Source organism: Lissotriton helveticus, chromosome 4_1 (assembly GCF_964261635.1).
Source record: "Lissotriton helveticus chromosome 4_1, aLisHel1.1, whole genome shotgun sequence".
Taxonomy (NCBI): domain Eukaryota; kingdom Metazoa; phylum Chordata; class Amphibia; order Caudata; family Salamandridae; genus Lissotriton; species Lissotriton helveticus.
The window spans coordinates 977,049,928-977,122,016 of record NC_136063.1 but is presented as its reverse complement, the minus strand read 5'-3'; positions in this window follow the sequence as shown (position 1 = coordinate 977,122,016).

The following is a 72,089-nucleotide window of genomic DNA, read 5'->3' as shown; positions in this document are numbered from 1 at the left end:
CAAACACACCATACAATTCTTAACCACTCTCTCGGCGCACTTAGTAATCCCATCATTCTTCCATACATGAGACAACAACTTGCATATGCCTTTAGTGTTGATGTGTGCCATACCATGAGCCATTGTAACAACAGCGAGCACATACGCATCCGGTAACATCCATCTCTGCTTCTCTGATAAATCAACCCAACATCCATTCTCATCCAATCTTCCCGTGCTCTCTCTCCATTTAGTTCTTTCCGTCTCAGTGGCTTTATTCTGTATTCCTTTCACACTTTCAAATGTGTCTTCACACATACCAGTCTCTGTTGGCCATCTCACTGAGCTCGTAACATACATTCTGTTCGTTAAATCTCTAGCCGTTTCTTTAGCCGTTTCATCTGCAAACGCATTTCCACGACCCACATCATCTGTTACTTTCTGATGTGCGCTACATTTGACTATGGCCACTTGTTTAGGCAATGTGAGTGCATCTAAAAGATCATTTACAAGCTGACCATGTTGAATCTTCGTGCCATGCGACGTAAGGAATCCTCTCTCTCTCCATAATCGTCCAAAACTATGTGCCACACCAAACGCGTACTGGCTATCTGTAAACACATTCACCCGCTTATCTTTAGACAATACACACGCTCTCGTCAAAGCGATTAACTCGGCAGCCTGAGCCGAATTCTGACTTAGTCTTTCGCTTTCCACAATCGTTCTCAATGTAACTACAGCATACGCAGTCGTCACATCACCGTTCGGCAACTTGAAACAAGAACCATCCACATACAAAGTACCATCGGGATCTGTCAATGGAGTATCTTTTAGGTCAATACGACCCTTAGTTTCCTCTTCAGTTCTGAGATAGCAGTCATGTACTGCTTCACCACTTGATTCTGTGTCGATCGGCAGCAATGTTGCTGGATTCAACACATTACATCGTTTTATCCGTATGTGACTGGCCAGCAACGTCAACTCATATCCAGACAATCTTGCGCTCGTCAGATGTTGAGTTTTCGTTCGATTCAATAGAGTGTCAACTGCATGCGGAACCATTACCGTGAGCATATTATTCATGACTAAACCTGCGGACTGTCGAATGGACGCCGCAGCTGCCGCTGTTGCCCTTAAACAACTTGGCAAGGCTCTTGCTACTGGGTCTAAAGTCGAAGAAAAATAGGCACATGGGCGTTGCTTACCACCAAAAGGTTGTGTCAGAACACTCAACGCGCAACCGTCCCTCTCGTGAACGTATAGTGTAAACGGCTTACTGTAGTCAGGAGTGCCCAACACAGGAGCCGAACACAACGCATCACGTAATTCAGAAAAACTTTTCTGACACTCTTCAGTCCAAGGCGATGGGGATGAAACATCCTTGCACGTAAGGGCTATCAATGGTTTCGCCAACAATGAAAAATTTGGAATCCATTGTCTGCAATAGGACGTAATACCTAAAAAGGCACAAACATCTCTCTGGGTTTTTGGCACAGTCATCCGGGAAATCGCTGCAATTCTCTCTGGGGTCAACCTTCTCCCTTCTTTTGACAATAAGTGACCTAGATAGGTAACTTCTTGACAACAATACTGTAGCTTTGAAGGCGATACCTTGTGGTGTAAGGTATGCAAATAGTGTAACAATGATACTGTAGCCGTTTTGCAAATAGCTTCTGTATCAGCTGCCACTAAAAGATCATCAACGTATTGAATCAAAGCTGCACCTTTAGGTAATACAAAGGCATCAAGTTGACCTTTAAGTGCTTGGCTGTAGATTGACGGACTCTCACAGTAGCCCTGTGGAGCGCGTTTTAACCTAAAACTGCGACCACCTAATGAGAATCCGAATAGGTCTCTGCTTTCCTCTGCAATTGGGATGCTAAAGAAAGCATTCTTTAGATCGATCACTGTGAACCAGGAGGCAGATGCCGGAATCATTGTTAGTAAAGCCGTAATGTCGGGAACTACAGGAAATTGTGGAATCACTATTTTGTTTACTTCTCTTAAGTCTATTACAAAACGATACACAGGAGGTTTAGTTGGGTCAGTTTGTTTCAAAATTGGTAATACAGGGCTATTACACACGTTTCCACGAGTTTCTTCAACAACACCCTTTCCAATGAGATCATGAACGATTGCTAACAGCGCTCGTTCGCCCTCAAGAGAAATACGATATTGAGGTAAACGTGGTAATCGCGCATTTGGTTTCAATTGAATCACATAGGGTGGAATGTCTAACAAGCCTACATCATTAGGACCTGTGGCCCATAAGGACGCAGGGAGGGAACTCAATTCCGGTGGGAATTTGTCGACTGATAAATACATTGGAGAGATCACTCTCTGTCCCAATGTAAGCTCCACTCCTTCGGGGTAACAATACAATGTTGCATATAATCGTTTCAACAAATCCAGGCCCAAAAGATTTTCACCACAACCTGTAGATAGAATCAGTGGAGCCGTTAGCTCACGAGGACCAATCATAAGAGGCAAAGGACTAGAGACTGGGTTGCTAACAGGAGCGCCAGAGAATCCAATGGAAACGTTCGTTAAGCCAGACAAAGGTGCGCCAGGGAGTTTCGAATGCATGATGGAACTTTTCGTCGCACCAGTGTCTAACAGAAAAGGCTCAACTACACCCGATGTAGCCACTGCAACGTAAGGCCCACTCTGATCGACCGGAACTGACACTACTCCCTCTCTTTGTCGTTGGCTGTCCTAGTAATGGTCATTTACAACAGTCTCATGCTCTACGTAATAATCGTCCACATTATACTGTGCAGATCGGACTGACCCTGCATTTCGCTGGTCAAAACAATTATTTGCATCTGATTGATTTTGATAACGATCACTCTGATTGTGGGATGAACCACGACCTCTTACCTCGTGATGCCTGTTGGGGACCACTACCACGATTTCCTCGTGCTGACACACCATTTAGGCGATCCCGTAAGGCAAGACAATCATATTTTAGGTGTCCCTCTTTCTTACAATATGCGCACTGATTATACCCAAGGGAAAATCTATAATCAAAATTGTCAGAACGCGGCTGTGTCCTATTGGGCTGTGCTCGTGGTCGATACTGCTGTTGTGAATCAGTTTGGTTTGATCGTGGAGGGTATGCTTGCTGTAACAAAACCTTCGTCTTGAGCTCCTTCGTTTTCTTCTCTACACGATCACTTTCTTCCTTCTCCCTATTCTCATAATATTGGGCTGTTGCTAGTATTTGCGCAGGGGTTGAAACTGCCCACGCACTCTCTGAATTCTTTAATTTGTTGCATAGCTCAGGCAGCAAATTCGATACGAACTTGTCAACGAATAACCGCTGTCCTCCCTCAGCGCCCATGTCCTGGCCGCTGTGGTCGACAAACGCTTCCTCAAACCTTGTAAAGAAATCCGAGACACTCTCGTCTTTCTTTTGCTTACAAGCTGATAACTTATCCCAGTTCACCTTCATCGCTGGCATGATAGTTTTCATGAGCGTAATGATTTTCTGCGGCAAGTCTAAGATTAGCTGGTCGGGCTTAGCCCCACCAACTTGTAATGCATCAGCCGCTAGCAGTGCAGCCCAATCACCGCCTAATTCAACTGCGTGATTGGCTTGACGAATTTTAGCCCAAACTGGTTGCGGTACAACATTGCCAAACAACATGTCGATATCGGCAAGGTTCATAATAGAAGCTTCTACCAGTTGTGATAACTCCTTATAATAACCAGCCGGGTTTTTACGCGGATCAGGTAAGGATTGCTTCACTTGCAAAACTTCCGATCGTTTCCATGGAAGATGTATCCATACCCTTCGAAAATGCGGTAGAACCACAGGGTTTGCATTAGGATCACCAGGCACCCACAGTGGCGGAACCTCTCTCATGGGATATTGACCAGGAACCGCTTTCCAATTCTCGGTGGTATCATCTGCTGGTACCCGAGAATGTGCTGTGGATCTAAACGCTAATAAGCGTTCCACGGCACGTCGTACATCGTCTCCTATAATCATACCGTTCGAAAAGTGACTCTGAAGTTCAATTATGTCGGACGGTACATTATCTACATCATCATTATACCATTCTTCCCTCAAAAAGTTACACATTTCCTCAAACACGAATCTCTGCGTAGGCTCATTAAACTGAGAAAATGTATCAAAGACTACACGTGGAGTGTAATTAGCAGGATGTTTCATCCACCTATGTGCCATGGTTATTAACGTCTCTTTCTCCCTACCACTAGGGATCTGACTCCGTCTCTGAGGAGTTTCAGATGAATCAGACGAAAATAATGGACCAGAAAGAGGTGAATAAAGGGTAGCAACAGAGTTAGGAACACGCTTACGAACAGAAGGAGAAAGAAAAACAGGGGCAACAACACTGGAGGTGAAGGAAGGCATAGTAGGAACGGACAAGGTAGTCGGAGTAGCAGAAACAACAGTCTGTGAAGGTACAGGTACAGGAGCAGTAGGAACAAGGACAGGTGGTGGAACAAACGTAGGGTTAACAGCGGGCTGACCCGCAGCCGCTGGAGCAACAAGGGGAGCAACAGGAGGTACTACAGGAGGAGCTACAGGAGCAGTAGCACCCTGTACGTAAGGAGGTGGTGATTTCATTAACTATGATAACAAGGAATCCTCCTTCAAATCTTCTTCTTTCTTTTCTAGATTATTCGGTAAAACTGGGTAACATTTATCTATTTTCATATGATGCAATCTAGTAGAGATTTCCATTTCCTTTTCTTCTTTGTCCTGTTTACATTCTCGTATAGCTTGCATTATAGGAACGAACCCTTGCTTCTGATCCTTTTTAAGTTGTTTGATTTCTTTCTGCTTGGCCTCTTTACGCCATATCCGAAAGGAATCAAACATAGCTGGCCTAGCTTTCTTTAAAAATAATTTAGCCTCAAGATTATCTAAAATCGAAAATTCAAAAGTTCCATGTGGTGGCCATCTAAGGTCACCGTCTTTCTTTGTATAGTGGACCCAGTAATCATTATATATTATAGGACCCACCCCATGTCGACTATAAAGATCATGTATCGGAGTTCCAACTGGAGGTATCGGACACGAGTCCTCCAACCGGGAATCCATTGCGCAACATTTGAAAATACGAAACAAACCACTATGGCTAGGCATCGTGCACACTAACCTAGTATCAAACTTCAAGGATTACCGAAGTAAAAAAAAAAAAACCTTGTGTAAGTCAAAACCCTCGGTTTTTGGCAATTGCAACTGTCAAATAATACTAAGGACCAATACTAAGAACCACAAATGCAATGGAACCATGCAATACAACAAAGCCTTAAGGCTATCACAAAGCTCGGAGAGCTAACCACAAAGCCTGAGGAGGCTATTACAAAGCTCGGTGAGCTATTACAACAAAGCCTTAAAGGCTAACAACAAAGCTTTCAAGAAGCTAGAACAACCACTAAGGACTGGGAGCGACCCACAAAATACTTAACTCAGAACTTCAATGGCGTCACCAGGAAGGCCCGTCTATCGTCTCGCTTGTACATAAGGTCTGCGCCGGGCGTCGAAGACAGGTCGACAGTCAGGGCATCGGTCCGTCGCAGCCGTCAGGAGGCGGGAATCTTCGCAGGGAAAAACTTCGGGCCACTTATTTCGACAACAGGATCGATGAAGCGGGGTGCACCTTCCCTCGGAGATTTCACACGAAGTTCCTCACGATCATCAGGCTTTGGACCGGTACCGCTGAAGTCGCCCCACGTTGGGCGCCAACTGAAGGACTGGACTTTTAACAGTACCAGCGGTGCCAGGGAACAACACCTATAACCTTCATGGGATACCTGTTTCGACGCACAAACTACAGAGACACGGGACACTTCCTTCGGCGTCAAAGATCAGCTTTTATTACTGCAGGGAAACAGGAGTCATAAGAAGTACATGAACATGTAGGTTCTGCGAGTCTGCTTCAAATTGTATTGTAGGTCGCTCTCTTTTATACAGAAAGTTGCCATTGCATAACATGTGGACAAAAGATTACAATTCAGTTCCCACAGTAGACTTCAAAAGGGTCGCTTTCATGTGTTCAGAATCCCGGAACATAATTACAATAGCCATGCCGGTTCCCAACTGTAAAAGTACATCTTCCCACCATTAGGCACACCCATTAGAGTTTGTAAATGACAAAGAAGAAGAGACAAGAGCAGCTGCAAGGAAGTCAGACACGTGTAGAGAAAAGAGTGTGGGGGTAATATAGGAAGCATGATCGTAGGATCAAAGAGTTGGATCCCATCGCCTGCACGGCTGTCACAATAGGCCGGCACGGCCAGATTACCCTCAAGCTGAGCCATCTGCCTTTGCTGTGTCATTCCTCCGGCCATAAAGACGCATGAAAGGAATATGCGTCTTCCACAAGGCTTGGGAACTAGAGGGTCAAGGGGCGAACAGTTACCTGCTCGCTGACTACGTGAGGGCAAGAAACAAGATGGATGCCGTATCTAAAATGGAACCCGAGGGTTCAGATGAAGAACACGTAATATTAGGCGAACCCTGGCAGGTAGTGTAGCGAAAATTCGCACACTTGCCGAACTCATCATTTGCGGTTCGTAGATACCAAACTCGTCCATATTCGGCAATGCCCAGAACATCATAATAATTTTTACGGAACCTCATTGTTCCACAGCTCAGCATGATGGAGCACTCCCCACACCTCCAGCCATGTAGCAGCTATTGCAGTGCTCTCTTCAAACTGACAAGTAAGTAGCCATCTTAACAGGGAGGGGTGTTTGTGAGTGAGAAGCCTGTACTACAACTCCCACCAGGCCCCCTTGTCCCACAGCCAAGCAGGATGGAGCACTCCCTCCACCTAAAACATTGTGTCAGCCATTGCATTTCTCACCTTCACCTAACAGTTAGGTAGCCATCTTAACAGGGAGGGGGTATGGGTGGGAAGACTGCACTACAACTTCCACCAGGCCCCCTTGCCCCACAGTTCATCAGGATGGAGCATTCCCCACACCCCCAACCATGTGGTACCTATTGTAGTGCTCTCTTCAAACTCACAGGTAGGTAGGCATCTTAACAGGGAGGGGTGTTTGGGAGTGGGAAGCCTATACTACAACTCCCACCAGGCCCCCTTGTCCCACAGCCAAGCAGGATGGAGCACTCCCTATACCTAAAACATTGTGTCAGCCATTGCATTGCTCACCTTCACCTAACAGGTAGGTAGCCATCTTAACAGGGAGGGAGTGTGGGTGGGAAGACTGCACTACAACTTCCACCAGGCCCCCTTGCCCCACAGTTCAGCAGGATGGAGCATTCCCCACACCCCCAACCATGTGGTAGCTATTGTAGTGCTCTCTTCAAACTCACAGGTAGGTAGCCATCTTAACAGGGAGGGGTGTTTGTGGGTAGAAAGCCTGCACTACAATTCCCACCAGACCCCCTTCTCCCCCAGCCCAGCAGGATAGAGCACTCCCTCCACCCACAACCATGTGCCAGCCATTGCATTGCTCACCTTCACCCAACAGGTAGGTAGACATCATAACAAGGAGTGGATGTGTGGGTGGGAAGATTGCACTACAACTCCCACCAGGCACCCTTGTCCCAAATCCCAGCAGGATGGAGCACTCCTCGCACCCACAAGCATGTGGCAGCAACTAACCTCAACTGTGTCCCAGAACAGGTAGGTGGAGAGTGTGTGCACCCTGCCATTCCTCGAAAAAAGTATGGATCCATATGACCACGCCATCCCACACATGTCATCTAACTTGGCATCCAATAGGCGCTTCCAGCGTGCAGACAGAAAAGTGTTTGTAACTGTCACAGAAATTGAAGTTTGAACCACCAAGTCACATGTTGAAGAAATTCAGGGCACAATCATGCACAGCACTGAATGCCATGTGTAAGTGGCATGGGGGAAGAGCAACAAGGCCCATAGGAATACAAAACATGCATGGTCAGTTGGTAAAAGAAATTAAGGTACATGATATGACAAAGGTATGCATAAGATTAATTCTGCAACAATGCCCGAAGCTAGAGGGGGAAACATGGCGGCAGTCGGCTGACTGCTGCAGTGCTCCGCTCCGCTACCACCTCTGTATCTTTAACGCATACGGCTCGCTATGCTAAAACCTTGAGACAATCTCGAACGCTTTAAGCAGTGTTCCTTTCCTTCCTTATTGTTAATTATTTCCCGCGACCCGCTTTTGAGAAACTTGCACGGGAAACGCTCATGCCCGATGTGCTTCAGCGAGGGAGGCGAGGATCAAGTTGCCAGCGAGAGGAGCTCCGTGAGCAACGCGCTTGGCGGTAGCAGAAGCGGTCAACGCCCTTTTGCTTCAGCGGGCCGACACTTCTCAGCTCCGGAGAGAGTGAACTCACCTGGGCTTCTTCGCTGGAGACAGGCCGCCCTGGAGCTGCGCTGGAATAGGCGGGTGAGGAGCCTTCGTGGCAGCCCGCAATTACGCTTCGCGAGACAGAGCTGCAAAGGCGCCCCCACCTCTAAAACTCCGCATTATTTTTCAACGGCAGAAAAGGTAGAAACGGCAGAAACCCGTGTGGAGGGGGCAGTAGAAGGTGATGTTTCTGAAGGAGGCAAAAGTAAGGTAAAGGGAAGGTGGGATCTGTGTGAGACAAGTTTACTTCCTGAGTGCATGAGTGATTCAGCGACGGCTGATAAGCCTACTTCTGTTAATAAGAATCTCCAAAACAGGTCACAAAATAGAAGCACAACTAGGCGCGCGGTGGGGGCTGGCACCCCTCGTAAAAGGAAGGATAAGGGGAGGACTCTAAACTTAGAGGGGGCGCTGGTTAACGAGCAGACAGAGGAAGTTGATAACTCTCTAAGCTCAGTTACATCCTTAAATCTAAAATCTTTGAGAACGTCTTCATATCTCACAACAGAAGTTAAAGCAAAGAGAGGAAAGAAGCGAAATAAGACTAAGCCCCTTGTAGAACCAAACGCTAAAATCACCCCTTCCCTGCGATCTTATTTTAAGGTCGTTCCTCAAGTTTTGGAAATAGGGCAAGACCGGCTACAGAAGGACTACATTCCTAAGGACCACTACTCGGGGTTAAGGGAAATGGCGTCATCTGAGCAAGACCCAGCCTCAGCTCTAGCCACAGCCACAGCCACAGCCACAGTCACAGCCACAGTCACAGCCTCAGCCTCAGTCTTACCCCCAGTCTTAGCCCCAGTCTTAGCTCCTATTGACCTCACCAATCCCATAGATGAAATGGCGTGATTGGAAGAACTACAGGAAGAGCTGGATTCTGATCTCACGCCACAAGCAGTAGCACACCCTGACCTAAAAGAAGCTGAAGGAGCATACAGCGATCAACCTGGCTCAGTAGATTCTGCTAGGGTCCTTGCTGCTACGACGGGCAAACAGGGAGATCCCCCTAATAATCTAACTTCTGAAGTCTCTGAACTCTCTGAAGATAGAGAAGATAGAGAAAATTCCGAGCCTCTTTCCGCTTCTGTTTTGCTCCCTAGTTTATTGGATAGTAATCGTCAACCATGTCAGAGGGAAGATGGAGTTCTAGTTTCCACCCTAGTACCCATTTCAATTACCTCGCTGCAACAGATGTTTGCATCACTGTCTGCAGAGATTAAGGAAGGTTTTGCAGAGTCTGCATCAAACCAAAGGGATATAAGGAATTTCTGCGAGACCCTGGATGAAAAGATTTGTAATTTTTCAATAAGAACACAAGCCCTGGAAGAAACTGTGGGTCAAATATCCATGCGGGCTGAAGGCACTCAGGAAGACATACAAAAGTTAAAGAGGGAAGATTTGGCCATCTCAGAAAGAATGGAGGTTTTGGAAAATAACGCTAGGCGCAGCAACTTGCGTATTTTGAATGTTCCTGAAGGTAGCGAAGGAACAGATATTAAAAAATACATAATTTCGTTATTAAAAGATTCTCTTAACCTCCCCTATACTCCTGAGGAACTAATTTTGGACATCCAACGAATCCACAGGGACCCATTCAGACTCAATCCACAAAGGGCCAAGCCAAGGAAAATCCTTGTTAACTTTCACACTTATTCTGTCAAGGAGCATATTCTTAATCTAGCCCTAAAGCAAAAGTCGCTAGTAGGCAAAGGGTTTAATTTCCAAATACGCTCTGACCTGTCTAGATATACCCTGGAAAAGCAGTGGGAGCTAGGAAGAAGAATGGACGCCTTTCGCCAACTAGGTGCAACAGTACAGATGGGCTTTCCCGCATCCCTGAAGATAATGATGGACAATAAAATGCATAATATTCGCTCGGTACAGGCAGCTGACGAGCTTTTAATGTCTTTAGGTGGTAGGAAAGAACAATAAAAGAGTTCTGCTTGGGTCTGCGAAAAGGAAAGAAATAAAAAGGGAAAATGTATAAAAAGTTCATAACCTATAAGTGAGAAGTAAAGGAAAAAAAAAAAAGGGTGAAATGAAGGGGAAAAAGGGAAAAGGAAAGGGAAAAAAAAAAAGGAAAGAAAAAAAAAAAAGGAAGGGAAGGAAGGGAGAAAAAAAAAATAATAATTAAAAAAAAAAATAAAAAAAACTAATAATAAATAAACAATATATAATTGTGTATATTGTCACTAATTAATTAAACATTATAGCACCAAATAATCCATGCTTGTTATATGTATAACAACGCGAGCTACCACATTATAACAATAGAGAGACACGAGGTGGGGTCGGGGAAGAGCCAGGAGCACTTACTTCCGGAATTTTCCGGGTAGTGAGATCAGGGGTTTCCCATGGGAGGGGGGGTCACGGGGGGGTAGGGGGTGGCAGCAAAAAAAGAAAAATATCCATCATCGATAATGCTCCAGTCGACATACCTTGTAGTTATTTTCTTCCAATTGTTCATTTTTACCATAGGCAGTTTTGTTTGCTAAGCTTGAAAATTAACTCTCACTTTAAGAAACATGAGCAGGCCTAGGATTCTGTCCTGGAATGTTAATGGTCTCCGCACCAAACCTCGTGCTAACAAAATCATACAGTACCTTCGGGATGCGGATGCTGAGATCATTATACTCCAGGAGACACATTTAACCGAAAGTGAGATATCCGAGTTAGTGAAGAAAAATAGGTGGATAAATTCCTCTATCTCAACGTCTCAATCTCTAAACACTCGGGGGGTCACTATCTTTTTTAAAAAATCTTCGACTTTAAATCTAAAAATCCTTCAACAAAAAGTGGATAAGGGAGGGAGATGGGTTATTACAGCTGTAGAGATAGGAGGGGCGGCTATAACACTGGCTGGTTATTACGGGCCCAATTGCGATGATTCTTCTGCGCTAGAATCCCTATTCCAACACCTCTTGAACTTCCCAGAGCCGGTGATTATAACTGGCGATTTTAACATTACTATCAACCCTTTATTGGATAAGTCTACAAATAGCAGACAACAAGTTCCCTCCAAATCAAGAAATTGCTTATTGGGTTTATTAAAACAATATGGGTATGTTGATATTTGGAGGCTGAGAGAGGGCCAAAAACAGTGTTTTTCTTTTAAAAACCTAAAATACAGACACAGCTCAAGAATAGACTTCATCCTAACAAGTAGATCTTTGGTTGACTCCATCATTTCAGTAGATTACATCCCATCTCACCTATCGGACCACTCAGCGATGAAGCTGGAAATGGAGTGGGGAATTAAGTCTTCTTCAACGAGACTTTGGTCATTTGACAGGTCATTTCTTACTTCAGTAGAAGACATAGAATTTCTCCAATCCGAGACCCGCGAATTCTTCACCTACAACACGGGTTCAGCCCCAGTAGGTATAGTATGGGATGCTTTTAAATGTTCACTAAGAGGAACAGTCAAGAACAGGGTAGCTCATAGAAGAAGGCAGTATAGGGAAGAAATCTCCTCTATTGAGAATAGTATGTCAGCCATCCAGTCTTGTATAGATACTGACAGATCTATAGACAATCATAATCTGTCCCTGAAACTAGCAGAGCTAAACACGCTTAAAAACAACTTGTCCTCGATAATGGAGAAGCGAGTCTTGCAAAAATGGGAGGCAAGCAAACTCTCTCACTTCCAGTATGGGGAGGGTGCGGGAAGGCTGTTGGCCTGGAAAATTAAATCAGACCGGGCCCGCAATAACATCGCCTCAATTACATCAGAGAAGGGTACCTCGACCAGTGACGCTGAAATTAGAGAGACCTTTAAAACATTCTTCCAGTCAATATATCAGGATGATCTCAATATCAGTACTAATGATATTGGCAATTGGTTAGAGGGCATTCCCCTTCCCTCTTTGTCATCAGACCAGAGCAAACTTTTGGAAGAGGAAATAAGTGTAGCTGAAGTAGAGCGGGTTATAAGAGGCTCGAAAGGGGGTAAGGCTGCAGGAACCGACGGTTTACCGAACGAGGTATACAAACATTTGATCTCAGAGATATCCCCAACCTTAACAGTCTTGTTTAACCAAATATTGAGGGAAGGGGTAGCACCGCCTTCCTCTTGGGATAAAGCCTCTATGACGCTTATCTTAAAGCCAGGGAAGCCCCCCTCCGACTGTGGCTCATATCGGCCTATTTCAATCTTAAACGCCGACTATAAAATCTTTGCCACAATATTAGCTAAACAGCTTGGCCAGGTCGCCCCTGATATACTTCATTCGAATCAAAAAGGGTTCATTAGAGGTAGACAACTTAATGAGCTTACCTACGAGCTAATAGGATCCATTGATGTGGCCACAAAGGAGATTCTTCCCTTGTCTGTTCTGACGTTGGACGCTACCAAGGCCTTCGACAGGGTTAATTGGTTGTACCTGTCGGAGGCCTTGAGGAAGTTTAACGTTGGAGATAGATTTCGTAGGGCAATAAATCTGTTATATCGAAGTCCTTCTGCCTCAATTTTGATTAATGGGGGTCTTACAGCGTCATTTAATGTAACCAGAGGAACCCGGCAGGGTTGTCCCCTGTCTCCACTCCTCTTCGATTTGTATATAGAACCTTTTGCACAAACATTAAGAGATAGCGCACTTATTAAACCCTTTATTTTTGGTGATTGGGAAAAAAGGTGGCACTCTATGCTGACGATATAATGATCTTTACGTCAGACATTAATACGGCTTATCCAGAAGCTATAGACCTTGCTCTTAAATTTGGGAAAGTTTCTGGATACGAAGTAAATGCTTCCAAAACAGAGTCAATGACCTGGAACACAGTCTTAACTACTTTTAACGAGTCATCTAGACCTCAATTACGTTACTTGGGGGTAAACATAGTTAAAGACATTGATCGGATCGCATCGTTAAACTTTTCTTCAATAGCAGCACAGTGTCGTAAAAATATGAGGGATTGGTCACATCTTCCACTCACTATCCTAGGTAAGGTTAATTTAGTAAAAATGTGTATTCTGCCTAAGGTTTCTTTCTTATTTAATTCAATCCCACTCTTTTTTGATCCCAAATTAATTTCTAAACTTCAAAGCGCGATTTCAACCTTTATTTCGAACAGTAAAAATCCAAGAATTTCTTGGAAGAAAATACGACGCCGCAGAGAGAAGGGAGGGTTAGCGGGGCCGGATCTTCAGATCTATGCATGGGCTTTTCAGCTCTCACACACCCGAATGTTGTTAAAAATACCAGCAGCAACAGGGGAAGGCCAAATTTTCTCTATGTTACTGAACTGCGAGGGAATTGGACAGAGCAGTTTTTTGTTCAAATTCGGAGACCCAAAATTTAAAAAAATAAATAAAACTAAAGACCTTAAAGGGGATAGCTTCCACATGGTATAGAATGAGGCAGGCAATTAAATTAGGTTACTTTACAGAGAGAGCTCCAATATGGGACTTGCCATCTCCCCCAGCTTGGGCAGAAGACACATTAACCCAACCATTAAGATCGGCCGGCATCAACACCTGGGGTGATCTGTTTATGGACGGTTCACTACTTCCTTGGGACTACTTAATAAACAAGGTAGGGCCAAGTTTGTCTAGATTTAAATTTATACAAATTTCAAGCTGGTCCCATGCATACAACACGCAGACATCCCGAAGCAGTAGTCTACCTATAGGAGCCAGTAGCGATTTAGTAACGTGTCTGCTAGATAGTCCCCCTGCAAAAAAAGAAATATCTTTGTGGTACAAGAAGATTATTGAGGAATTAGATGGTCAATTTTGCCTCCCAGCTACACTATGGGCTGATGGATTGCCGGATGTAGATTTGGAGAAGCTTTGGTTGGCTTCGTGTGAGGTTCTGTGGGATCTGGTGAAGCCAGCTTGGCTGCGTCGGAATCATATTTTCACAATTCACAGGGCCTATTATTCCCCGTTGAGACTGTCAAAATTTTCTTCGACAGGCCCGGTCTCGTGCCCTAGATGCCGAATGGTTGCCGCATCTGATATTCATATGTTCTACGAATGCCCAGAAATAACAACATATTGGGAGTTAATAGGAAATGATTTATCTTCGGCATTGGGCACTCACCTTTCTATAGATCTTGTTCTTGTCATTTTTGGCCTGAAGAATAAAGCACGTAATGCTGCTTCCAACCTCATATTCTACTCCATTTTGGCAGCACGTAGAGAGATCTGCAGACATTGGAAGGATGCACAGCCTCCCACAATTCATGAATGGCGAACCTCGGTACTCCAGATCTCCAAGCTCGACCTAGCTAGAGGTGGAAATCCAAGTAGAAGAGCTTTTTGGGCACAGTTGGCACGGTCATATTGAGCCTGGGTTTTTTTTTTTTTTTTTTCCAGGAGTCCTATGATTAATGCGAGCATTGCCAACCATTGCTCCTTAATAAGGAACAAGTGGGGCTACGGTTTTACGGGCACTATCTTCCAACGAACAGCCCCAAATGGGAATCTCCAGGTCTGTGCGAATGTACCGATGGGATGTGGCTTCCACTCTCTCCAACTAAGATCTCCCTCCCAGCTAACGCTGAGTTGGTACTGAAACACAGCCGGTTTTCTCATCTCTGTGGCATATTCCGGATTGGACAGATTGGAGCTATGCACGCAAATGAGGATATTAAATAAAAAAAAAAAAAAAAAAAAAGATTACACTGGCAAGTCCTTGCTCAGATATAACGTCTTCCATGCAGAGCAAACCAAACAAAAGCCTCACACAAAGTTGTTGTGCTGCTAGTCGTTGGATGATATCAACAATGGAGGAGTACCCCCTAGGGAGAAGAAACAGAAAAAAATCTTTTCTGTGTCTAGAGCGTGAAGCTCAGGTTAGCACAATGTGCCCCAACCCCTAACAGGACAAGGCGTGTCCTTGAAGAAGACCCCTCACTCACCAACCTAGTTGGTGACATGCTTCATCATCGGGGTCCCACCCCATAGGCTGAATGCCCATAGGGTGTGCTGCGACACCTGATTACAGTGGAGCGGGTTCTTTGATTTATATGTGCAAAGTGTTAGAACAAAACGTGTTTTAAAAGAGGGCCAAATCTACTCACAACAAGACTTTATTCTTGAGTGTTTGGACCCTCGTAAAATCCAGTGTGGCACCTATGCCTTATTAGGAAGGCTTTGGTGTCTAAAGAAGTGTACAAAATATTAAAAATAGCGTAGTGTGCTATGTGCTAAATGAAAATTAGGTCTACGTGTTTCAACCATTAAGAAATTATAGGTTTTCGTCAGGACCGTGGTGCTTGAACGGGGTGGTCCGCACACGCTAGGGTGCGTCCTGCCCTCGCTCAATTAAAGACCATAAATAGTGGTCTCGGTGTAAAAAGGTGTTTTCCCTGAATCAGGAGAAATACCTGCAAGAAAAAAACGTAGAAAGGGGTGGGGTTACATACCGGGGAAGACACAAGACAAAGGGTGCACACTTAACAATGATAGCGCTTAGTTGAATCACCAGAATAGGTGTCAGAATCACACCTATATTTAGGTACGGTCGCACCCGTGTTCAGTTGTAAATCACACAGCGAAGTGCTCGGTTGCAAGGCTCCTAGAGCGGGTATCTGTGCTGTTTAATGAACAACTTATTCGTGTGATGGTCTGTGGGCAGTGGTTGACTGAGACGTTCAAAGCGGTGGACTACCAACGCATTCAGTTCATAGCCTAGATACAAATGTTAAAATATTAAAAATCGGCGTTTGTGGCAGGCAACTGAGTGAGGCGGAGTGACTATGAACTAGAAAACGGCGTTGTGGCTTAGCGGAGTGAACGCCGGCTACACCGTCATGCCGTTTTGTATGTGAAAACATTCAATCGTGCTCAACGTGGTATTGGGCACAGCTTACATTTAGAAGCGGTCACTGTCGCTTCATGGACATGAGGGTCTCCAAGACGGCAAGTTTCGCCACCTTGAAAGCGAAAGAAATATATGGGCAGATTTTGTAGTTAGTGACACCGTCACATTACGCGATACCTATAAACGGTCTGCGACGTGGTTCACCAAGTTAGGTAAAGGTTCACAGCACTTACTTGCGACTTCTGCTCGTCAGGAAGAAAAACCTACTTGGTCATTCCTCAATGCCCCGTGGAGTGTTCTGTTCGGTCTGCAGCGCCGGGAAGTAAACTCCTGGTTGCTTCCGTGTTGGGCGGGGTGTGTGGTGGGGACGTGGCGTCAGCCAATCAGAGCCTTTCACTAGGGCGGTGTCCACTGCAGGTCAAATGATGCTGTAGCTGACGCGGAATGTTATGATTCCAAGGCAACAGTGCTGGTAAGGCGCTGCTGCGTGGAAAGAGAGGGAGGGACAGCTCTGTAGGAACTCAAAGGAATATCGTTTTAAGGTTCAGGATCTTAGTTACATTCAGGACTTATTCTGCTGAGTAACACAATGACATCATGGTGTACTCGGAAAGAGTAGAATAAATAAAATAAATAAATCCCTAGACCGAAGCATTGTAGTTTCTAGGTTCAGGATCATGGTGAAAATCATAGCTAAAATAGGCAATATCATTCAGTGTCATCATGATGTACTTTGCTGAGTGATTTTATCCCATCACAGTGTTCCATGGGATATTATCGTTGAGGCCGGTTGTCTGAGTGGAAAGTCTGTAGACCCACCTCTGTTCCTTTTCAAAGAGGCGTTGGTTCATATTGGGTCCATGTTGGACCTGTTCGATAATAGTCCACTGTAAATCATCCGCGCTATGCCCTTTCAGCAAATAGTGTTCAGTAAGCTTGCTATTGGCCTTTTTGCACCTGATGGTGCTTCTGTGTTCACCGATGCGGATTTTAATTTTTCTGCTGGTCATACCTACGTAATGTAGGTTACAGGGGCATGTCAGTCTGTACACGACGTTCTCGCTATTGCAATTCGTCTGTCCTCTGATTGTCCAGATTTTAGTAGGTTCTAGCTGTAAAGTCTTGGTGTTGTTAGTGAACGGGCAAACACTACAATTCCCACATTTATAGTGGCCTGTTACTCTTGGTAGACCCCAGGCGCTCAAGACAGTTTCGTTGGCAACTTGTTTTAGCTTAGGTCTGGTGTTCACTACTGCATCTTTGATGCTGCGTGCCCTTTTATATGAGAACAACGGTTGCTCCCATTTCAGATTACCGGTGTTCAGTATACTCCAGTGTTTGCCTATGATTTTTGTTACTTCATTGGAGATGGTGTTATACGTTGTGACACACGTTAGGGGAATTTCCTCCACTGTTTTTGACTGATTTTCCAACAGAGCGCTTCTGTTTTGATTTCAAGCGCGTTTCTGGCTTTTGTATAAAATCTTATCCGGGTAGCCCCGGGTCTTCAGTTTGTGAGTTAGATCTTGGGCTTGTTGTTTGTAGTCGTCAAGCTCGCTACAATTTCTGCGCACCCGTAGGTATTGTCCATAAGGCAAGTTTTCACGCAGTGGTCTCGGATAAAAATTTCAAAACGGAGTAGGTTATTTTTGGCAGTCGGTTTGTGATGGGTGACCGTCGTCAGCTTCCGATTAGATTTTGTTATGGTGAGGTCAAGGAAGACCAGCGAATTCTGGTCCATCACATATGTAAACTTTAGATTGTCATCCAGTGTATTGATCCAATCAAAGAAAGAAGACAGAGTATCTTCAGTGCCTTTCCAGATTGTGAGCACGTCGTCTATATATCTTCTCCACAGTAAGATATTGGGACTGTACGGGTTCGTGTCGTTGAGGATATATTTCTCTTCGAAGTCGTGTACATATAGACCCGCTACACTTGGAGCAAAAGTACTGCCCATAGATGTCCCCCCAATCTGGAGAAAGATCATGTCTTCAAATTGGAAATAATTCCTTTTGAGGGCCAGACGGGCACACTCCAGAATGAATTCTCTTGGTGTTCTTGAAGTCCACTCTTCCTTCTCAAGGGCCCTTCTTAAGACCTCTAAAGTGGCGTCTTGGGGAATGTTGGTATAAAGACTTTCTATATCAAAACTCACCAGTATGATGTCGTCATCTATGGTGAGTTGATCTAAGAGTTGTAGCACACTTTTGGTGTCTTGTAGGTAGGTGCTTGTTTTCTGTACCATGGTTTTGAAGAACACATCGCAAAAACTGGACAAGGGTTCCAGTAGGGACCCAAGCCCAGAGACAATGGGTCTGCCAGGTGGAGGTATTTTGTTTTTGTGCATTTTCGGGAGCGTATAAAAATAGGGGATCCTTCCCTCACTTTTACACAGGTAATCCGCCTCTTGTTTGGAAATGTAGCCTTCTGCCTCTCCATGTTCCACCAGTGAGGTAATCTCAGTTCTAAGATCTTCTGTGGGATCGACCGGTAATCTCCGATAATTTCTGTGATCAGCCAACAATCTGAGACATTCCGTTTGGTACGCTGTTTTGTCCTGTATGACTATTCCTCCGCCTTTGTCTGCGGGTTTGATTATGATGGTGTCAGACTTTTGTAAATTTTCAAGTGCAGTTCTTTCGCACTTCGTGAGGTTCATGTACGTTTTTTTGGGGGAGGATTTTTCATCCTCATTGAAAACCGCTTGTTCAAATGTGGAGATTTCCACAGGGACCAAGTGCGCTGGTGGTGTGAATGTGGATTTGTTTCGTAAACCTGTTTCGTTTGTATCAGGATTGTCCTCCAGGCTAGTTCTCTTCTCAAAGAAAGCCTTCAGCCTCAGCTTGCGAAAGAAGGATGCTAGTTCGCAATGAAGTTTAAATTTATCCAGTTTCGCTGTGGGTACGAAACCTAGCCCTTTGTTTAGGACAGATTCCTCGTCCTAGCTCAGGGGTCTGGTAGAGAGATTAGTTATTAGGGTTTCCGACTGCTCGGTCCTGCCTGTTGTGGTCTGTTCCTGTTCATGCTGGTGCTCGGGTCTTCCGGTGCCCAGTGTACTTGGTTGCCTTGTTTGCATTTTTTCTCCTTCCCCGTCCTCTCCCGCCCCGGTTTAAAAAAGGGGGGGGCATAGGGGTTCTGTGGAAAAAAAGGTTGTTGGAAGGGTGGTTGCCACCCATACATCGGGTAGTTAGGCGGATGATTGTATACATCCTGGAAGGCTACATTGGCATTGGATTAAAAGTAGGCCAGTTGCCCTTTCCCCTGCCTCGTCCTCTGCCCCTCTGCTACGTGTTCCCACTGCTGGAATTTCCACTGGAGTTGGAGGTATTGCTCGATGCGTTGCTTGAAGCGTCCGAGTTGTCATCTCCTTTGGATGGTGGTGCGTAATCAGGATATGAGTAAGGGTATGCCTTTACCATTGAGAACCTCTTAAGGTCCTTTTGAAATTTCTGCACTTTTTGTTGGGTCAAGTTTTCTTTGTAGTCCGTCATTTCTTTGTTCAACTCATCTAATTTCTTTTTAAAGCCTGTGATAGTGGCTTTCATGTTTCCTTCAGTCACTTATATTTCCACTAAGATCTTCTCAGAAAGTCTTAAGGCAGTTTTTAATATCAGCACTATCCAGTCGTGTGTGCAGTGCCATGCTATTGCAGCCCAATCTTTCCGGAACATTTCATCTTCTAAAAAGATGCGTGGAGCATTAGAGACTAAGAGTCCTTTAGGTGCCATGTTGTTGCTCAAGTATTGTTTAAGAATCGTCCCATGGAAAATCGTCCTGATTCTATTCCTTTTGAGTTCGGATAGGTTTTCCCAATCTTTCGTAGCTGAGATACTTTGAGCTATGTTGGTATCCGCAAAGATAGAGAGGTCACTCATCACCTCCTCCACCTCCTCCGAGGTGTAGGAAAGACCTTGGTTTTCCGCCATGGTTGTATAGGTTAGACTATAGTTATGGTTAGACTATAGTTATGTGAAGCTCTCGCAGCTGTGCGCTGCCTAGTATGTATATAACAATGGAGAGAGTAAGGGAGATTACACTAGTTATGTGTGGTAGGAACTCCTGGTCCCCGGAATAAATGTTATCAACAATGGAGGAGTACCCCCTAGGGAGAAGAAACAGAAAAAAATATTTTCTGTGTCTAGAGCGTGAAGCTCAGGTTAGTACAATGTGCCCCAACCCCTAACAGGACAAGGCGTGTCCTTGAAGAAGACCCCTCACTCACCAACCTAGTTGGTGACATGCTTCATCATCGGGGTCCCACCCCATAGGCCGAATGCCCATAGGGTGTGCTGCGACACCTGATTACAGTGGATTACAGTGGAGCGGGTTCTTTGATTTATATGTGCAAAGTGTTAGAACAAAACGTGTTTTAAAAGAGGGCCAAATCTACTCACAACAAGACTTTATTCCTGAGTGTTTGGACCCTCGTCCCATGCAAAATCGTCCTGATTCTATTCCTTTTGAGTTCGGTTAGGTTTTCCCAATCTTTCGTAGCTGAGATACTTTGAGCTATGTTGGTATCCGCAAAGATAGAGAGGTCACTCATCACCTCCTCCACCTCCTCCGAGGTGTAGGAAAGACCTTGGTTTTCCGCCATGGTTGTATAGGTTAGACTATAGTTATGGTTAGACTATAATTATGTGAAGCTCTCGCAGCTGTGCGCTGCCTAGTATGTATATAACAAGGGAGAGAGTAAGGGAGATTACACTAGTTATGTGTGGTAGGAACTCCTGGTCCCCGGAATAAATGTTATCAACAATGGAGGAGTACCCCCTAGGGAGAAGAAACAGAAAAAAGTATTTTCTGTGTCTAGAGCGTGAAGCTCAGGTTAGCACAATGTGCCCCAACCCCTAACAGGACAAGGCGTGTCCTTGAAGAAGACCCCTCACTCACCAACCTAGTTGGTGACATGCTTCATCATCGGGGTCCCACCCCATAGGCCGAATGCCCATAGGGTGTGATGCGACACCTGATTACAGTGGAGCGGGTTCTTTGATTTATATGTGCAAAGTGTTAGAACAAAACGTGTTTTAAAAGAGGGCCAAATCTACTCACAACAAGACTTTATTCTTGAGTGTTTGGACCCTCGTAAAATCCAGTGTGGCACCTATGCCTTATTAGGAAGGCTTTGGGGTCTAAAGAAGTGTGGGCAGGACGCACCTTAGCGTGTGCAGACCACCCCGTTCAAACACCACGGTCCTGACGAAAACCTATAATTTCTTAATGGTTGAAACATGTAGACCTAATTTTCATTTAGCACATAGCACACTACGCTATTTTTAATATTTTGTACACTTCTTTAGACACCAAAGCCTTCCTAATAAGGCATAGGTGCCACACTGGATTTTACGAGGGTCCAAACACTCAAGAATAAAGTCTTGTTGTGAGTAGATTTGGCCCTCTTTTAAAACACGTTTTGTTCTAACACTTGGCACATATAAATCAAAGAACCCGCTCCACTGTAATCAGGTGTCGCAGCACACCCTATGGGCATTCGGCCTATGGGGTGGGACCCCGATGATGAAGCATGTCACCAACTAGGTTGGTGAGTGAGGGGTCTCCTTCAAGGACACGCCTTGTCCTGTTAGGGGTTGGGGCACATTGTGCTAACCTGAGCTTCACGCTCTAGACACAGAAAAGATTTTTTTCTGTTTCTTCTCCCTAGGGGGTACTCCTCCATTGTTGATAACATTTATTCCGGGGACCAGGAGTTCCTACCACACATAACTAGTGTAATCTCCCTTACTCTCTCCCTTGTTATATACAGTCGTTGGATGATGACATATCCTTGTAATCACACAATCTGTAAATGGAGCATGGTATCTATTGACCTGTCACACCATGGACAAGTAATGTATGTACCTCAACATCATGTCATGATGCTTATTACAGTGCAGCCAAACAAAGTGATATCAATGTAAACTGTGTGGTGTATCACATGTAACATCCAAACACCTAACACGAAGCTTGCGGGGTGCACTACAATTACCATTTCACCTCTGTTCAACAGGAGATCAACAATTGACTTTAGCAGAAGAGAACACCAACCTGCAGAGCCAGTCTCCCACCCCCCAGAACATGGACCCTCGGATGCAGACTCCCTCAGTTTCTCGGATGCGGAGAACAAACCTGGCCCATCAGGACTACCAGGGCTTACCACGTCCCTGGCCCCCAATGTACCCACCACCACAACAACAGCAACAACAACCGCGCTTACCCCTGCTGCAACGGCCTGTGCGGCCTCAACCACCATCAGTGCTGTCTGCAACACTCTCCCTGCCTCAGAGGATACCAACACCACCCAACAATCTGAGAAGGGCAGGGAGAGTCTGCGGATGAGTCGAGTAGCAACGCCACAGGTCCGGGACAGCAGGGCAGGTGGGAGGGAAACTGGGGAACAAAACCGACAGAACACTGGTGCCGAAGCCCTGGCCAACAGTCCTTGGGGCATATGAACAAAGCCAGGGACAGATGAGCCAGGTTTTGGAGGAAGTGGGGGAGCTCCGCCTGCTGCTGAGGTCCATGGACACATGTATGGGCCACATCGTGGACCTCATGGGCCAGCTTGTGGGTGTTCTGAGGGACAGACATACAGGCCAAAGGACAGCTCAACCTCCCTCCAGTGGCCTGCAGGACCTTAATCCTGCCACCTCAGCTGCGGACACAGAGAGGGGTGAGCTGGAACAGGATGACTCCTCAGACACTGCTGAGCCCGCAGCAGAGGTCCCCCAGGAAAACGCAAAAGGGGCCATCAGAAAAACCCTACGGGAGGATCACGTGGCAAAGCACCAGCCACACGCAAGTCAAAGAGCCAGTCATGATGGCTCCTCTCTTCACCTTGACATTGACTTATTTGACTATCCTTACCAACACTGCCATGTTGATGGCAGCTGTCTGTTGGACTGTGTCACCACATCAATGTGGTGACTACTCTATTGTATCGTCTACCATCACTGACAACTAATTGATTCACTTTGCGCCATTTTCTTAAACCCCACTTGTCTGTCACAAACAATATTTGTAAGTAAATACTCTTTACACACCTTTGTCTTTGTGTCAGCTCCATGTTTATCACAGGATGTACAATGTTGACTCTGATTCTAATGTACCTGAAGCTCTGATTGTGATGAGGCATTGAGAGGCTGAAGGGACCTAGAAAGACACGAGAGAACGACATTTCTTTGTCAGGTGATGGCATCACAGCCAGTTCACAACACTAGCCATCAAGGCACACAACCCAGCACACATTACAATGAGAAACAATATCAACATATACATCATGTGGCTGTTCATGACTACACTGTGCCACACAAATCAGCCATCAGCACAGAGCCAACAACAGGCAGCAGTCAGAAAGCTCCCCTGGGCCTTTGCACAACCATCAAAGATGGCAGACAATTTCACTGTTGTACAATGTCACTCACACTCAAGGGAAGTAGTGGTTGATGAGCTGTTGACTCAGGGTGACACATTCCTCCTCTCTACTATCCTCGTCACTGGACATGTGTGGGTTTGCACGCGGGGGCATCAGCTGCTCATCATCATCCAGGAGCAGGGGGATCTCTTTGCGCAAGGCCAGGTTGTGGAGCATGCAGCATGCAACTACAATCTGACACACCTTTTGGGGAGAGTAGAGTAGTGCACCTCCGCTCTTGTCCAGACACCAGAATCTAGGCTTCAGAAGATCAAAGGAACGCCCCACCACACGACATGTCCTCCCATGGGCCTCATTGTAGAAGACTTCACCTAGGGTCCTGGGATTTCTCAGTGGGCTCAGCAACGAAAGCCGGTTGGGATATGCAGAGTCACCTAGGTGTGAGATACACAGACCAATTTTGTTATATAACTGTGACAGAGGACAGCATGTCACACATACAGCATGCTACTTGACTCTGCGTACTCAACCACAATCCATGCTTGCTACTGATGCAGATTTGCCATCAACTGTGGCAAGATGCTATTATGCAGTATGTAGGAGTCATGTGCTGATCCTGAAAATTTGAATTTGAAAATTTGGCACATACCTGTGAGATTATCATATCCGCTTGGCATACCAATTGCACATTGATGGAATGGAAATGCTTCCTGTTCCTGTAGATGTGCTCACATGCCTGTGGTGGAACTAGACCAACTTGTGTGCAGTCATGGGGCACCAACAACATTGGGGAGGTGGGCAAGGTCATAAAATTCACCCTTCACAGCTGCCAATTCATGGCTCCTCGGAAAATGGATGTAGCTGTCCTTGTAGGTCATCATAGCAGACAGGACATCTCGTAGCACCATGCTGAACATTGGTTGAGGCATCCCACCTGCTCTGGACACCGTGTAGTGGAATGAACCAGTTGCAAAGAAATGCAGGGCTGCCATCACCTTACATGTTGGTGTCAAAGCAGTGGGATATGTTCTGCGAGGCCTCAGATGGGGATCCAACTGAGCACATAGGTCTTTAAGGGTAGGTCGGTCCAAACAGAATTTTCGTTCTCATCCTCCATTTCTGCAAGCAATGTGAATGGACGATGCACATTTGGTCACCTCCTAGGTAAGATGAACTGGGACACATGTCAATTTAATACTCCTATGAGATGTGTCAAACATCTTACATCTTGACTGACACAGTGCCAACAATAATGGGCCAGAAACAACAGCTTACAGCACAAGTCACATGTAGAGACACCTTGATCTAAAGTAGCTGTACACATGTCCAGTATGTACATAGTGAGTACCCCCAAAACAGATTCAGGCTATGTAAATGCTAAATGGCACATTCCAACAACTTGTGACACCAGCCCTGAGAGTAGTTGACACAGCACATGTCTGAAACTGCAACACTGCTGGCTTCTATGTAGCTGCTGTACCTGCCACACCTTCTAGCGTGATTCGGACAGGGCACGCATTACCAACACAATGAGCAATATACACAGTGAAATAGGCACTTTAGGTAGCCAGTCCATCATTAATATGGGTTGCTTAGCCATCTCACACATTAACATGTGTACATATTTGGGAGTCCATCACATAACAGATCTGTGTACAGGCACAACAACATGATAAGTGACATGCGAGGGTGTACATGCCAATGCATGTAATCGTGCGCATTGACATGGCATGTGTAGTCATCAGTGAGTGAAATGTCACACTAGCATTGAATTACACTATCTGGTGGCATGATTCAGAGTAAGTGTCTACTCTTCAATGCTGAGAACTGGCCATTGCCATTGCCTCAGCATGATGTGTCCATAGGTGCCGTAAGCATGCACCGCCACTGCCATTGCGAACATTGGCACCAATTGAACGATGCACGATTGTGGTAGTGATCGCCTGGCCCTGTGGTGTGACACCTCCAATGCCCATGCCCTATCAGCCAATGGCAACCCCAATCGCGGTAGTGAAATACACATTTGAAAATCACGGTAGGCGTGTTCCGCTACTGCGGGCCCGTCTTTGGATACAATTGAAAGATCCAAAATTGCGGTAGGGATTGCCTGACCGCTGCGGTGTGACACCGCCAATGCTCATGCCCCATCAGCCAATGGCAACCACGATCGTGGTAGTAAAATACACATTTGAAAACCGCTGTAGGCGTGCTCCGCTACGGCTGGACCCTGTCATTGGTCACATTTAAAAAAAGCTGAGCTGGAACACTAATTGCAGCAGCTGAGTACCACTTAAACAACCCCAGGGGTATATATATGTTTGGGAGAGAGCCACACATTTTCGCTGCGTGCCATTCCGTCCATCATCTTGTTTGTTTTGCTGTTCACCCTATGTGGGAACGGTATGCCCAGATGTGGCTCCCCTGCTCACTACGCCACTAGAGTCAAGCTATCCTGGCTGATGAAGGCTGATAGCCAGGAACCGGTCCTAAGATGCTTAATTCCGGTCCAGGGAAGACATGGTTTGGCAGTTCAGTCGGTACTGTTCCCATGAGGTACAGGGTCAAGACTGATTTGCATATGGCCATGTCTGAACTGGGGTGGCTTGGTGAGGAAAATAAAGATGTATTAAACCCAGATCTGTGACTGGGGGTGAATGTTTTGCCATTGTGCAACATTCCGCCCATCATCTTGTGTGTTTTGCCATTCTTCAACACCAACTGCTGCTGTTCCTGTCTCCTGGACCCAGTGATGGCAAGAACTGAGAACATCAGGACCCGTCCCTTCACCACAGAGGAGCTAGAGGTCCTAGTGAACTAGGTGCTTTCATAGTATGGGAGGCTATATGGTGCTCCTGGTGTAGTGGTAAGTGTTTCAGAGTGAAAGTTGGAGAGTGCAAAGAGTGCACACATGAAGTTGATCTGATGTAGTATGTGCCTGTGAGTGCACGTTTGTGTGATACACTGCCTAGCATACTGACTTGAGGTACATGGGGTTTGTAGCCTAATTTCCACAGATCACTGGCTGCATTTCAGGATGGGAGGGATGTGCAGTGTTTTTGCAGCCATACATTAACACTGCTGGTTTTTACAGTGGAAGTCAGAAAAAACATTGCTTGTGCTAGTGGATGTCAGAGTCCATGAGGTTTTCACATGCTCATTGTGACATTACAAATGTGTTTCATCCAGAGGGTAATGAAGGATGTGTGTACACTTTTAATATTGCCACCATGGATATGTAAGCATCATGCCCATTATTTAAATGCCTAAGGATGACACTCTTGGTGGAAATTCACCTATGACACTTCAGATTGATCTACTTCTGAAACATCCTCCTTCCATTTTTTTCATTATGTGTACTGACTCAAATGTGCAGGCACTGTTTGCCCTCTTTTACATGCATGTGAACGTCCTGTTGGCCCATGTTTTACCTAAGTGTGAGTCCACCTGGCTAGCACAAATATTGCCCAATTCGACAGGTACCCATCAGTAAATGGACGGAGTGAGACATATGTGTTTTCTGCCACTCGATTCTTCAATGAGGTATCTTAGGCATGAGGATTGCACAAGACAGTGAGGTTCGGTGAATACTGAACCCTGGGTTTCATTTTGTGTATGGCAGCCATTTTGTGGATGCCCTCACATAGGCCGATGACTGCGGCCGAACGAGTCTTTAGTACACGTACACTTTAGCTGACTTCTGAATGGCCTGAGTGAACTGACCCCGTTGCCTGAAGCTGACCTTGTTAGGCCAGTTCCTTGCCCAGTAGCTGATCAAGATTGAGGATCAAAGCACAGGACATTGTAGAGTTTGGTATGCACACACACACCCCTTATCCTGCTTCTTATCTGTTTTCTGTTCCTTCTTTTATGGTCTGCTTATGATATGGGTTGTGGTCCTTTTATTATGGGTTTGTCCGGCTTGTGTAAGAAGGAATGTTGGGCTTTTCTGTATAATTAATGGTGGGCCGGACAACTGAAAAGTGGGTTTTTCGTCATGCGATACCTTGCGTAATAATAGCTATGATTGGACAATTGTAAATAGTGGGTGTTTGTCCTATTGGCTAATGTTTGGAAGACCTTGCATGTCCATGTTAGGCATTTTGCATGCTTGCAAAAGCAAGGACTGCCCCTTACTTTTATGCTGAGTTTAGAGATTGGAAAAAGGCACTACATTATGGTGCCCATGAAAGAGCAGCCTGAGCGTTCTCTGACACTGAGTAATAAGTGTTGGAGCCTGAGAATGTAGACCCGGATCTGCATAAGATGATCTGTGCCCTTGATCAATGAAGAGCACGCTATCTGTAGTGCCTGCCGCAGAGGAGATATATTGGTGCACTGCCTTGAGACATTGAGACTTTCAAATGAGCTGCGAATGTTTGCCAGGAGGGCACTCCAACGGATACTGAAAAACACTATTTTTCATGGGAGGCCTGAATCAAGAGGCCCATGCAACAATGGGAGAAGATTTGATGGACGATAGAAGCCTGCCAGAGAGGCTTGAACGGACTCTGGGCATAATTGTTGCACAAAGTGGTTTCCGTGTGATTGCATAAAATGGGTTTCAGGAGACTGATTCTTATTGTTTTGTTGGCATTGTTTTAAAGTAGTATTCTGTTTAGTAAAAGCAGAATAAAATCCATTCTCTCTCTGTGGAAGAGCACCCCCTTTTCACCTCAGAGCATTGATGAGGATCACCACTGTTTCACTTGAACATATAATAAGTTACTGAAATGCATAGGAGCCATAAAAATGTTACTAGATAATTTTAGGATTTGCTTTCTGCTTAGAGTTGTGAAAAATGATAATTTTGTTTGTAATAGTGGTCATTACTTTCTCCTGTTGTCTATATGTTCTTAATAACGTGTTTTCGAGTATTTTAAAGCAGGACGTTGTCTTTTGTGGGTTGGATTGTTTTTGCTACCCAATTGACATCTGTACCCACCTCCCAACCTATGTCTCTTCCTACTACTACTTCTTTGCATTCTTTCCATACTTTACCTGAACACGAACTGGTTAGGAGGTCAGAGTTTACTAATAATTCCTATGTACAGCTTCTGCATCAACACCAGTTAGTAATGAACACCACTAATTTTTGGGTGTGTGGTCTTATGCCACTTACTACAGGTAGAGGTATTCCCTATTTGGTTCTGCCATTTAGTTACAATGGGTCTGTATGGGCATATCAGACAATGTTTATTCATGCCAACGAAGTCTATCCTTTGCGTTCCATGAAAGATAACTCGAGTAATAATGCCGTAGTGAAGGGAATAACGGATAATATTGATATCGATTCAGACACAGACTGAGTGATTGCCTATGTAAGGGCAAAAGGAGGGTCTGAGGTTCCGTGAATTCTGAACCCTGGGTTCCATTTTGTGTATGGCAGCCATTTTGTGGTTGCCCTCACATAGGCCGATGACTGTGGCCGAACGAGTCTTTAGTACACGTACACTTTAGCTGACTTCTGAATGACCTGAGTGAACTGACCCCGTTGCCTGAAGCTGACCTTGTTAGGCCAGTTCCTTGCCCAGTAGCTGCTCAAGATTGAGGATGAAAGCATAGGACATTGTAGAGTTTGGTATGCACACACACACCCCTTATCCTGCTTCTTATCTGTTTTACGTTCCTTCTTTTATGATCTGTTTATGATATGGGTTGTGGTCCTTTTAATATGGGTTTGTCCGGCTTGCGTAAGAAGGAATGTTGGGCTTTTCTGTATAATTAATGGTGGGCCGGACAACTGAAAAGTGGGTTTGTCTTCATGCGATACCTTGCGTAATAATACCTATGATTGGACAATTGTAAATAGTGGGTGTTGGTCTTATTGGCTAATGTTTGGCAGACCTTGCATGTCCATGTTAGGCATTTTGCATGCTTGCAAAAGCAAGGACTGCCCCTTACTTTCATGCTGAGTTTTTTAACCCTGAGCATATATAAGGCCTCTGTTCTCTGTACTCCTCAGACCGCCTCATTCAGTTGGTAGGGCTTCTGTGTGACGTGGCCTCACTAATAAGTGTAATAAAGATGTCTTTTCATATTTCAGCTTCTGTGCCAAGTTCTTCTTTCTATTAGTAAGTATTCCCCGAGAATGCAGATTTCATTTCTTCAAATGGCGTGGCCAACGCGGGCTTCATCAGAGAAGTGACTTTTTGAAGGAGTGATCTTGTCAGGAGACAGAAATCTACTGAGGAGGACAAGACAGGAATCTACTAAGGAGGTACTCTGTGCACGGTGCTTCTGGGGATTCTTCGTCTCTGCAACCCAGTATATTTCTGCTCTTCCTGATTTTGATCCTCCACATGATGTCACTCCTGACTGAGAACCTTTTTGGCGTGAGTATTAAAAAACAAAAAACAAAGAGACCGTTAGGTCATTTAGAACTTGGCAGTTAGAATTTGGATAACCTTTTTGATTGGTAAGAGTAAGGTAGTTTAGTAACCCTTACTGTAGCTTTGGAAGAGTAAGGTAGTTTAGTAACGCTTACTGTAGCTTTGGAACTTTGGAATTTGTGTTGGCCAACTTTTGGATTTGTATGGGTTTGTATATGCAAATTGCAATTTGTGTAGACAGGTAATGAGGAGATATTTCTCCATTTGGTTTAGTTGAACGGTGCACGTACGAAAAGTACCTTAAGCACCACTTTGATTATAATACTTGCGTATTCCGCAGTATTTTTGGCATGCCTGTTTTCAAGCTCACATGGAAAAATGTGTTGCTTTTTTGGAAGGTACCATAGTGTGATGTGAAGTAAATTAGTCAGCCCCCCTAGCGGGAAATATCTAAATAGGTTTAGATTTACAAACATATTTCTTCCTTTGTGATTTTGTATCCCCAGGGAATTAAAATATGGACATAATACATACAAGGATCCTTTGTTCTGTGCAATTTTATGAATGAAGATATGCAGAGCGATTTTTGGTGTTCTGCTAGCCAAAGCTAGTGAATTGAGTGTATTTTCGCTTCTTGGACATACATCAGTCTGTTGGGCTGTTTTTGCAGTCTTTTGAAACACAATTGAGAAGCGTTTCTTGTAAATATGACTTACAACTAGTATTTACAAATGGTTTGGTTTAAGTACAGTCTGTGGGATGTCCTTTGTTTTTGTTCTGAGCATTGGTTTGTGGGTTAAATATGTGTTTAAATGTCTATGTGGTTTTCTCATTAGTGCAATTTCTGTAAGTGAATAGTGATGGCGCTATTCACGAAATAAATGACTAAAGCGCGCCGTATTGTGTGTCCTGAGTGTTTCACCCCTTTCTGTTTATGTCTGAAATGAGCTCAATGTTTGTTCGTGGGTTTCTTTATGTTTTCAGTCTATTAAGCAAACTGTCTAAATCCTTAAAAAAATAAAATTAAAATTCACATTCACTAGGAATTAAAAGGCCCCCAAAAATGAATGGTGTGTTTTGTAGAAAAACAAACTTATAGCATTTTTTACTTACATACATTGTATTAGATATTAACAAGAAAACACTTTCAGCTGAGGTAAAAAAAATTCTAAACCCAGACGCATTGATATGTCTTCGTTTGAAAAAGACTGTCACCGTGCTCATGTTAAAACTGAGAGGAGAACTTTTATTACCTCTGAGCAAATAGCTGTTGTCTTGGCAGGTCACAGAATAAACAGGAGAATTTATTCAGCCAGGACTTCGCCCTTAGCTAAACACGGGTGAATCTTTGCATTTCAGAATAGTGTTTTAAAAAGGTTCCAAACCTAATGTTAATTGTTTTGTATTACAGGAAGACATTTCAATTAAGGGTTTTTCTCTCTTTAAGCATTTTTGGGCATATTCTTGGGTCTGTTGCTAAATAAAGATTGTCCTTTTTAGAAAGAAAAATGTGGCGCCAAATTTGGTCATGTTTTAAGTTAGGCTTCTGTGCTTAGGGTTATAAATGAATGCGTCTAAAAATGATAGGCAAGGGATGCAGCTTGCTTTTATATGTGATATTATCAAAAATGATTGAGTTTATTAAAAATAATTATTAAATTATGAAAAATAATTATTAAAAATAAGTGCTACAAAATTCGTTTTTTACTATTCATGAAGCCTAATGCTCATACTGTGACCTCCTAGCATTATAATTTAATTTGAGTTGTATTGCACTGTATAATGAGGACATTAGCATATGACATCTCACTTAGCGCAGGCGTAAAAAACTCATTTTTCTAAGGATTTACATGAGTTATGTCTAATGTCTAATATCTGTAATGTGTAAAGAACATTCTGAGGATGATTAATTTGTAACATACTTATAGGATATTTATTTTTAAGTGCCCCAAATATCAAAGTCGAATTTGGGTATTTTTGCCATTTGTAATAGCTTTAAAGTACTTTTAGGCTTCAGTGAATGCATACATTTAGGTATAATACAAATTTGCAGGCTGTCCTCATTTGGGTTTGCTTTTAAATGGCCCAGTGAGATTCATTTAAGGTTGATGAAATAAGTACCATTGCAACAAGCATTTGTTCTAAAACTGGTATGTGTGTTATTAGGTTCTGTGAATTATTCACAGTAAATGTTGTTTAATAATCTGGAAACAGAGATAATTTTTTAGCGACTAAAAAGGACACATTATAAACGCCATGCTCCAGACCTGGTCCTCCTCCAGGAAACACACTTGCTGGGCAACACGTGTCAAGCACTACACCGGGGTGGTTACAAACTACTTATACACGCTGGCTTCACCTCCGGCTCCAGAGGGACTGGAATCCTAGTTCGCAAAAATGTTGCACTGACATGCACGAAGACATGGGCTGACCCTCTGGGCCGTTTTGCTGTGTTGGAGGCCGTCTGGGAGGGAAAGCCATTGAATGTTATCTCGGTATACATCCCCCCGACCCTGGGCACAACCACACTGCAGGCCCTACAGCGCATAATATTAGATCTCCCACAAGGACCCCTACTTATTGGGGGCGACTTTAACATGACGATGAACGATGCCCAAGACCGTCACCCCCAGCGTTCGTCCCACAAACAAAGCTTTGACCTGCTTGACTTCACGCAAGCAATGGGCCTTGTGGACTTATGGCGAGCATCTCATCCTGACACTCCTTACTTCACACACTACTCCAATGCCCACAACAGTAGCTCTCGCATAGACTATTTGTTCTCCCCCACAACTGATATGGAGCTTTTACGCCGCCCTACAGGACTCCCCAGGGGAATTTCGGACCATTCTCCACTCCTTGTGGAATTCACTCACCACCGCCAGAGGTCCCGTGGCCCCATCATTATAACCCCCTGGCTTCTAAAAATCCCCGACATAAAGGACTCCCTACTAGAACACACGGAATATTACTTTACAGAAAATGTCGGGTCTGTGAAATCCGCTATAACTATATGGGAGGCACATAAGGCGGTGATCAAGGGTAAGGCCTTGGCTCTCAAAACTGGCTACATAGACAAATAGAGTGAACACCTAATTCAGGTTGAAACAGACCTGAACCACCTAGAATCAACCCACGTGAACCCCTCGGAGGTCATGGCAACCCGCCTCCGCGCGAAACAAATGGAATATAAAGCGTTGGCCTTAGAGAAGGCACAGGCCAAGCTCTTGAAGACTCGCCATCGTGTGTACGAACTGGGAGATAGGGCGGGCAAACTGCTCGCATGGCTCGAAAAACGTGAGCAGGGATCCCGTTGGATCCCGGAGGTGACCGTTTCGAACGGTTCTACTGTCACAGACCCAGGTGACATAGCAGAGGCCTTTGCCACTCATCTGGAGGAAGTTTACACAGCCAGAGCACAGTACAATTCCGAGGAGTCTAAACTGCTTCTAGCCGAGATGAGACTTCCCACTCTCTCCGAGGCTGACATGCTGGAATTAGAAGCGGACCTCACAACAGAAGAGGTCGGCAATGCCCTGTTTGCCATACAATCAGGTAAAGCCATGGGCCCCAACGGAGTCCCTATCGAATTCCTGAAAGGCATGGCAGGTGAGATCCTCCCACACCTCAAGGCAATGTTCGAGGAGAGCTGAGATGCCGGGTGTCTACCACTAGACCAACGTTTAGCATCGATAGTTGTCATTCATAAACCTAACAAACCAGCCACTGAGTGCAACTCTTATAGACTGATCTCCCTTATCAACTCCGAGGTGAAGATTCTGGCGAAACTCCTCGCTAACAGACTGATGACAGTCCTTCCCACCTTGATCCATGAGGATCAGTCGGGATTCCTACCGGGCCGCAACACAGCACTCAACCTCCGTCGGGTCCAAAACGTCATAAGCAGGATGCCGCTATCCTCTCCCTAGACGCCACGCTCGCCTTTGACTCTATAGAATGGTCATACCTTTTTGAGGTCCTTCTCCGCTATAGTTTTGGTCCCAAATGCATCCAGTGGGTCCGACTGCTCTATACTGATCTCTGGGGTCAAGTCTATGTCAACGGACACACGTCTAGGCGATTTTCCCTACACAGAGGTACTAGGCAGGGGTGTCCCTTGTCCCCTTTGTTGTTTGCACTCACCCTTGAACCTTTGGCTCACTGGGTCAGAACTGACAATTCCATCCGTGGCCTCCGCTGGCATGACGACACGATCAACAAGATCTCTCTATATGTGGACGACATTCTTGTCTACGTCTCCTCCCCAAAGTCCTCACTAAATAGTTTGCTCCATGTCATTACTAACTTTGGCAAATACTCGGGCTTCTCCATCAATTGGTCCAAATCAATACTATACGTACTACACGGCCCTCCCCCTCCTCTCCCGCGTGGCTACTCAATCGAAGTGGCCCTGGATGGATTCAAATACCTAGGTATTTATGTCACCCCAGACCCCAAAATATTTTACGACCATAACCTAAAAGGCCCTCTCCAACGACTTCATAACGACATCACCCACTGGAGATCTCTCCCTCTCTCTCTCCCAGGCAGAGCAGCCCTCTTTAAAATGCTTGTGCTCCCTCGTTTTTTGTACGCCCTGCAGAATTGTCCCTTTCCCATTGCCGACTCTTACTTTAATACGCTTGAAGGATGCCTCCGCCTCCTCCTATGGGACGGGGGCTCTCCCCGCATTGCTCTTCCCTCGCTTACACAGGGGTGGTACGATGGTGGTATTGCCTTACCAAATATTCGACTCTACTACTGGGCCACTCAACTTACAGCCACTAACTCATGGATATATGGTTCACCCGCGAACCCTGCTTTTCATCTGGAGAAACTCCAGGCGGGCCACGGGGGCTATCTTGAGGCTCTTTACGGTAAACACTCTCGCACTCGATATATCGGCCCGATGTCCTACACATTATCCATCTGGCGCTGTGCGAACAGGCGACTCGGCTGGGCTGACACTCTCACATTATCCACCCCCCTATGGACCTCAGATAAATTGGGCTCCCTCTGCCACTATCGGGGCTTTGACAAATGGGACACAATTGGCATCTCTACCTTAGGAGACATACTTCAGAAGGGCAAACTACTAACCTTCGAAGAGCTCCAAAAAACATACGACTTAGCCCAATCTGAAGCCTTCCGATACCTTCAAATCAAACATGCCATACTCACCAATGTCCCTGACCTCTCCTCTCTCCCACAATCCTCGCCTCTCGAGGATAGACTCTTATCTGAACCCCTCCAGAACAAAGCGATATCCCATACCTACCGTAAGCTATGCAATAACATGCCTAACACCTTCCAACTCCTACGAGATAAATGGCAGAACGACATTGGGGCCATGGATGATGTCGAGTGGCAGGCGGCATTGATGTCCCCGCGCGAATCAGCTATCAACCACCGATTTAGACTCATACAATTAAAGATACTACACAGATCATACATGTCCGCCCCCCTCCTGGCCAAACTTGGGAGTCGCACATCCGACCTCTGTCTTCGCAACTGCAGACAGAAAGGTACCTTCTACCACACTTTCTGGGAATGTCCAATGATCCAAGATCTCTGGGAGCGCGCTATTCGCAAAATGACTGATTCTCTTGGGAAACCCATCCCTCTGACTCCCAAATGTGGACTCCTCAATGTCTGGGACCCCACAGATCTCACTGCAGTGGAACGACAATGGGCGGCTTTGGGCTTCCTCTTACTGAAACGCGAGATAGCAATGCACTGGGGCTCACCTTCTAAACCTCTTTTGATCAAATGGATCGCTGCAATGGATGTATGTATGGTATCCGGAAAAACGGTCTACAAGGTCAGGGGATGTCCAGGGACTTGGGGTAGGAAATGGGGACCTTGGAATGTTTATAGAGGTGAGCTTTGTACTTCTCCTTCAACTGACATGGCAATGGCTAGGACTAGTCCCCCCCGAAATCGAACTTGTGTTCTACTGCTGTAATGTACTCAATTTATGTCAACGTTGTAACTTCATACTGTCAACTTGTCATTACCTCTGCTTTTGTTCAATAAAATATTAATTAAAAAAAAAGGACACATTATTTTTCAAAATAGAGTGAATTGTTGCAGGTTAGGAGGAATTAGGAAGGCCTTTTGCCTTTGTCAGCCTCAGAATGAGCAGAGGGTGGGGGCTAGTAGAGCTGCAGAGGCTTGCTCAAGTTGCGCTGAGGTGTTATCTTTAATTTCCCTGTAAACAATGGTAGGAGGCTGTCATGTTGACATTTGTGACCTTTTAAATTAGGGCCTTGTCTCTGTGAAATGCAGAATGACCTTGCTAAACAGGCCTCTAAAGGGAGGGTTTCTGGTTTCTCCATAAGAACATCAATAAAATTAAAGAACTTAATTCCAAAGGGAAAATATGAAAAAAGGGTTTCTTTGAAAGTCCCAACATCATGCTAAATGCTCTGTAGAACTGATACATTTGTATCTCTGCTCTAAAAAAATAATGTCTGCTAGTTGCTTTCATTTGACAGAAAACGAAGTATTGCATTAAGTCTTAGACAGAAAAATAAGATGAAGCCCTTTACTAAAATTTTTAAGGCTACATGCCTAAGTGAGAACGATTTGCCAATTAAGAATTATTTTTTTCCACAGTGGAAATTGTAGGTGCCAAATTAATATGGAGTGTCAGTGAAACAATTCTACTTTTAGAAAGTTAAAATTAAAATGATTTAATGTTGCAAGCTGACTGACAAGATGGTAACAGTTAAGTAATGGAAATTTATTTTTGTGTCTGTTAATGTGTATCATGTTTTGTCTTCTGATTACAAGTTATATAGGATGTTTGTTTGTTATGAGAAATGTCTCTCTTTTGTGTGTTGTGTATTTTTTTTGCTTCTGCCCACAGATCATTCATGGATTGTTCTGGGTGATTTTAAGGCTGACAAGACACGTGAGTTTGGTTGGTTGAAAAGAAATGTGTTTTTTGCGTAACTCCTTTGGAAAGGAATGTTCAGGTGGTTTTCATGTTTGTGTATTTGGTCCCATCAGGAATTGTTTTTGATGGTCCTGTATGTCAGAAGTGACACCGTAGATTGTATTGCCAGCCGATCACGACTGTCTAGTAATCAGCTGTCAAAAGGAGGGTAAGGAAAGTAAAAGTAAGTGTGAGGAAAGTAAGAGAAAGTGTGTAAAAGAAAGTGTAATTTTGATTTTAAACCTGATAAAGTAAGAAGGCCTGAATATTGAGTTTTGGGCTGCAGGTTCACAGTGCATAAAGTAAAGGACTTGAAGTGTGTGCGTCACTGCTCATTTACATATGCTATTGTCTTGTCTATGTTTTTTGTGCTTGATATACAGCAAGTATATCTGATGGCTTGACATGTCCGTTTTGTGCGTTTTTATGCATGTTTTTTTTTATGTTGTTGCTGTTGATACTATTACAAGTTTACCTGTGTTGTGAAGGGATATACATGACGATGTGTATCCTGCACAACAGTTGGGCAGATTTGCTCTGACACTAAATTTCACAGATAGACAGACAACACTTCATCAGTGTATGTCAAATTTGGCTTTAATGGTATTTGAAGAAAAATAAAAAAGAGATATACAGGATCAAAGTGTGTCACATGCTGTTAGTCACGTACTTCCCCTCCCCTTAAGGAACAGGCAGCCCTACATTTATGTATCCTGATTGGACGTAAGGATAAAATTATAGATCTGTGACTCTTGTACATGGTGACCTAATTTCTAGATTACATTAGTCAGTTTTGTTCTGCTTCCTAAGTAGTGTATGGCTTTGTACCATAAAGGAAACAAGGTTTCATTTTTCCCTGCAGAAGGAACTGGAACATTAGCTCAGATTACCGTATATGGTGTAGCGGCCAGCGGTAGAGCTAACATTTCTGAACTATTTTAGATTTTTTTTTTTGTTCACCCAAGTAATTCCTTGTTCTTCTTATAGATTTTTCTTTTGTTACTTCTCCCCTGACCGATGTCGCATCGTGCCTAGCTATTGGGGTTTTTAGCTGTGTCCTAGTCCCATTTCTCTTTTCCATATTCCTTTCACTAATCAGCTTTTATTATTGTTGATGTATTGTTCAGGTTCACACTTCCAGATTGCAGTAATGTACTAGGAATCCCTATATTATGTATAATTCCCTTTTGTATAACCAGACTGGTTTTTAAGAATTTTCTTTAGGCCTACTTTGATGTTTTCCAGTCTGACTGTCAGGGTAGTGATGGACTGGTTAACTGACTCAATACTATAGTAAGACACGTTTTCCACCTCAATAGGAGACACCTTATGTTTTTTTTAATATGACAAATTCAATGCCTATTCTAATTTGGTTTTTAGTTCCTTTTTTCTGCTGCTTTAATTTTTGATGGACCAGATATATTTTAATAATGGAAATACCAGAACTCTCTAGTTCTTGTCTTTTGTTTCCACATCTTGATCATTAGCTTTTGTATTGCATAGTCCACCTGATGCCCAATTATTAAAGGGAGGTATCTACATGTCCCTGATAATATGTATTATGTGATCTCTCTTTTGAAGTGTTCTAGATAAGGAATTTAGGAACACCTATATGTAATTATTGAGAGAAAAAATGTGTTCACCCCATTAGACGATGCCACTTTGTGTGAAGACATCCATTTAGATAGAATTCTCATGTCGCTATCTACCCTTAGATGGTGGAGGATATGCTCTCACACGGAAACCCAATTGAAGAGCCTAGAGGCACTGTTTTGACTACTGCCTTTGTCTTTGTATTGCCTTTGAGAAATAACAGTGTATTCTAGACCAGAATTGTCCCATGGCGTATGTCCACTCCTTTGAAGATTGCAGGCCACCTGCTTGCATTCCCCTTGTTATACAATGAACTGTTTAAAGCATCACACTTGCTCCATCAGACGGCATTGGACATCACAGAACCAGAATTTCAGTGCAAAAGAGCGAAAGAGAAGGATTCCTGTTGTTTTGTGGCTTCAGTTTTCCACCTGTCATGTGCTGGTAACCTCTTACAGTGTGCAGTCCTTTGAGCCCCTTAGCCTGAGTTTTGGCCACACAACCCCTTTTCCTTTGCTCCAACGGAAGTGCAGTGCACCAGAGGATCCAAGATTGGAAAAAGGCACTACATTATGGTGCCCATGAAAGAGCAGCCTGAGCGTTCTCTGACACTGAGTAATAAGTGTTGGAGCCTGAGAATGTAGACCCGGATCTGCATAAGATGATCTGTGCCCTTGATCAATGAAGGGCACACTATCTGTAGTGCCTGCCGCAGAGGAGAGATATTGGTGCACTGCCTTGAGACTAAGCATGGGTGGATTTTGCGAATTGGCAATCCGCGAACTTGCGTATTTACGGATTCGCAATCTGCAAAATCCACGAACTCTCGCAAATTTGCGGATTTTTTTTTGTGTTCGCAAGGGTTTCTGCCAGTTCGCGAGGGTTGTGTACCAGTTCGCAATTGCGAACTTACTTGTCGGCTTGCAACGGCCGCGACTATGTTGTTTCTACGTCTGGTTCATCATCACAGGTTCACAGCACCCTCTGTTTCACCACTGCCACCCTCTGGTACACCCATGCCACCCTCTGGTACATCACTGCCACCCTCTGGTTGGTTTATCACTGTAGATTATGGGGGTGAAAAAAAGCAAGCACACCTGCCCTGCTTCAACTGACATGAATTAATTTGGGGTTGATTAATGTGTCACTGAATTTAAACTTCCAGTCTGGCTGGCACCTGCTTCCTTATCTGTAATTTGCTTTCTGTTGCAGTGTAATTTTTTTAACAGGACCTTTGTTTTATACTTGTAGCTATTCTCTGAGCCTGCTGTGGGGGTCAGAGCAGGGTCATAGAATAGTTGCAAGTAGGCAACTGAACTCTGAAGGGGCCCCTCAGGAAGCACTACAGTGAATGGTTACTAATGATAAGATTGAACTTTTGCACCTGCTGAGTGCTTTCAGTTTTGCAAAAATCCAAATATCCAGCAGCATCCACAAAAAGTAATCCTTCCAGGCACTACAGGGAATGGTTACTAATGATAAGATTGAACTTTTGCACCTGCTGAGTGCTTTCAGTTTTGCAAAAATCCAAATATCCAGCAGCATCCACAAAAAGTAATCCTTCCTGGTCAAGATCCAAATCAAAGTGACCAGCACATGAAGAAAGCACTGGGAGGAGCCTGCTGGACAGGAACAGGAAGTTGGAGACTGTGGGGCACTTCCTTCCTCCCCCCCCCCAAAATGGACTCCTTGCAAAGAAAAAGTGCAGGCAAATGTCAACCTGAGGAGTTATTCTGATAAAAATCATAATTTTCAAGGTTTATCCTGCCTGCTGGTGGATTTTTTGTGCGAAATTGCAAATTTTGCAATCTCGCAATTGCGAGATTGTCGCTGCCCGCCGCATCTACGTGTTCGCAAGTGTTTAAGCCCGCGAAATTGTATAGTATTCTAGTTGGCAAGTGCGACCAAGCAAAAAATCCGCTTCGCACGGATTTTACGAATTTTCAGCAAGTTCGCGAGAGTTCGCGGATTGCGAATTTGCCGAAAATCCGCAAAATCCGTGAGCGGCACGGATTTTACGCTCATGCTTACTTGAGACATTGAGAATTTCAAATGAGCTGTGAGTGTTTGCCAGGAGGGCACTCCAACGGATACTGAAAAACACTATTTTTCATGGGAGGCCTGAATCAAGAGGCCCATGCAACAATGGGAGAAGATTTAATGGACGATAGAAGCCTGCCAGAGAGGCTTGAACGGACTCTGGGCATAATTGTTGCACAAAGTGGTTTCCGTGTGATTGCATAGAATGGGTTTTAGAAGACTGATTCTTATTGTTTTGTTGGCAATGTTTTAAAGTAGTATTCTGTTTAGTAAAAGCAGAATAAAATCCATTCTCTGTGGAAGAGTACCCCCTTTTCACCTCAGAGCATTGATGAGGATCACCACTGTTTCACCTGAACATATAATAAGTTACTGAAATGCATATGAGCCATAAAAATTTTACTAGATAATTTTAGGATTTGCTTTCTGCTTAGAGTTGTGCAAAAATTATAATTTTGTTTGTAATAGTGGTCATTACTTTCTCCTGCTATCTATATGTTCATAATAACGTGTTTTTCGAGTATTTTTAAGCATGACGTTGTCTTTTGTGGGTTGGATTGTTTTTGCTACCCAATTGACATCTGTACCCACCTCCCAACCTATGTCTCTTCCTACTACTACTTCTTTGCATTCTTTCCATACTTTACCTGAATATGAACTGGTTAGGAGGTCAGAGTTTACTAATAATTCCTTTGTACAGCTTCTGCATCAACACCAGTTAGCAATGAACACCACTAATTGTTGGGTGTGTGGTCTTATGCCACATACTACAGATAGAGGTATTCCCTATTTGGTTCTGCCATTCAGTTACAATGGGTCTGTATGGGCATATCAGACGATGTTTATTTATGCCAACGAAGTCTATCCCTTGCGTTCCATGAAAGATAACTCGAGTAATAATGCCTTAGTGAAGGGAATAACGGATAATATTGATATCGATTCAGACACAGACTGAGTGATTGCCTATGTAAGGGCAAAAGGAGGGTCTGAGGTTCCGTGAATTCTGAATCCTGGGTTCCATTTTGTGTATGGCAGCCATTTTGTGGTTGCCCTCACATAGGCCGATGACTGTGGCCGAACGAGTCTTTAGTACACGTACACTTTAGCTGACTTCTGAATGACCTGAGTGAACTGACCCGTTGCCTGAAGCTGACCTTGTTAGGCCAGTTCCTTGCCCAGTAGCTGATCAAGATTGAGAATCAAAGCACAGGACATTGTAGAGTTTGGTATGCACACACACACCCCTTATCCTGCTTCTTATCTGTTTTATGTTCCTTCTTTTATGATCTGTTTATAATATGGGTTGTGGTCCTTTTTTTATGGGTTTGTCCGGCTTGTGTAAGAAGGAATGTTGGGCTTTTCTGTATAATTAATGGTGGTCCGGACAACTGAAAAGTGGGTTTGTCGTCATGCGATACCTTGCATAATAATAAACTGCCTGTGTCTCTGCGCAGCATTCCCAATTTGTTGGCCTTTAGGAAAGGGCTCAAAACCTGGCTTTTTACCTCTTAGCTCTGGCCTCTATTAGGCTTTCTTTTCCTTTGGTTTTCCTTTATTTACTCTCCCTGTTGTGTTATGAGATTAGTGTGCAATTCAAAGCGTCGGGACACTCTTTCGAGTAGCCGCACGCTATATAAAACCCCTGTATAACATAACATAACATAACATAACATAACATAATACCTATGATTGGACAATTGTAAATAGTGGGTGTTTGTCCTATTGGCTAATGTTTGGCAGACCTTGCATGTCCATGCCTCTTACTTTTATGCTGAGTTTTGTAACCCTGAGCATATATAAGGCCTCTGTTCTCTGTACTCCTCAGACCGCCTCATTCAGTTACTACGGCTTCTGTGTGACGTGGCCTCATTTATAAGTGTAATAAAGATGTCTCTTCATATTTCAGCTTCTGTGCCAAGTTCTTCTTTCTATTAGTAAGTATTCCCTGAGAATGAAGATTTCATTTCTTCAACAGACCTTGTGAGAAGAGTGTGAGAATGTAAGATCATGGCCCTAAATGTGACCTCCATGACACAGTGAGCCATTCACAGGCCAAGGACATTGAGGGGTGTGTAGCGCTGGTCACTATTCTTGATAATTGGTCTATATTCTTGATAATGTGCCAGTTTTTTGTGATCAACTTGCGCAATTTGTTGCTATGGATGCCAAACGTGGTGACACAGATCAATCTGTTTATTTTGGACTTTTCCGTGGGGGAAGTAGTGTTTCTCTGGGGCGAAACCATGTTCTTTCGAGTGAATTTTTAATACAAAAAACTGGCGCATTATCAAGAATATAGACCCAAGCATTGAGGTCCCCATGTTCACTTTAAAAAGGGGCAAGAATGTGAAGGATCATCTCATCAGATCATCGTTAGAAAGCCCAAGATATACAGTTGGGTTCCAATGCAAAACTTATTCTTGTAAAAGAAATTGATGGGAGTTATTTCAAGCGAACAAGGTTCAAGGTAATCATGGGGGCTTTCAAGGTTTGGAAATGGCTCATGAAAAACATGGAATTACCAAGAGTGTCATACTACACTCCGTTCAATGCACATAGCATTTTACCAGGCATTTTTTCTGATGTAATGGCTAATAAGTGGCAGCAAAAAGGTATTAAGACGCTAGGACACATGGTTAACATAAATGGGAAGTGTAAATCTTTTGAAGAGATCAAGGATGAATATTTACTGCCTAGATGGTACTTTTTTAAATACCTCCAAATATGGGATTATTTAACTCGAAGGGGTGGGAGTTTAAATCAACATCAAGAAAGCCCAATACAAACTACCAGATCACTGCAGGCTGCATGGGTACTCCCGGAGGTCAAGGGCCATTACAATGTGGCAACTGCGTCGCATGTGCATTCACTTCCAACACCAAAACATTTGAGCATGGGAATGTCAAACAGAACTTGGAATTTTTTGCCAACTGTAACACCAAAAATGTGGTGTACTGCATCACCTGCCCTTGTGGATTGCTGTACATAGGCCAAACCCAACAATCGATAAAGGCACAAATTGGACAGCACAGCAGTAGATCAGAAACTCTGTTCCCAATGCCCCGCTAGTCAACCACTACTCAGAAAAACATCACATGGCAGACAAGATCAGATGGCAGGTGATTGACAAAGTACAGGTTCCACCTAGAGGAGGCGACCTTTCTCAAATATTGCAATGACTGGAATGTCACTGGATTGAACGTACAAACTCAATCACGCAGGGACTAAATTCCACAGAAGAATGGCGTGGCTTTGTCACAGCACTAAGTATTTAACCACCAGACTCATGTCCGTTCCTACACCAACGTATGTCTCTACTTAACACACGCTTATCATACTGCCAATCACACTCTGTGATATACGGAATGCTAGATACACTAGTCCTCTGCCCAGGACCAGTTCTAAAACATACGCATGGGTACAATCTTCACTGTGCACTATATGTGCTCATCCATAACCCACACAATACGTCAACTTCACATGAGTCTGCATCAAACTGCATAGACCTCAAAAGCTACTAGGCTTGTTTAGGCAGATATTCTGTAAACTATGTTTGCGTGTCCGCTTATCTGATATTACAAGGTGTTAAACTATAAACTGTGGGGGACGTGGCTTGAGGTGTCAAGATGGCGGTCGCACTCTAAGAGTGCTCCGGCGCCCCTCCGTCATTCACCTCGTATCCGCCCGCTTTCAGCTGACATTGGTCTCTGTCAACGGCCGCCGCGGATCCCCAACTTACCTGCTTTGTCCTGCTTTCTTTTTGGGGCTGTCCGGTCCCTCCACAGCCATCGTTGGATGCCTTCCCTCCAAGGCCTTGCTTCCCTAATATGGCGGCCCCCTCACTGCCTTGACTCGGGTCCTGCGGCTCTTGTCTGACCCCGCGAACTGGAGCTGACCTGGCTCTACCGAAGGGACTGGTCGGGGTCCGGAGCTTCATAATAGTTCCGGGATTGAGGCCAACTACTGGCTTCACACTTACTTACTCTTGTTTCAGCTGTTAGCATCTCATCCGACTACATGGAAGGGGGTCCAGCTCAGCCATGTTCCTGATTGCTTGTTAGCTAGCCGTTTTAGATTAGCAGTCACCTCACTGTGAGGTAGTTCTTGGTTGGGGTTGGTTCAGGGCGACAGATGCTTCCACTTCAGAAGTGTAGGGTAGGGGGTGTTGGGGGGCGAGTGGGGGGGAAGAGCGTTGTCTCCCGATAGTTTGTTGTTTTTAGCCACCTACGGGCCGCTGTGTTCTGTACCCATTGGTAGCCAAGCATTTCTTGCTGCTCCTGCTGACGACAGGCAGATCATTGCACCACACGCCTTCACTTCGGGACCCTGGGCCTAGCGGGGGCTTCCCTGGGGCTGATGATAGCCCTGCACATTCACCCGTTCTTCCACATGCCACCCTCTAGATGTCATGCTCCCTCAATAGGTCTCTCCACATCCTCTCCTGGAATGTTAACGGCCTCCTTGACCGCATCAAGTGCGCAGCTATTCTCCGCACCGCCCACCGTCACATGCCTGATATTCTGTTTCTCCAGGAAACACACCTTATGGGCTCCCAGTGTAATTTCCTAGCCCGTTACGGGTTTGACAGAGTCTGGCACTCTGGTTTTGCGTGAGGCTCCCATGGGGTCGCCATCCTACTTAGGAAGGGACTTCCCTTCAACCTGGATAGAGCCGAGACTGAGGAGCAGTGCACATATGTGGCTGTGTCGGGCACGATTGATGGACACCCTCTGAACCTTATGTGCACTTATGTTCCCCCCGCTCTCCTAGCCTCCACCCTCCGTCACCTCACGCTGGTGTTCTCCTCCCTTCCGCAGGGCCTGACTGTTGTTGGGGGTACTTTAACGCTGTCCTGCAGCCCTCACGTGACGCGACAGGCCCCCCGTCGGCACAGCGTCTTGCCTTGGCAGGGAGTCTGTCTGGTTGGTCCTCGGCCCTGGGTCTTTGTGACGTTTGGAGGGTATGGAACCCCTGTGGAGAACAATATACCCATACATCAGCGGCCCTTCACACCCACTCCCGTTTAGACCTTATCCTGATGCCCGCAACGGATTGTCAATTGGTATCTGGGTTAGCAATATTGCCCAGGGGGATCTCAGATCACTCCCCTGTCTCCCTTCGCATCAGAACTTCCACTGTCGGTCCGCGGGCGACTTGGCGACTGAACTCATGGTTCCTACAGGACTCTGCGCTGGTGGAATCCCTTGGGGGGAACTGCGTAACTATTTTTTAACTAATGTGGGCTCGGTTCCCTCACCGGGGACGTTGTGGGAGGCCGGCAAAGGGAGTGGCCAGAGGGCTGGAGCAGGCCGCCCAACTAGTGCAGATGGAAGCTCGGGCAGCACAGTTGGAGAGGCTCCAGCTGACCGCCGGCAGCGATGACTCCTCTCGACAACTTGCAATGGTCCGCGACGAGTTTAGACGGATCTCGTTGGAATCCGCGAAAATACTTTTGCGCTCTTCGGTGGCACGTATCTATGGGTGGGGCGATAGAAATGTCAAACTCCTCCACAATCTGGTTTCTACTCTAAAATCAACCGTATTGTCCCCGAGATTCGGTCCGACTCAGGGATCCACCGAGTATCCACTGCCATCGCGCAAACCTTCGCCGGCTACTATGGGTCCTTATATAAAGCTTGTCCTCCGTGCACTCCCGAGGCGGACTTGTTGGACGAGACTGGTACTCGTCTGCCGTTTCTCCCTCCGGAGGTCACGGAAACCTTAGATCACCCCTTCACCCCAGAGGAAATACACGGAGCGATGTCGGCGCTCCACCCAGGCAGGACGCCCGAGCCTGACGGCTACCCTCAGGAATACTATGCGGCTTTCCAGGACCAATTGGTTCCTCACCTAGTGGAGCTATTTAATCATGTGGTGGAGGAAGGGTCCTTCATGCCCGAAACCGACGTGGCCACTATCGTAGTCATTCCAAAGACGCAACGGCCATCCTTGGATTGCGCAGACTACCGCCCGATCTCGTTGATTAACATGGAGATTAAGATCTTTTCCACTGCGATTGCCCAGCTGCTCCGTCCACTCCTACAGGACTTGGTCCATCCTGATCAGTGCGGGTTCATGCCCGCCAGGGGCACCCGTCACTGCATTCGTCGCCTCCATCTTGTTCTGGCTCATCGTCTTCACCTGACCCTGTATCTGGCACTCCTATTCATCGACTTTGAAAAAGCCTTTGATACGGTGGACTGGAGCTACCTAGAAGGAGTGCTGAAACGGATGGGGTTTGGTCTTCCCTTCCGCCGCCTGATCAGAGTCCTCTATAATAACCCTACGGCCCGTGTCCTCAAAAACGGTGAGCTTTCGGAAGCGTTCCCGATCCGTAGGGGCACCCGCCAGGGGTGTCCGCTCTCGCTGCTCCTATTCGTGTTGGCGATGGAGCCCCTGGCAGCACTCATCCGGCAGGATCCTCACATCCGGGGCTTGGCCTGGGATCATAGTCAGATTGATAAAATAGCCCTCTACGCGGACGATGTCCTGCTTTTCCTGGCGGAACCGGACCGTTCTGGCCCCAGATGTCTGGAGGCCCTGGCTGCTTTCGAGTGAGTTTCAGGGCTGAGACTCAACCCGGCTAAGTCGACCCTGGTCCCCTTGCACCCTCCCCAGGCGTGCTTTGACTGACAGGAGACGATCCCCCTTCGGCGGCACTCAGTCAAGTACCTAGGGGTCTGGGTTACCCTCCTGCCAGAGCTCAAATGGGGCCTGAATGTCACACCCCTGGTCACTAGGATGAAGGCAGATCTCAAGAAATGTCAGACCCTTCCCCTTAACCCCTTGGGCAGGAGTGCGCTCTTTAAAATGATGGTCCTTCCCCGTTTTCTTTACATTCTACAAAATATCACCATCCATCTACCTGGTAGCTGGTTCTGGTATCTAGAGGGCGATCTCACCCGGTTTTTATGGGGCGGGGGCGCGGTCCCGATTATCCCTGGCACACTGTCGTATCCCCCCCTTTGACAGGGGCATGGGGGTGACCAATCTCCATCTCTACCATCTGGCCACCAAATTTATCATGATCCACGACTGGTATGCGGGCGGCTGGTCTGACCCAGCATACCGGGTGGAGCTCAGGGTGATGGACCTCATGCAGATCCAGGCTTTTCTATATGGTACCCCGGTGCCACAAGACCTACCCCCTATTACCAGGACGGTGCTCATGGCCTGGCGCACTGCCCTTCGTCATGTGCAATGGGACCGGAGGCTTACCAGACAGACGCGGCTGTGGACTGGAACATGGCTGCGGGAGGTTTCGTCCTTGCACAATTTTTTGCCGCTGGGACCTAGTGGGGATCTCACTGCTTGGAGACGTGTGGGTGGGAGACCACATGCGTTCCTTTGCTGACCTACAGCAACGTCACACTCTTTTTCCTTCCCAATTTTATAAATACCTCCAACTCAGACACGCTCTCCGCACTCACATTCCAACCCCTACTTCTCTCCCGGAATTCAGTCCCTTAGAGGCCCAGGTGATGATGGGGAACCTGGGGAGGGGGGCGGGGGGTCTCCCGGATATACCGGTCCCTGATAAACAACGGTCCTGCTTCCCTAGACCGGCTCTGGGCACGCTGGGAGGGGTGGGTGGGTCCCTTGGAGGAGGCGGATTGGCGTGACGCCCTAATGGCTCCTAAAACCCTGAAAACATCCGCCAGGTTACGCCTAGTCCAACTTTACAACCTCCATGCAGCGTACCTCACTCCGGCACGCCTTTTCCGGGCCCGGATGCGCCCCTCCCCAGCCTGCACGTGCTGCGAGTCTGCCCCAGCAGATTTCTATCACATGGTATGACAGTGCTCGCCCTGGCCGTTCTGGAGAGGGGTGGAACGCGAGCTTACACAGGCCCTGGGATGGGAGGTTCCCCATGACCCGAAGCGCTTGCTATTGGGAGTGTTTGATGGCCTTGATGGCTCCAGGGCGGATAAACGTTTCCAGGAGACGGCCGTGGCGGTGGCAAAAAGGGATATAGCTGTGCTTTGGTCTCAGGCTAAAGCACCCACAGTGTAGGAATGGAGGAGGGGGTGGATTGGTGTGGAGCGCAGGAGGAGCCCCTCTTCGAGGCTAGGGGGTTCCCCGAACTATTCAGTAAAGTGTGGGGTAAATGGTTTAATTTGCTACCAGTGTGAGAGTTCGAGTGATCCAGTTGAGCTAATGTCCTCTGTCAAAAGTGTGGGATGTAATTTCTTCATTCACAATGCTTGATTTGCTACCAATGAATTTATTCGCTTTTGTTTTAAAAATCAATAAAGTTGATTATCAAAAAAAAACTATCAACTGTGCTAGATTGTCCAGTATGCAATACCGGGTCCGCTGAGGCACAGTTTAGCATTTTGCTTCTATATCAGCGTATGTGTATATTGTGTACTTTTTGCAAGGTGTATAATGTAATGTGTAATACTGTAAAATATGTAGAATATGTAATCTACAATTGTTAGGTTGTCTGTAAGTCACCACTTTTAAATGTAATACATTGTACCTGATATACGACACTACTGTTTCCTACGAAGGGTGATTTAGTCAAATACAGGGAGTCTCTCTTCTGTTTTTATGGGCATTAATTGTTGTCAATTCCGCAAATTGCGTACGCTCACATCATGCTTATTACACTGCCCTGGTTGCACCTACACAAGACATGCCGGCAGTCTTGTTCATTTCAATGACCTAGACAACAGAATCATTGAGCTCATCCTAGCTCGTGCCTCCTTACAATAGTCTGAGCGGCCATACTGTCAGCGAGATCCCAGGTATATATGCCGCGCGGTACATGACACACGTTGTCATTGCACCGTCAGGAGAGGACGTAACACAGACAGAGCACATAGGGAGCCCGCCGCCGCTACTACGCCTATCGCAGGTATGCAGCACGAATGCCTCGTGGCATTATATTACTATTGATCCCCGCCATCCATCGTGCATGTTCTAAAACGTTTTCTGTCTCCACCCACTAACAGCGTATGCCGGATGTATGACGTTACAACGCAGGCTATTACAACGCCTGCCTTTACAACGTGGTTTTTACATCGCAATCCATTACAACGCATAGCGCTTTGGGGTGCTGGATAGTGAATAGTTTAATTTACTATTCCAACTCCAGTCCCCGTGGACACTAGGGAAGGTGTTGGATAGTAAATTAAACTTATTCCCTATCCTAGAGCGCCCCCCAGCGCAATGCGTTGTAATGGTTTGCGTTGTAATGACCGTGTTGTAATGTTAGTGCGTTGTAAAAGTTTCGTTGTAAAGGTTGTTCACCGCATATGCCGCATGTTCAAAAGCTTCATCATTACAGGCGAAGTGGTTACCTTGACATATCGCTTCCCGAATCCACGCTCCCATGTACTTACATCCCCATTGTGCGCTTGCTGGTAAGAAGTACAATCCTTTCCTTTCTTAGTACTTTAGCGTATTCCATCGTGCCTAGACCAACAACCCTACACACTCTTCTCTCCTTCTAGTCCCCCGCAACTTCTGACCGCAATTGGATTCCCAAAACAGAGCTCCTGGGCCAGCTCCACTACCATAGGTATCTGCCATTTCCACCCTCTTATGGGGTAAGTGATCGTATTCGGGTAGCAATGCTTCTCAGGCCTATTACCATTGCACTTGCCTTTTCAGTCAGTGAAACCAGCTGATTTTTGTCATTATTCCACAGCTCCCAGCTGGGACCCCTGTGACTTCTTATTTTACTATTTATTCACGGTGCCACTGCATTTCTCAGAAGAAGCACAGGCCCCCTTCAGGTTTTTATATACGCATAGCAATCTGACAGTACAGCTTCTCTGCTTCAGGCACCCCTGCCCCTGTGTCCCCTGCTGCCCTCAGTGTTGAAGCAGTGGACCTTTTGCTCCAGCTGTGTGTGGGTCAGGCTTCTCTCCTGAATGCCTTCCAGGATCATGACAAGACGTTGGCACAGGAAGGTGCCTTCATGGGGGGGGATTTATTCTGACGTGGGTAGGCTACACAGAACTGTGCAGTCTTTGTCCTCCACAGTAATGGCAGCCATTCAGCTGTCACAGGCTCCGAGTCCAGCTTCAGTACCTTCAGCAACCACCCTGCCAGTGGCAACATCTGACAAGAGTGACCACACACCACAGCCCTCAGGGTCCAAGTACTCAGCATGCAGCAGACAACAGCAGCACTCCAAGCGGCCCAGAACGGAGACACCATCCCCAAAACAAAAAAACAGGCAGAAAGGCAAAAGCCCTACAGGTGAGACTTAGGGGCATCAGGCCAAGAAGCCGGCCTCAGGCTCACATACATCCAAATCAGCCCCATCCAAGGACAGTCCCGTCCCCAAACCTTCTCCCAAGGGCAAACAAACAGTTGCCCTGCCTGCTGTGAAGCTGGTGTCTGCAAAGAGTCCACAGAAACAGCTCTCTAAGGCAGATTCACCCACAATCTCAACTCCCACCCACACCCCTGGGAAGATGGGACAGGAAAGCAATGTGGGAGGTTTACCTGGTCAACAGGGGATGGAGGCAAAAAGGCAAGGCCAGGCAAAGCATACCACCAGATCCAGCAAATCCCCACAAGGACAGCCACCACCTGCACCTTATGCACCTTTGGTGGAGAGTGAGGCTGTTGTGCCCTCCCCACTTCCCACACCTACCAAGACAATTCTTGGCTATTGAATCCCTAAAAAGTGGAGAGGCAGCCCTCCACATTCACCCTCACACACTGTGTCTCACGGCAGCATGTCTCTGCCTCACTGTGCCACCATGCCACCTGGACCAAGCAGCCCTCTAGCTCACACAGCGTCTGATGCCTCTACCTTAGCTGGTTCTCTCTCTCCCAAATCCAGTCCGACAACTGGCCCTGACAGTCAGCCACCTCCCTGTTCAACTGACAGCCAAGCCTGATGCACTCTCCCCCTCCCAAACCCATTTCTCTCACAGTGGTGTACTTCCCATTGGTATCCCCGGAGCTGTGGTAATTCCCAATCAAGTGTATGGTGTTACCCATTCCCTGTGTAGTTTCTCATGCACACATGTACATACTTTGAGCCATGGACTGACCAATGGCCTTACTGTTTGTCACTTTGGATGCTCATTCCCTGTGCAGTTTCACATACACACATGTACTTTTTGCTACTTTGTACTGGCAAATGGCCTTGCTGTTTGTCACTTTGGATGCCCATTCCCTGTGCAGTTTCTCATGCAGGCATGTGCATACTTTGAACTATGGACTGGCCCATGGCCTTGCTGTTTGTCACTTTGGATGTCCATTCCCTGTGCAGTTTCTCATGCACACATGTACTTTTTTCTACGTTGTACTGGCCAATGGCCTTGCTGTTTGTCACTTGGGATGGCTATCCAGGTGATATGTAATAAAGACAGTTACTCCTGTTGTCTGCTTTGTCTATGTCCTTGCTAAATAAAATGTTTTATGTATGGGTCTGGTTTTATGTGACATATGCTCTGTGTTCCACTTTAACATTGCCAATTGCTTGTTTTCCTTTCTACAAGTTTGCAAGAGGTGACAGGCACTTTAGTTCTTCTTGACTCTGAGGCTTGAGGGTGCAATGATGGTTCTTAGTGATGATCTACTCTTCTCCTAATCCTTTTATGGTCACTTTTGCTAAATTGTACACATGTCATGTTAGGATGCAATACCAGAACAGAGGGGAATTCTGTCCACAGGATTACTTGTGGTGTGAACAGCAGTGTTGATGTGTGGGCATGTGGTGTAGTCCTGTCTTCCTATTCACACGGGGACATTTAAATATGTGATCTTGAGTGTTCATACAATGTGAATGGGCTGTCATTGTCAGTAGTATTGGTGCGCGTGTGCCCCTGCAATGCCAACTACACACATGTATGATACAGATCATGAGTACCTGTCTGTTTCAATTGTCTGCCATGTGCTTCAGATTGTGGGCACATGGAGGAGTTGTAGGTTGGGCACTGTGCAGTGTGTTGGTGTGTCCTTGCACTCCTGGGGGATACCTATTTGTTGTTACTGCCAGTTGTGAGTATGCAGAGTGTGTGACTGCCAAGTCTGTGTTGTATTTTGTTGATCAACCATGTGTCTTGTTACTGTTTGTGCTCACTGTGCAGTCCTGCTGATCCACACTGACAATATTTGTGAGTTTTCTCATGCATTGCTGTTACTTGACCCATTTTTAGCTCCAGTATGGTATGTGGTATGGGGTGTCCTGACATCTCCTATGTGTGCTTCTGATGCCTACACATTGTGAGCAACTTCTCTATGTGTTTGTGCCCTGTACACTCCTCACCTGTCCACTACGGAAGTACACACCACTTCAATCTCATGTTTTCCACCCCATGGCTTGCCAGTGAGTTAGTCTCCGCACCACTTAATAGTGTGACACTATGCTGTGAGAGGCTGAACTGTGTACAGGACCAATGTGACACTCAGGACGGTGTCCAAATTAGTTATGTGTTATTTTCTTCTACTTGTTTGCTGTCATGGTTGCTTATGTGCAGTGCACATGTTTGAGCATCACAGTCCTCTAGTCATGTTGTTTGCACCTGGGTATCCCTGAGTTGTGCATCTGTGGGTGATGGGTAAGCTGTATGTGTGTTTGGTAAGATACTGCTACCCTTACTGAGTGTGATGTTCTCCGTGTGCTGTGATGATTTGTGTTGTGTGAGTTCATGGTGTGGCACTCAGGTGTGTGTGCTACTAGTTTGGATCGTGTGCACACACTGTTTGGTGTGCATGCAGTGTTGTGAGTATATGTTGCCTTGTACTTGCCTGGTGTGCATCCCCCTGATGTCCAGCTGAGGTTGCAATGTGATGGATTGGTATGTGCATCTGTTGTTTTTTTGTTGTGGATGTATGCAGTGTTTGGCCTGTGTTGGCTCTTTCTACTGACAGATGCTAAGTGTGTGTGATGTTCTATTTGCATGACATTGTGTGTAAGTAGTTGTTGTTGTGTGATACATTCAGATGTGTGTTGCAAGTGTAGTGTGCATTACTTGTGTGTTTGTCACATGCAGCAAGGTGGATTATTGTTCCTGAGCTTGTTTTGGGTGCACATTGGTGGTTTGTCCTACTATTTCTGACCTGTCACTTGTCAGGATTGTGCATGTGCATGCTTGTGGTACACTATGACACCATGTTCACTTGATGACTGGTGCGGTGTCCCAGTCTGTGTTAGCTGATTGTCCCATTGATCCCAGTTAGTGTTCATGATTGCTCTGAGATGATGCATTTCTTGTTTGTGTTGGGGTATGGTGCCTGTGCATTGGCACTGAATGACAATGGTGTGTACTCCTATTGTGTCTAGGGTCATATTGCCTTTCCACTGTTTGGCTGCACATGTATGGGCTTGTTGGACTTTTGTTGATGTTGTTTGTGAGCTTTGTGTTTGGCTATTGTTTTTGTGTCGGCATTGGTTCAGGCATCCCTGAGTGTGATGTTTGTGTATGTACCACAGGGAGTGTGATTGTTTGTCATTGAACTCACAGGACATCATTTTGACCATTCTGTGTGATTCTCACAGGTGTTGAGTATTGCAGGTATGAGGTGGGTAGAGGAGGGGTATGTGTGAAAGTCCTGCTTGTGTTTGATAGTCAGGGAGTGTGACAATGAGCCATGTGTGTTGTGCTGCTGACATACACATAGCAAGGTAGTTGACACAGATGTGTGGCTGGTCACTGTATGACTTTTGACACTTCCTATCATTCCTGTGCCTATGCATGGCCTGCCTTAATGTCTCCCTGAGTTGCTGAACAGAGGTCACTTTGGTTTAATTTCATCATTGATAACTTTATTTCGACCACAGAGAGTCATAAAAGTACATAATAAAAACAAGGTGAACAATAAAAATCAATTTTTTAAAATAAGTTAAAAAAAGCATTTCATATATATACACATAGATGAGATAAAAATATTCATAGTTAAAAGATAAGAATTAAACTTCAGAGTAGTTATCAGATTATTCAAAAATAACTTTTTACATAAAAAAAATAGAGTCTAGAGTTAAGTCGTTAAGAAAGTTCTGCGCTTGATCCACATACTGTTTAGAAAACGGGAAACAGCAAAGACTACTGGTGGGTGGGTATCCTATTTAAGTACTCTAAGCGCGTGTTCACATTTTCGAAACCCCATGTTCCTGCAGATGGGTTTAATCCACCTCTTTCGAGACAGCACATATGCTGGACAAAAGAAAAATACATGACTCTCATTTTCTACTGGATATTCACACGCTGGGCACTGAGCACATTTGTTTACATCCCAATTGTATGTCAATAACCTTAATGGCAAGCTGCCCAATCTTAATTGTAAATACAGCTTTCTAGCTTGGGTCGGACAGATCTTGTCAAGGAATTCCTCCTTCTTATATTCTGTTTTTACATTGAGGAATTCACTAGTTAGTCTCCCTGGAGCCGTGCTGGCATGCAAGGTCAGCAGATTGTTAGACCTAAACCTTCTTACCAGGTCAGATCTGGCTATAGTCAGGGAAACTGCCTCATGAGATTCCCATAGTCCAGATACTCCAAGCCGTACGCAGAGGTCCTTGATATGTAAAAGCCAGGGGACCTTTTTTGACCTCAAAGTCACCCAAACCTCCTTGAATTCTGCACGGTACGGGCCAGTTCTTGGACAGACCAGAGTCTTCTCCAATACGTTAAAGGTCTCAGGGCAACCTCCTCTTCCACTGGGAGCAAACCAAGATCAAATCTAAGTGGGACCAGTGGGGTACTAACAGGTAGGGCAAACAACTCTCTCATAAATGTGTGTTCGACCCTTACCAGACCTATGCCCCCATAGTTCCGCCCCATATAATGCGGCTGTTCTAGCTTGGGCGCTGTATATCTCAATAATAGGGGCAGCCGACTTGTATGTGGATGTTCTAAACCTTTTAGATAATCCACCAACAGTCTGCGTCAATTTCAATGTGGATTTGGTTAATTGTGCATCCCATCCCAGGTCTTCCTTGAGAGTAATACCTAGGTAGTCAAACATCTTAACTCTCTCAAGAGTTGTGCCGTTCAGGGTTGGATTTGGTTGCGTTTGCCTAGGTGGATTAAAAATCATATATTTTGTTTTATCCAAATTGATTTCTAGTCCATTTACAGCACAAAAATCAGCAAACCCATCAAGGATACGTTGGATGCCAGTGGCTGTTCGAGACAGCAGTAGAGTGTCAGCCGCAAACATTAATGCGGGCACTCTACCTGTGACTAATTTAGGGGCATCCGTGTCCTTTATGGCTAAAAGATGTTTGACAAGCCCATTTATATACAGGCAAAAGAGAGTAGGGACCAGCACGCACCCCTGGCGTACCTCCCTTTGCACTGGGAATCGAGCTGACAATTCTCCCATTTTTCCACATCTAACCTAGGCGAAGTTTCGTGAGTGGAGCCTGATCAGTACTTCCAGCAAGTAGTGGGGCATTCCAAGATCATGGAGGACTCTCCACAACTTGTCCCTGGGGACCAGATCAAACGCGGCCCGTAGGTCCACGAAGATGAGGTAGAGACTGCCATTCTCCACACTCACTGTTTTCCAAAAGAGGACTTGTAACCGGAAGATCTGGTCAATTGTGGAGGTGCCAGATCTAAAACCAGCGTGTAAATTCCTTAGGATCTGGTTTTCCTCCTCCCATTGCTGGATCCTGTCCAGGAGTATCCTCCCAAAGAGCTTCTGCGGGATATTTATGAGGCTAATGGGCCTGTAATTTGAGGGTTGCAGGGGACAGCCTTTTTTAAAAATGGGAACTATCTCAGCCCCCCTCCATGTCTCGGGCAGGCCTGTGCCCTTTAGTATTGTGTTAAACAGAACACAGAGATAGGGGGCCCATATTTTAGGTTCAGACCTAAACAAGTCACCAGGGATTTTATCGAGCCCCGGTGCTTTGTTCGGTAATATCCTGGCAATGGCAGTCTCGACATCCAAAATCGATATCTCCTGGGCCCCCTCCAGTCGAGACTCGTGGAGGAGGCTCAGAGACTCCGACTCGGAGTCACAGATGCTTGAGTAAGCATATAGGCCTCCAAAATGTTCTTCCCATAATGTTGCGGCTATGTTTGGACTTACGGCGTTCCTCCCACCCCTACCGTCGGTGCTAACAATTGCCCAGAACAATTTGAGATCTCTACGTAGTAATGCCTCCCTCAGATCTTCCCATTGTCCCTCCTCCCACGACTTTCTTTCCCTTTCTAGGACTTGCTTGTACAAAACCCTTAGCGACTTAGTTCGGAGTCTATCTTTTGCTTTAACTGCTTTAACCAGCTCTCCTTTCAGCTTTCGGCATTTAGCAGTATACCATGGATGGGTCATAGGCATTTTTTCTTTACACATCTGGAATGGAAAAAGACCTCTAGGAGTGTTGAAGCTAACTGTTGATAAATTTCTATGGGCCTATTATCCAGGCCAGCTACAACCCCCTCGGTCCCCACCACTGCCATGTCACTGAGATGAGGCAAGACTTGGCGGTATATTTCGGACTGTCGGTTAGGATAGCCCGCAACATAAGGCCATTTGACTCTCCTCCTATTATTATGGAGGAGAAGGGGATAAAGAGGGGAAATAGTCTCAGGAACAGTATTTCTCATTCCCCAACTCCCGGGTTTCAGGGACAATACCAGTGCGTTATGATCGCTATCCGTCCGATGGTCAATCCTAAAGTCCTGGACATTATCCCATGACCTACATTCGATCATGATATAGTCGATGATCGAAGATTGGCCCGCTCTATTGAAGGTCACAGTTCCGGGCCTATCTGATTTTAAACGGCCATTACAAGGCCTTACTGATAGGGACAGTGTAAGGGAGAGAATTTGCAGTACCAACGGTGTCCATGCTTTTACTGTTGGGATTGAGGGTGCCGGGATGTTCCAATGTAGATTTTCCTCATCGGGGTCCTTGGTGCTTAAATTACTGAGGGGTTCAAATTGACAGTTGAAGTCCCCCGATAATTATATTTACCTCCGGGCCTAGTGACTTAACAAATTCCCTTAGCTGTTCAATAACCAGGGACTCCTGACCACTCTGTGTTGGTCTGGAGTAAATATTAATTATGGCTAAGTGCTTATTCCCCCGAAGCGTCAATAAGACACATAAAATGTCTGGGGAATTGGCTGACACCTGCTTAGCCATAACTCCTAAATGAGTCGCTACCCATGTACTGAGCCCTCCTGACGGTCTCCCTCTAGTCCCTTTTGTTGCACGGATGTTGAATGTGGCGAACCCACTTCGCTGGTAGTCATCCATTGCCCACGTCTCCTGTATAAGGCAGATATTGTGTTTGTCCATGAACAGACCCCAGTCCTCTGTAGTTAGTTTATTTTTCAACCCAGCCACATTCCATGAAATTATGTTGACACTTCCCTTGTCCTCCCTTTGAACTGGACTTCTGCTAGCACCAGAATCGGATGGTCTATGAGCCCAACCTCCGGACTCTGACAGACCTCTCTTTTCGCCCGCATGGCGGGCTCTCATAGTCCCTAGATCTTTGACCTTGGTGTCGCTGCTCCCCATGTCACTTCCAGACCTACTCGATAAATGGCCACTAATTGTACAGTTTCTTTCCCCTAAAGGACTTTCCTGGGCCCGAGTTGCGTGTGCGACAAAAAGTTGTTTCATGTGCTGGTAGTTGACCCTTACTTCCAGCATATTTTTACATCCTACTGTATGTGCGGGGGACTTATTTAGTCTCGTTAGTCAGTCGACAGAATCCAGGTCGTTGTATCTGTTGTAGTTAAAAAACATGTCGAAAGACATTGGGCTGTGTAATGGCCTGTCCCAATTTAAGTTTCCTAATATAAGATTGTCTCCTCGGTTGTCTTCACCGATCCGATTTATCCCCACCCTCTTATGCTCGAGGCAGTTCTTATTATAAGTACCTGGATACAAATAGGTCAATGGCAGGGCTTTGATACAAGTATCTAAACTACCTGGGTTAAGGTTACAGATATGCCTGTCTGTCCTGCTGTCCCTAAAGTTGATTGCAATGCAATCCCCATCTATGTTCTTCTCTCTGGCCCCCTCCCACTCTATTCGTCTAGCGAATAGGATTTCACTGGCTACCCCGACCGGGAGCGGTTTGTAGGGATTCAACCAGTATATGCATTTATTTTTAAGGTCCCTATAATTTTCAACCTTATCCGGACTCAGGGAAGGGACCCCAGCAAGGACCACCACAAAAGGGACTGACTCCGGGGGCAAGGATTCGTTGCCTGCTTAGATTCTAGTACATGGCTACTGCCAACAGTTTTGCTCCTTCCCCCCGTGTTCCTAGTATTGATTGGGGAAATTATTGGCGCTGTTAATGGCAGAGGAGTTAAGAGTTTATCTGCTGAATCACAATGTGCAGCTGGTACACTCTCCCCAGATATGTCCCCCAAAGGTAAGTTCTGGGAACCTATTTGGCTGGGCCTAGATGTACTTGGGCTATTGCTGGGCATCTCCGGGTTCCCCCTAGCCATCCCTCCCGCTTTAGGTATACATAATGATACAAGGCAGGAAAGTCTTTTCTCAATAGAGTCCAGTCTGTTGTGAATTGGAAGGCATGACTGTATAAATATCTGCTCCATCTGGACCCAAAAGTCCCCGCCTTGTTCTGGTAGTGACGTTGCTTCATCAACTTCTGTTATCGGCTGGTCTGTTCCAGAAAACTGGCCGACTGGGTCGACCACAGGCAATCCAATGTCCTTGGTAGAGCATTTCTGCCTTTTAGTATTCTTATTAGTTAAGGCAGTTCCTCCACGCTTTTTTTAGTTGCTGGTTCAGGAACTTTGCTTGTTATCCCTGAGTTCATGTCCGTGACCGGCCTAGCGGACTGGCCGGATCTGGTGCAACGAGAGTTTGGGGGAGTTGTTTCTGGTATGGAGTCAAAAGGGGCCCTATTCACAGGTGGGCTGTGCACCATCACCACAACCTCCTTCAAGGTATTGGCCTCGCTCATCGGTGTGCCCGCTGTAATTCTGGGCCCTGTTTGTGCTACCGGTGGTGCCTGCGTTAATAATGCGTCCACAGTTGGTTGGGGAGATGGGGCTGTAGCTATCGTGCCCAGGGAGGATCGTCTGTTGAATAATTGGTCCGTAGATAAACGTTTTTCGGTAAGTTCGATTTCCCTTTGTAGGACAGAGGAAGCCCTAATTAGGAATTGATCTATGGTTCCAACAACACCTCTTGCGGTGGACTTCCGTCCCCTCCCGGCTCCGTTGGCGGCCATCCCCCTATAGCAATGAAGCTTAGTAATTAGTTTGACACTAACCTTCTGTAAGATGTCCTCATCCAGGTGTCAAAGAGGGGGTCCCGTCCCGTCCTCGTTCGGCCCCGGACGGCCACAGACGGTCCCGCCCTTGACCCGGGCTTCTCCCGGCGCGCGCCCACGCGCGTCCCGCGGGACGGACAGTATGGTGTTAATTATATACACCTGTGAGGGGGCGTGCCGGTGTGGCTGTCAGTGGCCCCGCTGGCTTCTGAAGCGCGTGGTTCACTCCTGTTCGTGTGTCCCTCTGCTGCCTGCAAGCTCCTCCGCTGGTTAGTAAATGCGAGCGTTTCCCGCGAAGTGGGAAACGCGAGAAGTTTTAAGCACCTGAGCACCTGTGGGGGGGCGTCCCGGTGTGGCTGTCCGTGGCCCCGCTGCCTTCTGGAGCGCGTGGTTCACTCCTGTTCGTGTGCCCCTCTGCTGCCTGCAAGCTCCTCCGCTGGTTAGTAAATGCAAGCGTTGCGAGAAGTTTGAAGCACCTGAGCACCTGTGGGGGGGGCGTGCCGGTGTGGCTGTCCGTGGCCCCGCTGCCTTCTGGAGCGCGTGGTTTGCTCCTGTTCGTGTGCCCCTCTGCTGCCTGCAAGCTCCTCCACTGGTTAGTAAATGCGAACGTTTAATTTCACTTACTGTGCCACCCATGTCTGAATAGATGCCCTAAGGGTGGTGTGACATGTTCCTTCTCTTGCATGTGATGCACAGATGCTGTGTGACTTGCTCCATGGTTTTCCAGCACTGTCCACTTCACTTTTGGCTGGGACATTTAGTGTCCTCCATTGCTGCTGAGCTATGGTATGAGTATGTAGCTGTGTGTCAGTGATGGGTGTTGCGAGTGACTTGACAGGCAGTGTGAACAGTTCAGTGTATGCTCATATGCAGTGTGAGTCTTCATTTTGTAATCATACTCAGTTTGCTTCACATCAGTGGAAGGTTGGTGTGCGGAGGAGGGTTGACCAGACGCTGAGCTTCTGAGCAGGGTGTTCCTCTTTACCCCCACCTTCCCAGTCAATCTCTCTTGTCCTTTGATGTGTGAGGTGAGAGGTCTGGCTATACCTGGCAGATTAATTGTGCAGGAAGGGGCACAGAAAGTGCACACAGCATGTTCCCAAATGGGTGTGTGAAGGGTGAAGGTGGAGCCCTGTGAATCTGTCCGGACTGCCCATGCCTGGCTCAGGCCCTGCCAACTACATTGTGCGCAGGTTTTCCCGTGTCTTCACCGCTGCGGTGACATGTCCGGGAGATTGCCGTGATCTCACAGTTGATGGGTGATCCTAGGTGATCGGGCGTGGAGGTTTGAGTTTGTGACAGGTAGGACATGTGTGGGTACACTGGGGGATGTGTTCCTGTCCCCACCAGAGTCTCTGATGTGGACAGGAACCGTATGTCAGCACAGGAGTTGTGTGTTGTGGTTGTGTGAGTAGTTGTGTATTTGCGTACCTGCGGCATTGTCCATGACAGTGCATTATTTGCTGGTAGTGGATGAGGTACAGCAGCAGTAAGGCTTTGAGAGCTGGATCCATGCCGGTCAGGACCGGGTGGAGGGGACCGGGAGTCTAGTTTAGCTCTCAGCAGTAGTGCTTCCGCCATCTCCAGGTGGGTGGATTCTTCGTTGCGGTGCGATGGTCTGGTTACGGCATCATGATTTGTACGGCGGAGGGGACATCTTCCACACGGCGGTGGGTCTCTATAGGCTCCCTCCACCAGCAGGACAAAAATTTCTGGCGGTTCACGCCACTCAGCAGCGGACGGAAAATGGGCTATGTTTGCCCATTGTAATATGGCGGATGCGAGGACCGCTGCGGGAGGGAAGAAAATGATATTTTCCGCCAGCACCCCGGTTGCGCCTCCAGCCGCCATCGTAATGAGCCCCTGTGTCCCTAATGATATTGGATACCCAAAAATGTCACATTTTGAGAGGGTCCCTGTGCCTTTATGAGATTTATATCAACCCTTTACTCTGCAGGTGTTCCACAATTCTGTCTGGTTAGATCTGCACTACTTCTTGTGTCCCTGTACCATCACATCATCAATGTAAATTATGTTTTTTTGTTAGGCTGGGGGAGCTAAACGAATTAGCTTATTTCAAACTGATGTAGTCAGCAGTCCATTCATCAAATCATGGGGAGCACCCATGAGAATTGCAATTTTCATTACATTCTCTTTCATTCTCTGCATTGCATCCCTTAGTGGAAACCAGGGCTTATCAGTTGGTGTCCAATCTGACTCAGTTGGTTATTTGCATGAGCATTCATCTGTCACCATACTGTAATAAAGTGATCTGCACATTTCCCTGAAAATTCCTAAACTCATCTTACACAACAGGATCATTGCTTGGTATGCAAAACTTTGCTACATATCCCTGATCTAAATACACTCCCTGTGCCTCTGAATCAAACAAGCGCTCCATCCATGCAATCAATGTTTCACCTGACCTCTGTCAGAATCTGTCTATGATATCACTAATCCCCCGCTGTGTGGAATCCTCCAAGGAGTCCAGAACAACCCCCGTGGATTTTGTGGATGTTGCTGTAACTTTCACCGGTGTATTGGCTGTGCTCGGTTGGTTTTCCGACCCTCCGTCTCATTCTAATTAATATCCTGAGAACATTCTCCTCCAGAATCTGATGAGAACTCTGATGAATCCCATATGGTGCCATACCACTCCTCCCGATTCCAATTTAAACCAGCCTTAGCAATAGCCAAATGCACTTTTCTCTTGTTAACCCTTCCTCTCCACTTAGTCCACTTATATTGCAGCCATGTGCACCGCTTCTTTTTCAGCCACAAGCTGATAAGGTTCCAACTTATCTTGCAACAATTTATTCTAACATGGCAGCATTACAGAAGCATTCTTGGCTTCTGCTAACTGTTTTTCCAGCACTTCACACTCTTTTTCTAACTGAACACATTTTTCATGCATTTTCCTATAAGCATTTAAGAGGACCCAGGCTCTTCAACCCAATGTACAAAATTATTTTCCTTTTTCAATTGGCACTTTTTGCAAACAAGCTAATGAATCTTCTGGCTGCGCATACACGCACTCCATTTCTCATTCAACCCAGCACAATGCGACTACTCCTAAGCAAGCTGAATATATGGAACTAATTCCCATCCTGGTATTGCATTTAGTATCTGGGAACCTTCTTTATCAATTTTTGTTTTTCTGACAAACTTTTTTCTCCTTTCACTTCGTATCATATTTGTGATGCCAAAATGTCACACCGATTTCCTTCAGCGCACCTGGGCAAGCCTTCATAATACCAGGACACAACATAAACACTCTTCAAAATAGGACTCTACACACTTCAGTATACCAAAATACAACTTGAACAAAGATCAACACTCATTTGCCAAATAGAGGGAAATGTTTATTGCAGCAAGTTCCCTTATATCAAATGGCAATAATACATATGTAAAATAAATGCATGTAGAGAATGCATATACACAAGAATGAATGTATAGAAAGATAACTGTATGTTCACAAGAATAAGTAATTAGAACTTGGAAAACTTCACCGGCTGTCTGTTTGGCATCATCCTTGCCAGCATGGCTCCGGAACCAGTTGACAGTCTCAGGCAGAAGATCTCAACCAGGCACACAAAGAAGGCCCTGGGCAGCGTGTCTTGTCCGCAGGAGAGTTCCTGTCAAAGCGCCAAGAGGTCTCCATTTTTATACATTTTACTAACACAGAGAGATAGATCTATAAGCTCCCGCTCCCTTCATCTGCACTGCAGGTGCTGGCTACACTCTCTGCGTCAAGGTCACTCACTGGAGCTGGTAAGGCTCCAATGAGAGTTCTCAAGCAGAATTCTTCACATCCTCATCATTGGACACTGTATGGATCCAACACAGTATGTTCTAGCAACTTATCTCTCACGCTCAGTGAAGTGAGAAACATAAACAACCTGTGCATGCAAGTAACCTATGCCTGCCTGAGTTCCCAGCTGAAAGGCATGGTCAGACGATACAAGATGTAACCGTGCTCACAAAACCGTAGTTTAGGCAAAATGGAGTCAATGCACAATCTCACAATCTGTCACTGCCTGCAGCATTACAGGAGCCTCAAACAGCTCCAGGAGGGGGATCCTGGCGCCCACCTCCATTTGAAAAAATCAAGCCCCAGGGAGGTGGGGGTACCCAGGGCTCTTATGAGCCCATGTGAGGGGGTCTGCATGGCCCCTCTCCAATATATTAAAAAAGTCCCAGGGAGGTGGTGGTCCCCGGGGCTCAGAACAGCCTTAGGATGGGGGCACTCTGTGCCCCCCTCCTTTTCTTTTCTATGGCATCATGCCCCCGGGACCAGTGGCGTAAAGAAACTTGAGGGGGCCCCCCACAAAGCACATGGAGGAGGCCACCCCCACCCCGGCGACCCAGCCCACCACTTACCACTGTCCACTACTGTCGGGCTCTCCTCTGCTGTTGTTCATCTTGGATGAGAGTAAACCATCCTGTATTGTGAGGTTAGGTTTGCCGTCATATCTAGCTGACAAAATAGCAAATACAAGTTCAAAGCACTTAAAAAGTATTTTAAAGTTGTGTAAACTAATTACTTGATAATAAAAATATTCAAATGAGGAAAATTGAATTTTGCCCTGTCATGTGTCCCTACGTGTTCCCCATTATATGTTATATGTGCATGATTAATATGCATATTTACCCCCTTGACCGAATAAAGACGCAATTACAGTTGTGTCCAACGTTAATATGTCAGTTATCCAGTCCCTCCTGAAAGCAACAAGTATCAGGCCTATGTTGCCAACGTCTTTACATTGTGCACGTTAAATCATCGAGTTGTCCCCGTTTCTAGGCCTCACAGGGCCCGGACACCAGATTCAAACCTCAAGTCTCCTGAATCACTCCGAGGAGCGAGGCAGCCCCTCCCGCATCCCTGACCCTTCACTTACTTCCTGCCAAGCAGCGTGGTGCCCGGCCTGGCCTGCCTGCCTGTCTGCCAAGAATATGTTATGCTTACAGTTATCAGTTCAGCTCCCCGGCTTCACATTCCTAGCTAACGAATCGCATAAACATCTTCATCTATAGTCTAGTCTTCCTGTCTCCATGCAAGTGAATTACTGAATTAGTATCCATAGAAGATTCATAGCACACGCAATATCCAAAGAAATATCTGCATGCACTAGCCTTAGTGAAAAAATAGCCTTTGCCCTGATGACTTTTAGATTCAAGCAACATGTACTCCAAACACGAGATATCAGATATGCTATAGGTACATGTCGTCCTGACATCCTAGACTTTAGTCTCCTCTTCTAGTGCCAGAAGTCAGAGCCCCCAGCTCTCCCCAGTTACGCGTCATGTCCGTTTGCGCGCACCAGTAGGTTAAAGGTTCCAGCTGCCCAGGTAGCCCCCTCCATGTATCCACCCATTTATGACACTTCTGTGACGTTTACATCACATGTCTCCGTGCAAGCCCTGTGCACGCCTTCTTTGTACGCCCATATGTTCTTATCTTCCGTTTGTCACTTGTTACGCCTACTGTATTCAATGCAATTGTACTGTTTTACTATATATACTGTATGATGTTAATGAGATGTCGCAGCTGCCATTTCCCCTTTTCCTTGTGTCTGTCCCTTCCTGAACCTTTGCCGGTGATGGAACCCGATGGTCCATTGGCTCGAGCCATCTGATTAAAGCCCGTATGACTCAGATACCACGGATTCTGCCTCTTATTTATTGAGCTATCCTTTTCAGTTAATGCATAGAAAAATAGTACCGGTAATTAATTATTTATTTACCACATAAATGGCGCCCGAATAGGGACGAGCCCCTTCCCCACGCGCCGGCGATGTAACGCAGGCCCCCTGACCCTTCTACAGCCGTGACGGACCCCTACTGTGCAGGTGCAGATATTTCTGCTTCAAGTCTCCCTCAGGCCCACGGAGGAGACGGAGACGGCGGTCCGGCATCCAGACGAGGCGGTGAGGAAGGCGGATCGTCCCGACCAGAGCCCAAGCCGAGAGAGCAAGGTCCGAGGTATCCGGAGGCCCACCTGTTTCCGAAGCCCGAAGCCCGAGGCGCATGCGTAGTGCGTAGCAGTAACCAGACGTCGTAGCAGTCCAGTCCAGTCCGAGGCCTTCAGTTTTGCTTCCCGGTGAGTACCGTTGCTGGGAACGTATCTAGACGGGTTCATTAATTTGTGCCCGGTCCGACGGGTTTGGGTACACAGATCCGGTCCGACGTGTTCACCTAGGTGGATACGGTATGACGTGTCTCTTTAGGAGACCGGTATGTTCTGTACTGTTTTAGCAGTGCATCCAGTAATTCTAGTAAGTCTGTTCTCTGGTATAGTTTCTCGAGAAGTTCCAGTATTATGTTTTCGAAGTATTGTGTTTTCAATGTATTCTGTTCGAACTGTTATTAATGTGTTCTTGATGTCGTGGTATGAGTGATTGTTTGCTATTTATTACTGTGTTCATTGTGTATTGTGTTCAAGTTCAAGTACGGTTCAAATATGCCGCTGTTTTCTAAGTTACGTCAGATAAAAACCAGAAAAGGGTTACTCGAAGAATCAGTTCCTGTCCCTCCCAGGGACAGTCCTGGACATTTCATGTATCATAAACATGGCTTAGATGCCATACTGTATCTAGATTTATGGGTGGACTACACCAAAGATCTCGAGGAGAAATATAGATGGCCTGTTTCAGGAACATGGGATGCCGAGTGCATCATGAGAGTAGAAGAAGCATTATGGAAAAAGAAAGCCAGACAATCCCAGAAAGATGCCATAGAATTATGGCGTAAAGAATCCCATAAAAGAACGGAAAAGGAATTCAGAAAAGCAGAACTAAGTAGAGAATCCTCAGAAAAAGCCCAAGAAAGGGAATTACTAGAAGAAGGTGAACGAGTTAGAGCAGAACAATCAGACAGACAGAGAAATGCCCTTATTAAAGGTATGTATCCTCTTCTCGCCGAGGGTTTGCCGAAGGCGACCCCGGAAACACCCTGTAATTTACCGCCACCATTGGTCCCGATTAAGCTACGTCATAAACCGACTGCAGCTGAAATCTTTCTTTCTTCCTATTTAGACGACACTGTCCCAGAATATGCTAATACGAATCCTACCACGCCTGTTCAACTTCCACCTCCTGTTAATAATGTAATTACTGTGCCTCCAGTCGTTGGTCCCGGGAATCCTGTTAATGTGCCAGTACCCCAGGATCAACCCACATTACGTACACCTACTTTACCAGTCACGTTACCAGCAGCCGCACATTCAGTATTAATTGGCGATTCTAGTTCAGGAGGAGCAGGGGGAGGTATTCCTATCACCCCGCCTCAAACAAAACGACTGACGCTGAGAGATGCAGCGTTACAGTGTACGCCAAAAGTGGCTACGTTCGAAGCCCTCAAAAAGTATCTTACTGATTGCAGATATGACCCAGTGCCAGGCGAAGATGATATGATATTGTATTCCGTACGTTTACGACGAGTTGCAAATTTTTTAGTTACCATACCAGGTATGGAAAAACATTTAGACAGTATATATCATTTCATTCGTACAGGGGAGAAACCAGAAAGTATTCACGAAGCTATGGCACACAGGAAAGTCGAGACTCAAGGCATGATTTTGCCATTTTTAATAAACTGTTTAATAAGAGAACAGGATCATCCTGATAAAGACAAAGAAGAGATGAAAGTTCTGACCAGATGGAGTGACAATATAGCAGAAGGAAAACACAGGACACAAAATTGTATAGAAACCATGTACAGAAAGATTCGTAAAGAAATCATAGGCATACACGAAAAGGAGAAAGCAAGGAAATTAGCCGAGAAAGAGAATGACTCTTCAGACGAAGAGGTAGACAATGAGAATCCCACTAGAATAGCGTATGTAGGTAGAACGAGACCTTCCGATAGACACACACGCCTAGATTACAAGAAAGCTTTTCCTCCTCCCGTACCAGAACAGTGTTCTCTTGAACAATTATTCCAGGCTACCGATAAAGTTCTGAAACTACGAATAGGTTACAGTGAGCTTAGTACCATGCATGAACAAGAACTAGCCCGATCAGCAGTTCGATGGATTAGTGATTCTACCACGTTTCCAGACGAAGTAGTGGCTCAAATGTTTCTGAAACTGCCCCCAGGCGAACAGCGACTGGTGGGTATGTACATTATCCAGCACCTCATTACACTGTACGAGGATCAGCATTCTGATCCAGGTCCTTTATATAATGTATTGAACGAGTTACTCCTAAACAGATGGAAAGGTCTAGGTACCGATTTAATTAGTGTCATTTTAGAACAGCGCCACAAATACAGAACGTTCCTGACTCCGCATTTTGTTCCTGTTTCACCCCCATTCTACATAGATAGACAGAATCCGTTGCGAGAAGTGCATCCTGTTAAGGGAACGGGGGGTGCGCTCGAACGAGTATTTGTTTACACTCCTATAATGAAAATAGAACTACTAGAAATGAAAAAGTTAGTGCCCTGTCACGATAAAGATCCAGCAGGGTTCCACCGTGAATTAAAAGACATGCTCCGTATGGGAGAATACACATATCCTGATATCATCAAAATGCTAAAGGTCCTGTTGCCTGCGGGCATATATGAAAAACTCAAAGAAAAAGAATGGGAGGTGGGAGAGAAAAAGATCGACTGGACCGCGTTAGAGAACGAAGATAATACACGAGTTCCAGGTACTGGTCTTGGGGATAAAGCCAAAGAATTGCCCGAACTGTTAATACAAGTCTTGCCAAGACTACTAGCCACGAAAAAGGAAGACTGGGATGCCATCTCAGCCTGTAAACAGAAACAAGAAGACACTAGTGATTTTTATTCCAGATTTGAGAAATGTTTCATTATTAATAGCGGTTTGAAAACAAGTAGTGAATCGTATCCACATCTCTTTGTTACCAAACTAGTTGAGAATTCTTTACCACAAGTTAAAATTCGAGTATTGAAGGTCGAGAGTACATGGCAAGCTAATACTCCGTCCCAAATGCTCCAGATGTTACAGTATCAACAGAACCGAATTAGGGAAGAGCAAGAACACGAAAGGAGACGTATGAAAGACACGAAAATGAAAGTTCTAGTTGCACAGTCTGTTCCACCAGATAGTCAGAAGAGGGGTACGAATCAGACTAGTCATTCTGCAGCTCCCGTTAAAGGGACATGCAATTACTGTAAACAGCCAGGTCATTATATAAACGAATGTGCAGTTCTGAAGCACAACATAGCTATAGGTAAGACGAAAGAGAGACCGCGTCCTCCTAGACAGGAACATGTTCCGCAGAATACGCAACCACCGCAGAACGCACAACAGTCAGTTACAGTACCGCAGCCAATAGCTGCCACACAACACGTTACACAACAGATGTACCAGTACGCACAGTCAGATTATCCAGAATATCAGCAGTATTCATGAAACAGCCTAGAGAGGGAGGTTGGCTTGCCTCTCATCGAGGTTCCTGTAGATCAAGAGGGTCCCTATGTACACAGCCAAGTATTAGGGAAAGACAGAAAGTTTCTGATTGATACAGGGGCAAGTAGGACTACCATCAGTCATGACGAGGTTCCAGGGGCTCCACTCTCAGGCTCAAGAAATGTTTCCCTGGGATTTTCAGGAAAGCCTATTGTTAATGAAATATCGAAACCAGTTTCCCTAGAAGTTGGTCCATTGTCCCGAACTACAGACTTGTTACTTACGAAATCATGTCCTGAAAATTTACTTGGTATTAAAACATTGAAAGAATTAGGGGCTGTTATATGCTGCTCTCCGGAAGGAGTGAGATTGTTTTTACGTGATTTTAAAGGTCATTATGTATTACGTGATTTTGATCCAAGATTATTGAATGTACCACAGCATTTATGGGCGCAAGGTCCAACTGATGTAGGTTTTATGCACATTACACCATATCGTGTCACTCTGAAGCAAGGTGTTGTATTACCACAAATCCGACAGTACAAATTGCCACCCGAGGCTGTAGCAGCCTTATCGAAAATCATTGACGAGCTCATTGCTCAAGGAGTAGTTGTAGAAACTGACTCCAATGTATGTAATTCTCCTATCATTCCGATTCTTAAACGTACTGATCCAAATGCACCTCCAGTTTATCGATTAGTGATTGACCTTCGAGAACTTTATAAATGTATCATACCCCAGTACCCAGTGGTTCCAGATATCTCTTCGCTATTGACTGCCATTGATTCTGAAGCTACGTTCTTTACTGTTATTGATCTCAAGAACGCATTCTTTAGTGTCCCCATTCATCCAGACAGCCAGTTTCTTTTCGGATTCTGTTTAAATGGAAGAAGCTATAAATTCACACGTGCACCTCAAGGTTTCACAGAAAGTCCTAGTATTTACAGTCAAGCACTTAAAAGACAACTAGACAGTATTCACATGCCAACTGACACTGCCCTGCTCCAGTATGTCGATGATCTATTGATCACAGCCCGTACAGAACGTGACTGCGAACGTGCGTCACTTACAGTCTTGTATTTTCTGGCAGAAATGGGGCACAAGGTGTCCCCTTCGAAACTGCAATTCTGTGTCCAGCAAGTGGTATACCTAGGACACTTACTGTCCAAGAGGGGTAGACAGTTGACACCTGACCGTATCCAGTTAATAGCACATCTTCCACAGCCTAAGACACAGAAGGAGGTACGAGCTTTTATCGGCCTCACTTCTTACTGTAGACAATGGATTCCTCAGTATGCATATCTAGCCAAACCACTGATACAATTGACAACACAGGAGGCAGCCACATCGACTGTCCTCCCTTGGACCCAGGAACATACACTTGTTTTCAATGAGTTAAAGAAAGCTTTATGTAATGCACCTGTATTAGCGACACCAAACTACAGTAAGCCTTTTACACTTTTTGTTACTGAACGTGATGGTACAGCATTATCTGTTCTCACGCAAGATCCAGCAGGACAACACAAACCTTGTGCTTATTTTTCTAGCACATTAGATCCAGTAGCCCAGGCCCTGCCTGCGTGCCTCAAATCAGTTGCAGCCACAGCTCTAGCTATCAGACAAAGTGATTCCATAGTGTTAGGACACTCCCTGACAGTACAACTTCCACACTCCGTGGAAGTTCTTTTAAACCGAACACAGACTCAGCAGTTGACAATTGCACGTTTAACAGGATATGAACTGACACTGTTTCAGCCACACATAGAAATCAGACGCTGCAACATTTTAAATCCTGCTACACTGTTACCCTCGATTACATCGAACCCTGCCACACATGACTGTGTGGAAGTTATTACCACCATGACAAAGCCAAGACAAGACTTGACAGACATTGCATTACCTGATCCAGACCTGACACTTTACGTGGATGGTTCATGTATGAGAACAAGTACAGGAGAGTTAGTAGCTGCGTATGCAGTGACTACTGAAACTGAAGTTATAGAAACACATCGTATTGACACCCTGTCTGCTCAAGCAGCAGAGCTCATCGCTCTGACCCAAGCCTGCATACGAGCCAAGAACCTGAAAGTAAACATATATACAGATTCACGTTACGCATTCGGAGTCGTTCACGACTTTGGAGTCCTCTGGCAAGAAAGAGGTTTCATGACCTCTCATGGAGCCAAGATTCAGCATGGCCCCCTCATTCAAGCTCTGTTAGAAGCAATACATTTACCGACAGCCATTGCCATTATGAAGTGCAAAGCACATACGAAAGCCACTGACACTATTTCCCAAGGTAACGATCTAGCAGATCGAACAGCCAAGCTTACAGCTCAGACTCCAGACATTCCAGTTAACACGACAAAGACAGACGTTTCAGTCCAGACGACTTGTATGACAGTTAAGGACCCTACACAAGATGTACTAGATATACAGACACATGCTACCCCAGACGAAATCAAGAAATGGTCCGAACAAGGAGGGGTCCAGACAGATCAAGGATGGTTGACGAAGGGAAAAGCCACATGGTTTCTCCCCGACTCTATGGTTCAAGTCATTATTAACACTGCACATAGTCCAGCACACTTAGGAGAAAAAGCCATGTTAGACAGCATCCAGAACCTTTGGTTTAACAAGCATTTACGAGCAGCAGCCAAGCAGAAAGTGCGTACCTGCATGATCTGTTGTCAGTTCAATCCAGGTAAAGGTGTTCCGGTGGAACAAGGTGGATTCCATCCTCCTGACCACCCTTTTGAAGTCCTCCAGATGGATTATATTCAGATGGATCGATGCCGAGGTTTCAAGTATGTCCTCGTAGTTGTATGCGCTTTGTCCAGATGGACAGAAGCATATCCAGTCCCAGATTACACTGCCGCGACCACTGCCAGGCAGTTGGTTCGTGAGTATTTCCCACGCTATGGTTTGCCCAGGGTCGTGTATTCAGACAACGGACAGCCATTCTCATCCAAACTCATGAAACAAGTATCACTTCTGTTAGGGTACCAGTGGAAGTTCCACTGCGTGCGACATCCCGAGGCAGCTGGCCTCGTCGAGAGACATAATCAAACTCTGAAAATCCGTATTGCAAAGGTCTGTGCCGAGAAAGGTGTAGATTGGATGGTAGCCCTGCCAGTCGCCCTTTTTTAC